Below are 72,089 nucleotides of genomic sequence, written 5' to 3'. Positions count from 1 at the left end.
TGTATGAACGCAGGTTTGAGCATAAGAGTCTCAACTTCACCATTGCTGCACTGGTAGGATTTGGCTGAATAGAAGATGCAAATTATGCTATTCATAGTTTCTATTATTCCTGTTAACTGTAGCATAACCCTTCCTCTCTCAACTTACCAGCTGGCTTAGTCGCTACTGGTGTACCATATCCTAAAACAAAGGAAGTAAGAAGGGTGCGCTGCCACTTGGCTGGCAAAAAGATTTATATCCCAATGTACGTGCTACAATTGTTTAGAGAGTGTTAGCAAATGAGGCAAGGGAACGCAGAGAAGTATGAGAGGTTATAAACACAAATTGAGATTTGATGTTTTAATTAAGCTGTTGATTTTCACAATAAAACAGACTCCATAGTATTGATCTGGTTACCCTTTATAAAAATCTAAACTTTTTGTATTGCTTATACTAAATGTACTAACAGTGGACTTTTCCATCTGCAGATTATACTGAATGACCAGCAGTGGCAGTGTTTCACAGCAGAGTTTCTCTGAATTGCCGAGACTGAAGCAAAAAAAAAAAAAAAGAAGTCTTCTGGCATACTGCATCATTTTACCAATTTATGTGGTAAGTAAAACTCCCAGTCATTCTTTTAGGCATTAAAAAGATGTAAATAGCATCGGAATGTCCTCACTAATTTATAGTGGGAGCCTGTGCCTGAATATCATTTCTGTCAAGATGGAAGTAATATGGATCACATTATGTTGGTCATGATAGTTAATAAAAGACTGACTGACTCAAACTCTACTAAAACCTGCTTTAGATCCTGGTGCTAGCAACGTTCTATTCGAGGAAATAGCTGCCTTTGAGACTGAAATGCACCATCAAACTGATGAAAAATAGTGTTACATACTCAAGGAAGGAAGCTCATCTAACCTCTTCTCCTGCACTCTCTATGTTGGACTCTGATACTCAAGATGGAGTGTTGTTAAGGTTAATCTGTCTTTGTACCTCAATCCCACTTTCGAAAAGGACACAGTGCTTCGACTGGTTCCCATTCCTTTACCATTCCCCCTCCTACGTGGCTGGCAGTCATGAATACAGATAGTAACCTACTGCATACCTTCTGATATTTCATCCTCCTGTGTGGTTAGCTTCCACAAGGACAATTGGTCCAGGGGTGTCTGACATCATAAAGCTAAAGCAAGAAGTTGTCTGACATGAGGTGCCATTCTGTTGCCTAGCAGTCTGACATCATAAAGCTAAAGCAAGATGTTTTCTGACTAGAAGGCCACTCTGTTGCAAAGCAGCTGGCATCATGAAGGTAAAGGAAGATGTTGTCTGACATGAGAGCCACTCTGTTGCCTAACAAGGAGTAGGATACATTTATCTTGGTAATGAGATGAGTTGCAGGGTAGACAGGATGCCCAACGAAAAGATGAGATGGTACGAAGAAAGAAATTAAAACTTTATTTAGACTTACACATTTGTATGAACGCAGGTTTGAGCATAAGAGTCTCAACTTCACCATTGCTGCACTGGTAGAATTTGGCTAAAGAGAAGATGCAAATTATGCTATTCATAGTTTCTATTATTCCTGTTAACTGTAGCATAACCCTTCCTCTCTCAACTTACCAGCTGGCTAAATCGCTACTGGTGTACCATATCCTAAAACAAAGGAAGTAAGAAGGGTGCGCTGCCACTTGGCTGGCAAAAAGATTTATATCCCAATGTACGTGCTACAATTGTTTAGAGAGTGTTAGCAAATGAGGCAAGGGAATGCACAGAAGTATGAGAGGTTATAAACACAAATTGAGATTAAATTTTTTAATTGAGCTGTTGATTTTCACAATAAAACAGACTCCATAGTATTGATCTGGTTACCCTTTATAAAAATCTAAACTTTTTGTATTGCTTATACTAAATGTACTAACAGTGGACTTTTCCATCTGCAGATTATACTAAATGACCAGCAGTGGCAGTGTTTCACAGCAGAGTTTCTCTGAATTGCCGAGACTGAAGCAAAAAAAAAAAAAAGGAAGTCTACTGGCGTACTGCATCATTTTACCAATTTATGTGGTAAGTAAAACTCCCAGTCATTCTTTTAGGCATTAAAAAGATGTAAATAGCATCGGAATGTCCTCACTAATTTATAGTGGGAGCCTGTGCCTGAATATAATTTCTGTCAAGATGGAAGTAATATGTATCACATTATGTTGGTCATGATAGTTAATAAAAGACTGACTGACTCAAACTCTACTAAAACCTGCTTTAGATCCTGGTGCTAGCAACGTTCTATTCGAGGAAATAGCTGCCTTTGAGACTGAAATGCACCATCTCACTTATGAAAAATAGTGTTACATACTCAAGGAAGGAAGCTCATCTAACCTCTTCTCCTGCACTCTCTATGTTGGACTCTGATACTCAAGATGGAGTGTTGTTAAGGTTAATCTGTCTTTGTACCTCAATCCCACTTTCGAAAAGGACACAGTGCTTCGACTGGTTCCCATTCCTTTACCATTCCCCCTCTTACGTGGCTGGCAGTCATGAATACAGATAGTAACCTACTGCATAACTTCTGATATCTCATCCTCGTGTGTGGTTAGCTTCCACAAGGACAATTGGTCCAGGGGTGTCTGACATCATAAAGCTAAAGCAAGAAGTTGTCTGACATGAGGTGCCATTCTGTTGCCTAGCAGTCTGACATCATAAAGCTAAAGCAAGATGTTTTCTGACTAGAAGGCCACTCTGTTGCAAAGCAGCTGGCATCATGAAGGTAAAGGAAGATGTTGTCTGACATGAGAGCCACTCTGTTGCCTAACAAGGAGTAGGATACATTTATCTTGGTAATGAGATGAGTTGCAGGGTAGACAGGATGCCCAACGAAAAGATGAGATGGTACGAAGAAAGAAATTAGAACTTTATTTAGACTTACTCATTTGTATGAACGCAGGTTTGAGCATAAGAGTCTCAACTTCACCATTGCTGCACTGGTAGGATTTGGCTGAATAGAAGATGCAAATTATGCTATTCATAGTTTCTATTATTCCTGTTAACTGTAGCATAACCCTTCCTCTCTCAACTTACCAGCTGGCTTAGTCGCTACTGGTGTACCATATCCTAAAACAAAGGAAGTAAGAAGGGTGCACTGCCACTTGGCTGGCAAAAAGATTTATATCCCAATGTACGTGCTACAATTGTTTAGAGAGTGTTAGCAAATGAGGCAAGGGAATGCACAGAAGTATGAGAGGTTATAAACACAAATTGAGATTAAATTTTTTAATTGAGCTGTTGATTTTCACAATAAAACAGACTCCATAGTATTGATCTGGTTACCCTTTATAAAAATCTAAACTTTTTGTATTGCTTATACTAAATGTACTAACAGTGGACTTTTCCATCTGCAGATTATACTAAATGACCAGCAGTGGCAGTGTTTCACAGCAGAGTTTCTCTGAATTGCCGAGACTGAAGCAAAAAAAAAAAAAAAGGAAGTCTTCTGGCATACTGCATCATTTTACCAATTTATGTGGTAAGTAAAACTCCCAGTCATTCTTTTAGGCATTAAAAAGATGTAAATAGCATCGGAATGTCCTCACTAATTTATAGTGGGAACCTGTGCCTGAATATCATTTCTGTCAAGATGGAAGTAATATGGATCACATTATGTTGGTCATGATAGTTAATAAAAGACTGACTGACTCAAACTCTACTAAAACCTGCTTTAGATCCTGGTGCTAGCAACGTTCTATTCGAGGAAATAGCTGCCTTTGAGACTGAAATGCACCATCTCACTTATGAAAAATAGTGTTACATACTCAAGGAAGGAAGCTCATCTAACCTCTTCTCCTGCACTCTCTATGTTGGACTCTGATACTCAAGATGGAGTGTTGTTAAGGTTAATCTGTCTTTGTACCTCAATCCCACTTTCGAAAAGGACACAGTGCTTCGACTGGTTCCCATTCCTTTACCATTCCCCCTCTTACGTGGCTGGCAGTCATGAATACAGATAGTAACCTACTGCATAACTTCTGATATCTCATCCTCGTGTGTGGTTAGCTTCCACAAGGACAATTGGTCCAGGGGTGTCTGACATCATAAAGCTAAAGCAAGAAGTTGTCTGACATGAGGTGCCATTCTGTTGCCTAGCAGTCTGACATCATAAAGCTAAAGCAAGATGTTTTCTGACTAGAAGGCCACTCTGTTGCAAAGCAGCTGGCATCATGAAGGTAAAGGAAGATGTTGTCTGACATGAGAGCCACTCTGTTGCCTAACAAGGAGTAGGATACATTTATCTTGGTAATGAGATGAGTTGCAGGGTAGACAGGATGCCCAACGAAAAGATGAGATGGTACGAAGAAAGAAATTAGAACTTTATTTAGACTTACTCATTTGTATGAACGCAGGTTTGAGCATAAGAGTCTCAACTTCACCATTGCTGCACTGGTAGGATTTGGCTGAATAGAAGATGCAAATTATGCTATTCATAGTTTCTATTATTCCTGTTAACTGTAGCATAACCCTTCCTCTCTCAACTTACCAGCTGGCTTAGTCGCTACTGGTGTACCATATCCTAAAACAAAGGAAGTAAGAAGGGTGCGCTGCCACTTGGCTGGCAAAAAGATTTATATCCCAATGTACGTGCTACAATTGTTTAGAGAGTGTTAGCAAATGAGGCAAGGGAATGCACAGAAGTATGAGAGGTTATAAACACAAATTGAGATTAAATTTTTTAATTGAGCTGTTGATTTTCACAATAAAACAGACTCCATAGTATTGATCTGGTTACCCTTTATAAAAATCTAAACTTTTTGTATTGCTTATACTAAATGTACTAACAGTGGACTTTTCCATCTGCAGATTATACTGAATGACCAGCAGTGGCAGTGTTTCACAGCAGAGTTTCTCTGAATTGCCGAGACTGAAGCAAAAAAAAAAAAAAAGAAGTCTTCTGGCATACTGCATCATTTTACCAATTTATGTGGTAAGTAAAACTCCCAGTCATTCTTTTAGGCATTAAAAAGATGTAAATAGCATCGGAATGTCCTCACTAATTTATAGTGGGAGCCTGTGCCTGAATATCATTTCTGTCAAGATGGAAGTAATATGGATCACATTATGTTGGTCATGATAGTTAATAAAAGACTGACTGACTCAAACTCTACTAAAACCTGCTTTAGATCCTGGTGCTAGCAACGTTCTATTCGAGGAAATAGCTGCCTTTGAGACTGAAATGCACCATCAAACTGATGAAAAATAGTGTTACATACTCAAGGAAGGAAGCTCATCTAACCTCTTCTCCTGCACTCTCTATGTTGGACTCTGATACTCAAGATGGAGTGTTGTTAAGGTTAATCTGTCTTTGTACCTCAATCCCACTTTCGAAAAGGACACAGTGCTTCGACTGGTTCCCATTCCTTTACCATTCCCCCTCCTACGTGGCTGGCAGTCATGAATACAGATAGTAACCTACTGCATACCTTCTGATATTTCATCCTCCTGTGTGGTTAGCTTCCACAAGGACAATTGGTCCAGGGGTGTCTGACATCATAAAGCTAAAGCAAGAAGTTGTCTGACATGAGGTGCCATTCTGTTGCCTAGCAGTCTGACATCATAAAGCTAAAGCAAGATGTTTTCTGACTAGAAGGCCACTCTGTTGCAAAGCAGCTGGCATCATGAAGGTAAAGGAAGATGTTGTCTGACATGAGAGCCACTCTGTTGCCTAACAAGGAGTAGGATACATTTATCTTGGTAATGAGATGAGTTGCAGGGTAGACAGGATGCCCAACGAAAAGATGAGATGGTACGAAGAAAGAAATTAAAACTTTATTTAGACTTACACATTTGTATGAACGCAGGTTTGAGCATAAGAGTCTCAACTTCACCATTGCTGCACTGGTAGGATTTGGCTAAAGAGAAGATGCAAATTATGCTATTCATAGTTTCTATTATTCCTGTTAACTGTAGCATAACCCTTCCTCTCTCAACTTACCAGCTGGCTAAATCGCTACTGGTGTACCATATCCTAAAACAAAGGAAGTAAGAAGGGTGCGCTGCCACTTGGCTGGCAAAAAGATTTATATCCCAATGTACGTGCTACAATTGTTTAGAGAGTGTTAGCAAATGAGGCAAGGGAATGCACAGAAGTATGAGAGGTTATAAACACAAATTGAGATTAAATTTTTTAATTGAGCTGTTGATTTTCACAATAAAACAGACTCCATAGTATTGATCTGGTTACCCTTTATAAAAATCTAAACTTTTTGTATTGCTTATACTAAATGTACTAACAGTGGACTTTTCCATCTGCAGATTATACTAAATGACCAGCAGTGGCAGTGTTTCACAGCAGAGTTTCTCTGAATTGCCGAGACTGAAGCAAAAAAAAAAAAAAAGGAAGTCTTCTGGCATACTGCATCATTTTACCAATTTATGTGGTAAGTAAAACTCCCAGTCATTCTTTTAGGCATTAAAAAGATGTAAATAGCATCGGAATGTCCTCACTAATTTATAGTGGGAGCCTGTGCCTGAATATAATTTCTGTCAAGATGGAAGTAATATGTATCACATTATGTTGGTCATGATAGTTAATAAAAGACTGACTGACTCAAACTCTACTAAAACCTGCTTTAGATCCTGGTGCTAGCAACGTTCTATTCGAGGAAATAGCTGCCTTTGAGACTGAAATGCACCATCTCACTTATGAAAAATAGTGTTACATACTCAAGGAAGGAAGCTCATCTAACCTCTTCTCCTGCACTCTCTATGTTGGACTCTGATACTCAAGATGGAGTGTTGTTAAGGTTAATCTGTCTTTGTACCTCAATCCCACTTTCGAAAAGGACACAGTGCTTCGACTGGTTCCCATTCCTTTACCATTCCCCCTCTTACGTGGCTGGCAGTCATGAATACAGATAGTAACCTACTGCATAACTTCTGATATCTCATCCTCGTGTGTGGTTAGCTTCCACAAGGACAATTGGTCCAGGGGTGTCTGACATCATAAAGCTAAAGCAAGAAGTTGTCTGACATGAGGTGCCATTCTGTTGCCTAGCAGTCTGACATCATAAAGCTAAAGCAAGATGTTTTCTGACTAGAAGGCCACTCTGTTGCAAAGCAGCTGGCATCATGAAGGTAAAGGAAGATGTTGTCTGACATGAGAGCCACTCTGTTGCCTAACAAGGAGTAGGATACATTTATCTTGGTAATGAGATGAGTTGCAGGGTAGACAGGATGCCCAACGAAAAGATGAGATGGTACGAAGAAAGAAATTAGAACTTTATTTAGACTTACTCATTTGTATGAACGCAGGTTTGAGCATAAGAGTCTCAACTTCACCATTGCTGCACTGGTAGGATTTGGCTGAATAGAAGATGCAAATTATGCTATTCATAGTTTCTATTATTCCTGTTAACTGTAGCATAACCCTTCCTCTCTCAACTTACCAGCTGGCTTAGTCGCTACTGGTGTACCATATCCTAAAACAAAGGAAGTAAGAAGGGTGCGCTGCCACTTGGCTGGCAAAAAGATTTATATCCCAATGTACGTGCTACAATTGTTTAGAGAGTGTTAGCAAATGAGGCAAGGGAATGCACAGAAGTATGAGAGGTTATAAACACAAATTGAGATTAAATTTTTTAATTGAGCTGTTGATTTTCACAATAAAACAGACTCCATAGTATTGATCTGGTTACCCTTTATAAAAATCTAAACTTTTTGTATTGCTTATACTAAATGTACTAACAGTGGACTTTTCCATCTGCAGATTATACTGAATGACCAGCAGTGGCAGTGTTTCACAGCAGAGTTTCTCTGAATTGCCGAGACTGAAGCAAAAAAAAAAAAGGAAGTCTTCTGGCATACTGCATCATTTTACCAATTTATGTGGTAAGTAAAACTCCCAGTCATTCTTTTAGGCATTAAAAAGATGTAATTAGCATCGGAATGTCCTCACTAATTTATAGTGGGAGCCTGTGCCTGAATATCATTTCTGTCAAGATGGAAGTAATATGGATCACATTATGTTGGTCATGATAGTTAATAAAAGACTGACTGACTCAAACTCTACTAAAACCTGCTTTAGATCCTGGTGCTAGCAACGTTCTATTCGAGGAAATAGCTGCCTTTGAGACTGAAATGCACCATCTCACTGATGAAAAATAGTGTTACATACTCAAGGAAGGAAGCTCATCTAACCTCTTCTCCTGCACTCTCTATGTTGGACTCTGATACTCAAGATGGAGTGTTGTTAAGGTTAATCTGTCTTTGTACCTCAATCCCACTTTCGAAAAGGACACAGTGCTTCGACTGGTTCCCATTCCTTTACCATTCCCCCTCCTACGTGGCTGGCAGTCATGAATACAGATAGTAACCTACTGCATACCTTCTGATATTTCATCCTCCTGTGTGGTTAGCTTCCACAAGGACAATTGGTCCAGGGGTGTCTGACATCATAAAGCTAAAGCAAGAAGTTGTCTGACATGAGGTGCCATTCTGTTGCCTAGCAGTCTGACATCATAAAGCTAAAGCAAGATGTTTTCTGACTAGAAGGCCACTCTGTTGCAAAGCAGCTGGCATCATGAAGGTAAAGGAAGATGTTGTCTGACATGAGAGCCACTCTGTTGCCTAACAAGGAGTAGGATACATTTATCTTGGTAATGAGATGAGTTGCAGGGTAGACAGGATGCCCAACGAAAAGATGAGATGGTACGAAGAAAGAAATTAAAACTTTATTTAGACTTACACATTTGTATGAACGCAGGTTTGAGCATAAGAGTCTCAACTTCACCATTGCTGCACTGGTAGGATTTGGCTAAAGAGAAGATGCAAATTATGCTATTCATAGTTTCTATTATTCCTGTTAACTGTAGCATAACCCTTCCTCTCTCAACTTACCAGCTGGCTAAATCGCTACTGGTGTACCATATCCTAAAACAAAGGAAGTAAGAAGGGTGCGCTGCCACTTGGCTGGCAAAAAGATTTATATCCCAATGTACGTGCTACAATTGTTTAGAGAGTGTTAGCAAATGAGGCAAGGGAATGCACAGAAGTATGAGAGGTTATAAACACAAATTGAGATTAAATTTTTTAATTGAGCTGTTGATTTTCACAATAAAACAGACTCCATAGTATTGATCTGGTTACCCTTTATAAAAATCTAAACTTTTTGTATTGCTTATACTAAATGTACTAACAGTGGACTTTTCCATCTGCAGATTATACTAAATGACCAGCAGTGGCAGTGTTTCACAGCAGAGTTTCTCTGAATTGCCGAGACTGAAGCAAAAAAAAAAAAAGGAAGTCTTCTGGCATACTGCATCATTTTACCAATTTATTTGGTAAGTAAAACTCCCAGTCATTCTTTTAGGCATTAAAAAGATGTAAATAGCATCGGAATGTCCTCACTAATTTATAGTGGGAGCCTGTGCCTGAATATAATTTCTGTCAAGATGGAAGTAATATGTATCACATTATGTTGGTCATGATAGTTAATAAAAGACTGACTGACTCAAACTCTACTAAAACCTGCTTTAGATCCTGGTGCTAGCAACGTTCTATTCGAGGAAATAGCTGCCTTTGAGACTGAAATGCACCATCTCACTTATGAAAAATAGTGTTACATACTCAAGGAAGGAAGCTCATCTAACCTCTTCTCCTGCACTCTCTATGTTGGACTCTGATACTCAAGATGGAGTGTTGTTAAGGTTAATCTGTCTTTGTACCTCAATCCCACTTTCGAAAAGGACACAGTGCTTCGACTGGTTCCCATTCCTTTACCATTCCCCCTCTTACGTGGCTGGCAGTCATGAATACAGATAGTAACCTACTGCATAACTTCTGATATCTCATCCTCGTGTGTGGTTAGCTTCCACAAGGACAATTGGTCCAGGGGTGTCTGACATCATAAAGCTAAAGCAAGAAGTTGTCTGACATGAGGTGCCATTCTGTTGCCTAGCAGTCTGACATCATAAAGCTAAAGCAAGATGTTTTCTGACTAGAAGGCCACTCTGTTGCAAAGCAGCTGGCATCATGAAGGTAAAGGAAGATGTTGTCTGACATGAGAGCCACTCTGTTGCCTAACAAGGAGTAGGATACATTTATCTTGGTAATGAGATGAGTTGCAGGGTAGACAGGATGCCCAACGAAAAGATGAGATGGTACGAAGAAAGAAATTAGAACTTTATTTAGACTTACTCATTTGTATGAACGCAGGTTTGAGCATAAGAGTCTCAACTTCACCATTGCTGCACTGGTAGGATTTGGCTGAATAGAAGATGCAAATTATGCTATTCATAGTTTCTATTATTCCTGTTAACTGTAGCATAACCCTTCCTCTCTCAACTTACCAGCTGGCTTAGTCGCTACTGGTGTACCATATCCTAAAACAAAGGAAGTAAGAAGGGTGCGCTGCCACTTGGCTGGCAAAAAGATTTATATCCCAATGTACGTGCTACAATTGTTTAGAGAGTGTTAGCAAATGAGGCAAGGGAACGCAGAGAAGTATGAGAGGTTATAAACACAAATTGAGATTTGATGTTTTAATTAAGCTGTTGATTTTCACAATAAAACAGACTCCATAGTATTGATCTGGTTACCCTTTATAAAAATCTAAACTTTTTGTATTGCTTATACTAAATGTACTAACAGTGGACTTTTCCATCTGCAGATTATACTGAATGACCAGCAGTGGCAGTGTTTCACAGCAGAGTTTCTCTGAATTGCCGAGACTGAAGCAAAAAAAAAAAAAAGGAAGTCTTCTGGCATACTGCATCATTTTACCAATTTATGTGGTAAGTAAAACTCCCAGTCATTCTTTTAGGCATTAAAAAGATGTAAATAGCATCGGAATGTCCTCACTAATTTATAGTGGGAGCCTGTGCCTGAATATCATTTCTGTCAAGATGGAAGTAATATGGATCACATTATGTTGGTCATGATAGTTAATAAAAGACTGACTGACTCAAACTCTACTAAAACCTGCTTTAGATCCTGGTGCTAGCAACGTTCTATTCGAGGAAATAGCTGCCTTTGAGACTGAAATGCACCATCTCACTGATGAAAAATAGTGTTACATACTCAAGGAAGGAAGCTCATCTAACCTCTTCTCCTGCACTCTCTATGTTGGACTCTGATACTCAAGATGGAGTGTTGTTAAGGTTAATCTGTCTTTGTACCTCAATCCCACTTTCGAAAAGGACACAGTGCTTCGACTGGTTCCCATTCCTTTACCATTCCCCCTTTTACGTGGCTGGCAGTCATGAATACAGATAGTAACCTACTGCATAACTTCTGATATCTCATCCTCCTGTGTGGTTAGCTTCCACAAGGACAATTGGTCCAGGGGTGTCTGACATCATAAAGCTAAAGCAAGAAGTTGTCTGACATGAGGTGCCATTCTGTTGCCTAGCAGTCTGACATCATAAAGCTAAAGCAAGATGTTTTCTGACTAGAAGGCCACTCTGTTGCAAAGCAGCTGGCATCATGAAGGTAAAGGAAGATGTTGTCTGACATGAGAGCCACTCTGTTGCCTAACAAGGAGTAGGATACATTTATCTTGGTAATGAGATGAGTTGCAGGGTAGACAGGATGCCCAACGAAAAGATGAGATGGTACGAAGAAAGAAATTAGAACTTTATTTAGACTTACTCATTTGTATGAACGCAGGTTTGAGCATAAGAGTCTCAACTTCACCATTGCTGCACTGGTAGGATTTGGCTGAATAGAAGATGCAAATTATGCTATTCATAGTTTCTATTATTCCTGTTAACTGTAGCATAACCCTTCCTCTCTCAACTTACCAGCTGGCTTAATCGCTACTGGTGTACCATATCCTAAAACAGAGGAAGTAAGAAGGGTGCGCTGCCACTTGGCTGGCAAAAAGATTTATATCCCAATGTACGTGCTACAATTGTTTAGAGAGTGTTAGCAAATGAGGCAAGGGAATGCAGAGAAGTATGAGAGGTTATAAACACAAATTGAAATTTGATTTTTTAATTGAGCTGTTGATTTTCACAATAAAACAGACTCCATAGTATTGATCTGGTTACCCTTTAAAAAAATCTAAACTTTTTGTATTGCTTATACTAAATGTACTAACAGTGGACTTTTCCATCTGCAGATTATACTGAATGACCAGCAGTGGCAGTGTTTCACAGCAGAGTTTCTCTGAATTGCCGAGAATGAAGCAAAAAAAAAAAAGGAAGTCTTCTGGCATACTGCATCATTTTACCAATTTATGTGGTAAGTAAAACTCCCAGTCATTCTTTTAGGCATTAAAAAGATGTAAATAGCATCGGAATGTCCTCACTAATTTATAGTGGGAGCCTGTGCCTGAATATCATTTCTGTCAAGATGGAAGTAATATGGATCACATTATGTTGGTCATGATAGTTAATAAAAGACTGACTGACTCAAACTCTACTAAAACCTGCTTTAGATCCTGGTGCTAGCAACGTTCTATTCGAGGAAATAGCTGCCTTTGAGACTGAAATGCACCATCTCACTGATGAAAAATAGTGTTACATACTCAAGGAAGGAAGCTCATCTAACCTCTTCTCCTGCACTCTCTATGTTGGACTCTGATACTCAAGATGGAGTGTTGTTAAGGTTAATCTGTCTTTGTACCTCAATCCCACTTTCGAAAAGGACACAGTGCTTCGACTGGTTCCCATTCCTTTACCATTCCCCCTCCTACGTGGCTGGCAGTCATGAATACAGATAGTAACCTACTGCAAACCTTCTGATATCTCATCCTCCTGTGTGGTTAGCTTCCACAAGGACAATTGGTCCAGGGGTGTCTGACATCATAAAGCTAAAGCAAGAAGTTGTCTGACATGAGGTGCCATTCTGTTGCCTAGCAGTCTATCATAAAGCTAAAGCAAGATGTTTTCTGACTAGAAGGCCACTCTGTTGCAAAGCAGCTGGCATCATGAAGGTAAAGGAAGATGTTGTCTGACATGAGAGCCACTCTGTTGCCTAACAAGGAGTAGGATACATTTATCTTGGTAATGAGATGAGTTGCAGGGTAGACAGGATGCCCAACGAAAAGATGAGATGGTACGAAGAAAGAAATTAGAACTTTATATAGACTTACTCATTTGTATGAACGCAGGTTTGAGCATAAGAGTCTCAACTTCACCATTGCTGCACTGGTAGGATTTGGCTGAATAGAAGATGCAAATTATGCTATTCATAGTTTCTATTATTCCTGTTAACTGTAGCATAACCCTTCCTCTCTCAACTTACCAGCTGGCTTAATCGCTACTGGTGTACCATATCCTAAAACAAAGGAAGTAAGAAGGGTGCGCTGCCACTTGGCTGGCAAAAAGATTTATATCCCAATGTACGTGCTACAATTGTTTAGAGAGTGTTAGCAAATGAGGCAAGGGAAGGCAGAGAAGTATGAGAGGTTATAAACACAAATTGAGATTTGATTTTTTAATTGAGCTGTTGATTTTCACAATAAAACAGACTCCATAGTATTGATCTGGTTACCCTTTATAAAAATCTAAACTTTTTGTATTGCTTATACTAAATGTACTAACAGTGGACTTTTCCATCTGCAGATTATACTGAATGACCAGCAGTGGCAGTGTTTCACAGCAGAGTTTCTCTGAATTGCCGAGACTGAAGCAAAAAAAAAAAAGGAAGTCTTCTGGCATACTGCATCATTTTACCAATTTATGTGGTAAGTAAAACTCCCAGTCATTCTTTTAGGCATTAAAAAGATGTAAATAGCATCGGAATGTCCTCACTAATTTATAGTGGGAGCCTGTGCCTGAATATCATTTCTGTCAAGATGGAAGTAATATGGATCACATTATGTTGGTCATGATAGTTAATAAAAGACTGACTGACTCAAACTCTACTAAAACCTGCTTTAGATCCTGGTGCTAGCAACGTTCTATTCGAGGAAATAGCTGCCTTTGAGACTGAAATGCACCATCTCACTTATGAAAAATAGTGTTACATACTCAAGGAAGGAAGCTCATCTAACCTCTTCTCCTGCACTCTCTATGTTGGACTCTGATACTCAAGATGGAGTGTTCTTAAGGTTAATCTGTCTTTGTACCTCAATCCCACTTTCGAAAAGGACACAGTGCTTCGACTGGTTCCCATTCCTTTACCATTCCCCCTCCTACGTGGCTGGCAGTCATGAATACAGATAGTAACCTACTGCATAACTTCTGATATCTCATCCTCCTGTGTGGTTAGCTTCCACAAGGACAATTGGTCCAGGGGTGTCTGACATCATAAAGCTAAAGCAAGAAGTTGTCTGACATGAGGTGCCATTCTGTTGCCTAGCAGTCTGACATCATAAAGCTAAAGCAAGATGTTTTCTGACTAGAAGGCCACTCTGTTGCAAAGCAGCTGGCATCATGAAGGTAAAGGAAGATGTTGTCTGACATGAGAGCCACTCTGTTGCCTAACAAGGAGTAGGATACATTTATCTTGGTAATGAGATGAGTTGCAGGGTAGACAGGATGCCCAACGAAAAGATGAGATGGTACGAAGAAAGAAATTAGAACTTTATTTAGACTTACTCATTTGTATGAACGCAGGTTTGAGCATAAGAGTCTCAACTTCACCATTGCTGCACTGGTAGGATTTGGCTGAATAGAAGATGCAAATTATGCTATTCATAGTTTCTATTATTCCTGTTAACTGTAGCATAACCCTTCCTCAACTTACCAGCTGGCTTAATCGCTACTGGTGTACCATATCCTAAAACAAAGGAAGTAAGAAGGGTGCGCTGCCACTTGGCTGGCAAAAAGATTTATATCCCAATGTACGTGCTACAATTGTTTAGAGAGTGTTAGCAAATGAGGCAAGGGAATGCAGAGAAGTATGAGAGGTTATAAACACAAATTGAGATTTGATTTTTTAATTGAGCTGTTGATTTTCACAATAAAACAGACTCCATAGTATTGATCTGGTTACCCTTTATAAAAATCTAAACTTTTTGTATTGCTTATAATAAATGTACTAACAGTGGACTTTTCCATCTGCAGATTATACTGAATGACCAGCAGTGGCAGTGTTTCACAGCAGAGTTTCTCTGAATTGCTGAGACTGAAGCAAAAAAAAATAAGGAAGTCTTCTGGCATACTGCATCATTTTACCAATTTATGTGGTAAGTAAAACTCCCAATCATTCTTTTAGTCATTAAAAAGATGTAAATAGCATCGGAATGTCCCCACTAATTTATAGTGGGAGCCTGTGCCTGAATATAATTTCTGTCAAGATGGAAGTAATATGAATCACATTATGTTGGTCATGATAGTTAATAAAAGACTGACTGACTCAAACTCTACTAAAACCTGCTTTAGATCCTGGTGCTAGCAATGTTCTATTCGAGGAAATTGCTGCCTTTGAGACTGAAATGCACCATCTCACTTATGAAAAATAGTGTTACATACTCTAGGAAGGAAGCTCATCTAACCTCTTCTCCTGCACTCTGTATGTTGGACTCTGATACTCAAGATGGATTGTTGTTAAGGTTAATCTGTCTTTGTACCTCAATCCCACTTTCGAAAAGGACACAGTGCTTCGACTGGTTCCCATTCCTTTACCATTCCCCCTCCTACGTGGCTGGCAGTCATGAATACAGATAGTAACCTACTGCATAACTTCTGATATCTCATCCTCCTGTGTGGTTAGCTTCCACAAGGACAATTGGTCCAGGGGTGTCTGACATCATAAAGCTAAAGCAAGAAGTTGTCTGACATGAGGTGCCATTCTGTTGCCTAGCAGTCTGACATCATAAAGCTAAAGCAAGATGTTTTCTGACTAGAAGGCCACTCTGTTGCAAAGCAGCTGGCATCATGAAGGTAAAGGAAGATGTTGTCTGACATGAGAGCCACTCTGTTGCCTAACAAGGAGTAGGATACATTTATCTTGGTAATGAGATGAGTTGCAGGGTAGACAGGATGCCCAACGAAAAGATGAGATGGTACGAAGAAAGAAATTAGAACTTTATTTAGACTTACTCATTTGTATGAACGCAGGTTTGAGCATAAGAGTCTCAACTTCACCATTGCTGCACTGGTAGGATTTGGCTGAATAGAAGATGCAAATTATGCTATTCATAGTTTCTATTATTCCTGTTAACTGTAGCATAACCCTTCCTCTCTCAACTTACCAGCTGGCTTAATCGCTACTGGTGTACCATATCCTAAAACAAAGGAAGTAAGAAGGGTGCGCTGCCACTTGGCTGGCAAAAAGATTTATATCCCAATGTACGTGCTACAATTGTTTAGAGAGTGTTAGCAAATGAGGCAAGGGAATGCACAGAAGTATGAGAGGTTATAAACACAAATTGAGATTAAATTTTTTAATTGAGCTGTTGATTTTCACAATAAAACAGACTCCATAGTATTGATCTGGTTACCCTTTATAAAAATCTAAACTTTTTGTATTGCTTATACTAAATGTACTAACAGTGGACTTTTCCATCTGCAGATTATACTAAATGACCAGCAGTGGCAGTGTTTCACAGCAGAGTTTCTCTGAATTGCCGAGACTGAAGCAAAAAAAAAAAAAGGAAGTCTTCTGGCATACTGCATCATTTTACCAATTTATGTGGTAAGTAAAACTCCCAGTCATTCTTTTAGGCATTAAAAAGATGTAAATAACATCGGAATGTCCTCACTAATTTATAGTGGGAGCCTGTGCCTGAATATAATTTCTGTCAAGATGGAAGTAATATGTATCACATTATGTTGGTCATGATAGTTAATAAAAGACTGACTGACTCAAACTCTACTAAAACCTGCTTTAGATCCTGGTGCTAGCAACGTTCTATTCGAGGAAATAGCTGCCTTTGAGACTGAAATGCACCATCTCACTTATGAAAAATAGTGTTACATACTCAAGGAAGGAAGCTCATCTAACCTCTTCTCCTGCACTCTGTATGTTGGACTCTGACACTCAAGATGGATTGTTGTTAAGGTTAATCTGTCTTTGTACCTCAATCCCACTTTCGAAAAGGACACAGTGCTTCGACTGGTTCCCATTCCTTTACCATTCCCCCTCCTACGTGGCTGGCAGTCATGAATACAGATAGTAACCTACTGCGTAACTTCTGATATCTCATCCTCCTGTGGGGTTAGCTTCCACAAGGACAATTGGTCCAGGGGTGTCTGACATCATAAAGCTAAAGCAAGAAGTTGTCTGACATGAGGTGCCATTCTGTTGCCTAGCAGTCTGACATCATAAAGCTAAAGCAAGATGTTTTCTGACTAGAAGGCCACTCTGTTGCAAAGCAGCTGGCATCATGAAGGTAAAGGAAGATGTTGTCTGACATGAGAGCCACTCTGTTGCCTAACAAGGAGTAGGATACATTTATCTTGGTAATGAGATGAGTTGCAGGGTAGACAGGATGCCCAACGAAAAGATGAGATGGTACGAAGAAAGAAATTAGAACTTTATTTAGACTTACTCATTTGTATGAACGCAGGTTTGAGCATAAGAGTCTCAACTTCACCATTGCTGCACTGGTAGGATTTGGCTGAATAGAAGATGCAAATTATGCTATTCATAGTTTCTATTATTCCTGTTAACTGTAGCATAACCCTTCCTCTCTCAACTTACCAGCTGGCTTAATCGCTACTGGTGTACCATATCCTAAAACAAAGGAAGTAAGAAGGGTGCGCTGCCACTTGGCTGGCAAAAAGATTTATATCCCAATGTACGTGCTACAATTGTTTAGAGAGTGTTAGCAAATGAGGCAAGGGAACGCAGAGAAGTATGAGAGGTTATAAACACAAATTGAGATTTGATGTTTTAATTAAGCTGTTGATTTTCACAATAAAACAGACTCCATAGTATTGATCTGGTTACCCTTTATAAAAATCTAAACTTTTTGTATTGCTTATACTAAATGTACTAACAGTGGACTTTTCCATCTGCAGATTATACTGAATGACCAGCAGTGGCAGTGTTTCACAGCAGAGTTTCTCTGAATTGCCGAGACTGAAGCAAAAAAAAAAAAAAAGGAAGTCTTCTGGCATACTGCATCATTTTACCAATTTATGTGGTAAGTAAAACTCCCAGTCATTCTTTTAGGCATTAAAAAGATGTAAATAGCATCGGAATGTCCTCACTAATTTATAGTGGGAGCCTGTGCCTGAATATCATTTCTGTCAAGATGGAAGTAATATGGATCACATTATGTTGGTCATGATAGTTAATAAAAGACTGACTGACTCAAACTCTACTAAAACCTGCTTTAGATCCTGGTGCTAGCAACGTTCTATTCGAGGAAATAGCTGCCTTTGAGACTGAAATGCACCATCTCACTGATGAAAAATAGTGTTACATACTCAAGGAAGGAAGCTCATCTAACCTCTTCTCCTGCACTCTCTATGTTGGACTCTGATACTTAAGATGGAGTGTTGTTAAGGTTAATCTGTCTTTGTACCTCAATCCCACTTTCGAAAAGGACACAGTGCTTCGACTGGTTCCCATTCCTTTACCATTCCCCCTCCTACGTGGCTGGCAGTCATGAATACAGATAGTAACCTACTGCAAACCTTCTGATATCTCATCCTCCTGTGTGGTTAGCTTCCACAAGGACAATTGGTCCAGGGGTGTCTGACATCATAAAGCTAAAGCAAGAAGTTGTCTGACATGAGGTGCCATTCTGTTGCCTAGCAGTCTATCATAAAGCTAAAGCAAGATGTTTTCTGACTAGAAGGCCACTCTGTTGCAAAGCAGCTGGCATCATGAAGGTAAAGGAAGATGTTGTCTGACATGAGAGCCACTCTGTTGCCTAACAAGGAGTAGGATACATTTATCTTGGTAATGAGATGAGTTGCAGGGTAGACAGGATGCCCAACGAAAAGATGAGATGGTACGAAGAAAGAAATTAAAACTTTATTTAGACTTACACATTTGTATGAACGCAGGTTTGAGCATAAGAGTCTCAACTTCACCATTGCTGCACTGGTAGGATTTGGCTAAAGAGAAGATGCAAATTATGCTATTCATAGTTTCTATTATTCCTGTTAACTGTAGCATAACCCTTCCTCTCTCAACTTACCAGCTGGCTAAATCGCTACTGGTGTACCATATCCTAAAACAAAGGAAGTAAGAAGGGTGCGCTGCCACTTGGCTGGCAAAAAGATTTATATCCCAATGTACGTGCTACAATTGTTTAGAGAGTGTTAGCAAATGAGGCAAGGGAATGCAGAGAAGTATGAGAGGTTATAAACACAAATTGAGATTTGATTTTTTAATTGAGCTGTTGATTTTCACAATAAAACAGACTCCATAGTATTGATCTGGTTACCCTTTATAAAAATCTAAACTTTTTGTATTGCTTATACTAAATGTACTAACAGTGGACTTTTCCATCTGCAGATTATACTGAATGACCAGCAGTGGCAGTGTTTCACAGCAGAGTTTCTCTGAATTGCCGAGACTGAAGCAAAAAAAAAAAAAGGAAGTCTTCTGGCATACTGCATCATTTTACCAATTTATGTGGTAAGTAAAACTCCCAGTCATTCTTTTAGGCATTAAAAAGATGTAAATAGCATCGGAATGTCCTCACTAATTTATAGTGGGAGCCTGTGCCTGAATATAATTTCTGTCAAGATGGAAGCAATATGGATCACATTATGTTGGTCATGATAGTTAATAAAAGACTGACTGACTCAAACTCTACTAAAACCTGCTTTAGATCCTGGTGCTAGCAACGTTCTATTCGAGGAAATAGCTGCCTTTGAGACTGAAATGCACCATCTCACTTATGAAAAATAGTGTTACATACTCAAGGAAGGAAGCTCATCTAACCTCTTCTCCTGCACTCTCTATGTTGGACTCTGATACTCAAGATGGAGTGTTCTTAAGGTTAATCTGTCTTTGTACCTCAATCCCACTTTCGAAAAGGACACAGTGCTTCGACTGGTTCCCATTCCTTTACCATTCCCCCTCCTACGTGGCTGGCAGTCATGAATACAGATAGTAACCTACTGCATAACTTCTGATATCTCATCCTCCTGTGTGGTTAGCTTCCACAAGGACAATTGGTCCAGGGGTGTCTGACATCATAAAGCTAAAGCAAGAAGTTGTCTGACATGAGGTGCCATTCTGTTGCCTAGCAGTCTGACATCATAAAGCTAAAGCAAGATGTTTTCTGACTAGAAGGCCACTCTGTTGCAAAGCAGCTGGCATCATGAAGGTAAAGGAAGATGTTGTCTGACATGAGAGCCACTCTGTTGCCTAACAAGGAGTAGGATACATTTATCTTGGTAATGAGATGAGTTGCAGGGTAGACAGGATGCCCAACGAAAAGATGAGATGGTACGAAGAAAGAAATTAGAACTTTATTTAGACTTACTCATTTGTATGAACGCAGGTTTGAGCATAAGAGTCTCAACTTCACCATTGCTGCACTGGTAGGATTTGGCTGAATAGAAGATGCAAATTATGCTATTCATAGTTTCTATTATTCCTGTTAACTGTAGCATAACCCTTCCTCTCTCAACTTACCAGCTGGCTTAATCGCTACTGGTGTACCATATCCTAAAACAAAGGAAGTAAGAAGGGTGCACTGCCACTTGGCTGGCAAAAAGATTTATATCCCAATGTACGTGCTACAATTGTTTAGAGAGTGTTAGCAAATGAGGCAAGGGAACGCAGAGAAGTATGAGAGGTTATAAACACAAATTGAGATTTGATGTTTTAATTAAGCTGTTGATTTTCACAATAAAACAGACTCCATAGTATTGATCTGGTTACCCTTTATAAAAATCTAAACTTTTTGTATTGCTTATACTAAATGTACTAACAGTGGACTTTTCCATCTGCAGATTATACTGAATGACCAGCAGTGGCAGTGGTTCACAGCAGAGTTTCTCTGAATTGCCGAGACTGAAGCAAAAAAAAATAAGGAAGTCTTCTGGCATACTGCATCATTTTACCAATTTATGTGGTAAGTAAAACTCCCAATCATTCTTTTAGTCATTAAAAAGATGTAAATAGCATCGGAATGTCCTCACTAATTTATAGTGGGAGCCTGTGCCTGAATATAATTTCTGTCAAGATGGAAGTAATATGAATCACATTATGTTGGTCATGATAGTTAATAAAAGACTGACTGACTCAAACTCTACTAAAACCTGCTTTAGATCCTGGTGCTAGCAATGTTCTATTCGAGGAAATTGCTGCCTTTGAGACTGAAATGCACCATCTCACTAATAAAAAATAGTGTTACATACTCAAGGAAGGAAGCTCATCTAACCTCTTCTCCTGCACTCTGTATGTTGGACTCTGATACTCAAGATGGATTGTTGTTAAGGTTAATCTGTCTTTGTACCTCAATCCCACTTTCGAAAAGGACACAGTGCTTCGACTGGTTCCCATTCCTTTACCATTCCCCCTCCTACGTGGCTGGCAGTCATGAATACAGATAGCAACCTACTGCGTAACTTCTGATATCTCATCCTCCTGTGTGGTTAGCTTCCACAAGGACAATTGGTCCAGGGGTGTCTGACATCATAAAGCTAAAGCAAGAAGTTGTCTGACATGAGGTGCCATTCTGTTGCCTAGCAGTCTGACATCATAAAGCTAAAGCAAGATGTTTTCTGACTAGAAGGCCACTCTGTTGCAAAGCAGCTGGCATCATGAAGGTAAAGGAAGATGTTGTCTGACATGAGAGCCACTCTGTTGCCTAACAAGGAGTAGGATACATTTATCTTGGTAATGAGATGAGTTGCAGGGTAGACAGGATGCCCAACGAAAAGATGAGATGGTACGAAGAAAGAAATTAGAACTTTATTTAGACTTACTCATTTGTATGAACGCAGGTTTGAGCATAAGAGTCTCAACTTCACCATTGCTGCACTGGTAGGATTTGGCTGAATAGAAGATGCAAATTATGCTATTCATAGTTTCTATTATTCCTGTTAACTGTAGCATAACCCTTCCTCTCTCAACTTACCAGCTGGCTTAATCGCTACTGGTGTACCATATCCTAAAACAAAGGAAGTAAGAAGGGTGCGCTGCCACTTGGCTGGCAAAAAGATTTATATCCCAATGTACGTGCTACAATTGTTTAGAGAGTGTTAGCAAATGAGGCAAGGGAATGCACAGAAGTATGAGAGGTTATAAACACAAATTGAGATTAAATTTTTTAATTGAGCTGTTGATTTTCACAATAAAACAGACTCCATAGTATTGATCTGGTTACCCTTTATAAAAATCTAAACTTTTTGTATTGCTTATACTAAATGTACTAACAGTGGACTTTTCCATCTGCAGATTATACTAAATGACCAGCAGTGGCAGTGTTTCACAGCAGAGTTTCTCTGAATTGCCGAGACTGAAGCAAAAAAAAAAAAAGGAAGTCTTCTGGCATACTGCATCATTTTACCAATTTATGTGGTAAGTAAAACTCCCAGTCATTCTTTTAGGCATTAAAAAGATGTAAATAGCATCGGAATGTCCTCACTAATTTATAGTGGGAGCCTGTGCCTGAATATAATTTCTGTCAAGATGGAAGTAATATGTATCACATTATGTTGGTCATGATAGTTAATAAAAGACTGACTGACTCAAACTCTACTAAAACCTGCTTTAGATCCTGGTGCTAGCAACGTTCTATTCGAGGAAATAGCTGCCTTTGAGACTGAAATGCACCATCTCACTTATGAAAAATAGTGTTACATACTCAAGGAAGGAAGCTCATCTAACCTCTTCTCCTGCACTCTGTATGTTGGACTCTGACACTCAAGATGGATTGTTGTTAAGGTTAATCTGTCTTTGTACCTCAATCCCACTTTCGAAAAGGACACAGTGCTTCGACTGGTTCCCATTCCTTTACCATTCCCCCTCCTACGTGGCTGGCAGTCATGAATACAGATAGTAACCTACTGCGTAACTTCTGATATCTCATCCTCCTGTGGGGTTAGCTTCCACAAGGACAATTGGTCCAGGGGTGTCTGACATCATAAAGCTAAAGCAAGAAGTTGTCTGACATGAGGTGCCATTCTGTTGCCTAGCAGTCTGACATCATAAAGCTAAAGCAAGATGTTTTCTGACTAGAAGGCCACTCTGTTGCAAAGCAGCTGGCATCATGAAGGTAAAGGAAGATGTTGTCTGACATGAGAGCCACTCTGTTGCCTAACAAGGAGTAGGATACATTTATCTTGGTAATGAGATGAGTTGCAGGGTAGACAGGATGCCCAACGAAAAGATGAGATGGTACGAAGAAAGAAATTAGAACTTTATTTAGACTTACTCATTTGTATGAACGCAGGTTTGAGCATAAGAGTCTCAACTTCACCATTGCTGCACTGGTAGGATTTGGCTGAATAGAAGATGCAAATTATGCTATTCATAGTTTCTATTATTCCTGTTAACTGTAGCATAACCCTTCCTCTCTCAACTTACCAGCTGGCTTAATCGCTACTGGTGTACCATATCCTAAAACAAAGGAAGTAAGAAGGGTGCGCTGCCACTTGGCTGGCAAAAAGATTTATATCCCAATGTACGTGCTACAATTGTTTAGAGAGTGTTAGCAAATGAGGCAAGGGAACGCAGAGAAGTATGAGAGGTTATAAACACAAATTGAGATTTGATGTTTTAATTAAGCTGTTGATTTTCACAATAAAACAGACTCCATAGTATTGATCTGGTTACCCTTTATAAAAATCTAAACTTTTTGTATTGCTTATACTAAATGTACTAACAGTGGACTTTTCCATCTGCAGATTATACTGAATGACCAGCAGTGGCAGTGTTTCACAGCAGAGTTTCTCTGAATTGCCGAGACTGAAGCAAAAAAAAAAAAAAAGGAAGTCTTCTGGCATACTGCATCATTTTACCAATTTATGTGGTAAGTAAAACTCCCAGTCATTCTTTTAGGCATTAAAAAGATGTAAATAGCATCGGAATGTCCTCACTAATTTATAGTGGGAGCCTGTGCCTGAATATCATTTCTGTCAAGATGGAAGTAATATGGATCACATTATGTTGGTCATGATAGTTAATAAAAGACTGACTGACTCAAACTCTACTAAAACCTGCTTTAGATCCTGGTGCTAGCAACGTTCTATTCGAGGAAATAGCTGCCTTTGAGACTGAAATGCACCATCTCACTGATGAAAAATAGTGTTACATACTCAAGGAAGGAAGCTCATCTAACCTCTTCTCCTGCACTCTCTATGTTGGACTCTGATACTCAAGATGGAGTGTTGTTAAGGTTAATCTGTCTTTGTACCTCAATCCCACTTTCGAAAAGGACACAGTGCTTCGACTGGTTCCCATTCCTTTACCATTCCCCCTCTTACGTGGCTGGCAGTCATGAATACAGATAGTAACCTACTGCATAACTTCTGATATCTCATCCTCCTGTGTGGTTAGCTTCCACAAGGACAATTGGTCCAGGGGTGTCTGACATCATAAAGCTAAAGCAAGAAGTTGTCTGACATGAGGTGCCATTCTGTTGCCTAGCAGTCTGACATCATAAAGCTAAAGCAAGATGTTTTCTGACTAGAAGGCCACTCTGTTGCAAAGCAGCTGGCATCATGAAGGTAAAGGAAGATGTTGTCTGACATGAGAGCCACTCTGTTGCCTAACAAGGAGTAGGATACATTTATCTTGGTAATGAGATGAGTTGCAGGGTAGACAGGATGCCCAACGAAAAGATGAGATGGTACGAAGAAAGAAATTAGAACTTTATATAGACTTACTCATTTGTATGAACGCAGGTTTGAGCATAAGAGTCTCAACTTCACCATTGCTGCACTGGTAGGATTTGGCTGAATAGAAGATGCAAATTATGCTATTCATAGTTTCTATTATTCCTGTTAACTGTAGCATAACCCTTCCTCTCTCAACTTACCAGCTGGCTTAATCGCTACTGGTGTACCATATCCTAAAACAAAGGAAGTAAGAAGGGTGCGCTGCCACTTGGCTGGCAAAAAGATTTATATCCCAATGTACGTGCTACAATTGTTTAGAGAGTGTTAGCAAATGAGGCAAGGGAAGGCAGAGAAGTATGAGAGGTTATAAACACAAATTGAGATTTGATTTTTTAATTGAGCTGTTGATTTTCACAATAAAACAGACTCCATAGTATTGATCTGGTTACCCTTTATAAAAATCTAAACTTTTTGTATTGCTTATACTAAATGTACTAACAGTGGACTTTTCCATCTGCAGATTATACTGAATGACCAGCAGTGGCAGTGTTTCACAGCAGAGTTTCTCTGAATTGCCGAGACTGAAGCAAAAAAAAAAAAGGAAGTCTTCTGGCATACTGCATCATTTTACCAATTTATGTGGTAAGTAAAACTCCCAGTCATTCTTTTAGGCATTAAAAAGATGTAAATAGCATCGGAATGTCCTCACTAATTTATAGTGGGAGCCTGTGCCTGAATATCATTTCTGTCAAGATGGAAGTAATATGGATCACATTATGTTGGTCATGATAGTTAATAAAAGACTGACTGACTCAAACTCTACTAAAACCTGCTTTAGATCCTGGTGCTAGCAACGTTCTATTCGAGGAAATAGCTGCCTTTGAGACTGAAATGCACCATCTCACTGATGAAAAATAGTGTTACATACTCAAGGAAGGAAGCTCATCTAACCTCTTCTCCTGCACTCTCTATGTTGGACTCTGATACTTAAGATGGAGTGTTGTTAAGGTTAATCTGTCTTTGTACCTCAATCCCACTTTCGAAAAGGACACAGTGCTTCGACTGGTTCCCATTCCTTTACCATTCCCCCTCCTACGTGGCTGGCAGTCATGAATACAGATAGTAACCTACTGCAAACCTTCTGATATCTCATCCTCCTGTGTGGTTAGCTTCCACAAGGACAATTGGTCCAGGGGTGTCTGACATCATAAAGCTAAAGCAAGAAGTTGTCTGACATGAGGTGCCATTCTGTTGCCTAGCAGTCTATCATAAAGCTAAAGCAAGATGTTTTCTGACTAGAAGGCCACTCTGTTGCAAAGCAGCTGGCATCATGAAGGTAAAGGAAGATGTTGTCTGACATGAGAGCCACTCTGTTGCCTAACAAGGAGTAGGATACATTTATCTTGGTAATGAGATGAGTTGCAGGGTAGACAGGATGCCCAACGAAAAGATGAGATGGTACGAAGAAAGAAATTAAAACTTTATTTAGACTTACTCATTTGTATGAACGCAGGTTTGAGCATAAGAGTCTCAACTTCACCATTGCTGCACTGGTAGGATTTGGCTAAAGAGAAGATGCAAATTATGCTATTCATAGTTTCTATTATTCCTGTTAACTGTAGCATAACCCTTCCTCTCTCAACTTACCAGCTGGCTAAATCGCTACTGGTGTACCATATCCTAAAACAAAGGAAGTAAGAAGGGTGCGCTGCCACTTGGCTGGCAAAAAGATTTATATCCCAATGTACGTGCTACAATTGTTTAGAGAGTGTTAGCAAATGAGGCAAGGGAATGCAGAGAAGTATGAGAGGTTATAAACACAAATTGAGATTTGATTTTTTAATTGAGCTGTTGATTTTCACAATAAAACAGACTCCATAGTATTGATCTGGTTACCCTTTATAAAAATCTAAACTTTTTGTATTGCTTATACTAAATGTACTAACAGTGGACTTTTCCATCTGCAGATTATACTGAATGACCAGCAGTGGCAGTGTTTCACAGCAGAGTTTCTCTGAATTGCCGAGACTGAAGCAAAAAAAAAAAAAGGAAGACTTCTGGCATACTGCATCATTTTACCAATTTATGTGGTAAGTAAAACTCCCAGTCATTCTTTTAGGCATTAAAAAGATGTAAATAGCATCGAATGTCCTCACTAATTTATAGTGGGAGCCTGTGCCTGAATATAATTTCTGTCAAGATGGAAGTAATATGGATCACATTATGTTGGTCATGATAGTTAATAAAAGACTGACTGACTCAAACTCTACTAAAACCTGCTTTAGATCCTGGTGCTAGCAACGTTCTATTCGAGGAAATAGCTGCCTTTGAGACTGAAATGCACCATCTCACTTATGAAAAATAGTGTTACATACTCAAGGAAGGAAGCTCATCTAACCTCTTCTCCTGCACTCTCTATGTTGGACTCTGATACTCAAGATGGAGTGTTCTTAAGGTTAATCTGTCTTTGTACCTCAATCCCACTTTCGAAAAGGACACAGTGCTTCGACTGGTTCCCATTCCTTTACCATTCCCCCTCCTACGTGGCTGGCAGTCATGAATACAGATAGTAACCTACTGCATAACTTCTGATATCTCATCCTCCTGTGTGGTTAGCTTCCACAAGGACAATTGGTCCAGGGGTGTCTGACATCATAAAGCTAAAGCAAGAAGTTGTCTGACATGAGGTGCCATTCTGTTGCCTAGCAGTCTGACATCATAAAGCTAAAGCAAGATGTTTTCTGACTAGAAGGCCACTCTGTTGCAAAGCAGCTGGCATCATGAAGGTAAAGGAAGATGTTGTCTGACATGAGAGCCACTCTGTTGCCTAACAAGGAGTAGGATACATTTATCTTGGTAATGAGATGAGTTGCAGGGTAGACAGGATGCCCAACGAAAAGATGAGATGGTACGAAGAAAGAAATTAGAACTTTATTTAGACTTACTCATTTGTATGAACGCAGGTTTGAGCATAAGAGTCTCAACTTCACCATTGCTGCACTGGTAGGATTTGGCTGAATAGAAGATGCAAATTATGCTATTCATAGTTTCTATTATTCCTGTTAACTGTAGCATAACCCTTCCTCTCTCAACTTACCAGCTGGCTTAATCGCTACTGGTGTACCATATCCTAAAACAAAGGAAGTTAGAAGGGTGCGCTGCCACTTGGCTGGCAAAAAGATTTATATCCCAATGTACGTGCTACAATTGTTTAGAGAGTGTTAGCAAATGAGGCAAGGGAATGCACAGAAGTATGAGAGGTTATAAACACAAATTGAGATTAAATTTTTTAATTGAGCTGTTGATTTTCACAATAAAACAGACTCCATAGTATTGATCTGGTTACCCTTTATAAAAATCTAAACTTTTTGTATTGCTTATACTAAATGTACTAACAGTGGACTTTTCCATCTTCAGATTATACTGAATGACCAGCAGTGGCAGTGTTTCACAGCAGAGTTTCTCTGAATTGCCGAGACTGAAGCAAAAAAAAAAAAGGAAGTCTTCTGGCATACTGCATCATTTTACCAATTTATGTGGTAAGTAAAACTCCCAGTCATTCTTTTAGGCATTAAAAAGATGTAAATAGCATCGGAATGTCCTCACTAATTTATAGTGGGAGCCTGTGCCTGAATATAATTTCTGTCAAGATGGAAGTAATATGGATCACATTATGTTGGTCATGATAGTTAATAAAAGACTGACTGACTCAAACTCTACTAAAACCTGCTTTAGATCCTGGTGCTAGCAACGTTCTATTCGAGGAAATAGCTGCCTTTGAGACTGAAATGCACCATCTCACTGATGAAAAATAGTGTTACATACTCAAGGAAGGAAGCTCATCTAACCTCTTCTCCTGCACTCTCTATGTTGGACTCTGATACTCAAGATGGAGTGTTGTTAAGGTTAATCTGTCTTTGTACCTCAATCCCACTTTCGAAAAGGACACAGTGCTTCGACTGGTTCCCATTCCTTTACCATTCCCCCTCCTACGTGGCTGGCAGTCATGAATACAGATAGTAACCTACTGCATACCTTCTGATATTTCATCCTCCTGTGTGGTTAGCTTCCACAAGGACAATTGGTCCAGGGGTGTCTGACATCATAAAGCTAAAGCAAGAAGTTGTCTGACATGAGGTGCCATTCTGTTGCCTAGCAGTCTGACATCATAAAGCTAAAGCAAGATGTTTTCTGACTAGAAGGCCACTCTGTTGCAAAGCAGCTGGCATCATGAAGGTAAAGGAAGATGTTGTCTGACATGAGAGCCACTCTGTTGCCTAACAAGGAGTAGGATACATTTATCTTGGTAATGAGATGAGTTGCAGGGTAGACAGGATGCCCAACGAAAAGATGAGATGGTACGAAGAAAGAAATTAAAACTTTATTTAGACTTACACATTTGTATGAACGCAGGTTTGAGCATAAGAGTCTCAACTTCACCATTGCTGCACTGGTAGGATTTGGCTAAAGAGAAGATGCAAATTATGCTATTCATAGTTTCTATTATTCCTGTTAACTGTAGCATAACCCTTCCTCTCTCAACTTACCAGCTGGCTAAATCGCTACTGGTGTACCATATCCTAAAACAAAGGAAGTAAGAAGGGTGCGCTGCCACTTGGCTGGCAAAAAGATTTATATCCCAATGTACGTGCTACAATTGTTTAGAGAGTGTTAGCAAATGAGGCAAGGGAATGCACAGAAGTATGAGAGGTTATAAACACAAATTGAGATTACATTTTTTAATTGAGCTGTTGATTTTCACAATAAAACAGACTCCATAGTATTGATCTGGTTACCCTTTATAAAAATCTAAACTTTTTGTATTGCTTATACTAAATGTACTAACAGTGGACTTTTCCATCTGCAGATTATACTAAATGACCAGCAGTGGCAGTGTTTCACAGCAGAGTTTCTCTGAATTGCCGAGACTGAAGCAAAAAAAAAAAAGGAAGTCTTCTGGCATACTGCATCATTTTACCAATTTATGTGGTAAGTAAAACTCCCAGTCATTCTTTTAGGCATTAAAAAGATGTAAATAGCATCGGAATGTCCTCACTAATTTATAGTGGGAGCCTGTGCCTGAATATAATTTCTGTCAAGATGGAAGTAATATGTATCACATTATGTTGGTCATGATAGTTAATAAAAGACTGACTGACTCAAACTCTACTAAAACCTGCTTTAGATCCTGGTGCTAGCAACGTTCTATTCGAGGAAATAGCTGCCTTTGAGACTGAAATGCACCATCTCACTTATGAAAAATAGTGTTACATACTCAAGGAAGGAAGCTCATCTAACCTCTTCTCCTGCACTCTCTATGTTGGACTCTGATACTCAAGATGGAGTGTTCTTAAGGTTAATCTGTCTTTGTACCTCAATCCCACTTTCGAAAAGGACACAGTGCTTCGACTGGTTCCCATTCCTTTACCATTCCCCCTCCTACGTGGCTGGCAGTCATGAATACAGATAGTAACCTACTGCATAACTTCTGATATCTCATCCTCCTGTGTGGTTAGCTTCCACAAGGACAATTGGTCCAGGGGTGTCTGACATCATAAAGCTAAAGCAAGAAGTTGTCTGACATGAGGTGCCATTCTGTTGCCTAGCAGTCTGACATCATAAAGCTAAAGCAAGATGTTTTCTGACTAGAAGGCCACTCTGTTGCAAAGCAGCTGGCATCATGAAGGTAAAGGAAGATGTTGTCTGACATGAGAGCCACTCTGTTGCCTAACAAGGAGTAGGATACATTTATCTTGGTAATGAGATGAGTTGCAGGGTAGACAGGATGCCCAACGAAAAGATGAGATGGTACGAAGAAAGAAATTAGAACTTTATATAGACTTACTCATTTGTATGAACGCAGGTTTGAGCATAAGAGTCTCAACTTCACCATTGCTGCACTGGTAGGATTTGGCTGAATAGAAGATGCAAATTATGCTATTCATAGTTTCTATTATTCCTGTTAACTGTAGCATAACCCTTCCTCTCTCAACTTACCAGCTGGCTTAATCGCTACTGGTGTACCATATCCTAAAACAAAGGAAGTAAGAAGGGTGCGCTGCCACTTGGCTGGCAAAAAGATTTATATCCCAATGTACGTGCTACAATTGTTTAGAGAGTGTTAGCAAATGAGGCAAGGGAATGCAGAGAAGTATGAGAGGTTATAAACACAAATTGAGATTTGATTTTTTAATTGAGCTGTTGATTTTCACAATAAAACAGACTCCATAGTATTGATCTGGTTACCCTTTATAAAAATCTAAACTTTTTGTATTGCTTATACTAAATGTACTAACAGTGGACTTTTCCATCTGCAGATTATACTGAATGACCAGCAGTGGCAGTGTTTCACAGCAGAGTTTCTCTGAATTGCCGAGACTGAAGCAAAAAAAAAAAGGAAGTCTTCTGGCATACTGCATCATTTTACCAATTTATGTGGTAAGTAAAACTCCCAGTCATTCTTTTAGGCATTAAAAAGATGTAAATAGCATCGGAATGTCCTCACTAATTTATAGTGGGAGCCTGTGCCTGAATATAATTTCTGTCAAGATGGAAGTAATATGGATCACATTATGTTGGTCATGATAGTTAATAAAAGACTGACTGACTCAAACTCTACTAAAACCTGCTTTAGATCCTGGTGCTAGCAACGTTCTATTCGAGGAAATAGCTGCCTTTGAGACTGAAATGCACCATCTCACTGATGAAAAATAGTGTTACATACTCAAGGAAGGAAGCTCATCTAACCTCTTCTCCTGCACTCTCTATGTTGGACTCTGATACTCAAGATGGAGTGTTGTTAAGGTTAATCTGTCTTTGTACCTCAATCCCACTTTCGAAAAGGACACAGTGCTTCGACTGGTTCCCATTCCTTTACCATTCCCCCTCCTACGTGGCTGGCAGTCATGAATACAGATAGTAACCTACTGCATACCTTCTGATATTTCATCCTCCTGTGTGGTTAGCTTCCACAAGGACAATTGGTCCAGGGGTGTCTGACATCATAAAGCTAAAGCAAGAAGTTGTCTGACATGAGGTGCCATTCTGTTGCCTAGCAGTCTGACATCATAAAGCTAAAGCAAGATGTTTTCTGACTAGAAGGCCACTCTGTTGCAAAGCAGCTGGCATCATGAAGGTAAAGGAAGATGTTGTCTGACATGAGAGCCACTCTGTTGCCTAACAAGGAGTAGGATACATTTATCTTGGTAATGAGATGAGTTGCAGGGTAGACAGGATGCCCAACGAAAAGATGAGATGGTACGAAGAAAGAAATTAAAACTTTATTTAGACTTACACATTTGTATGAACGCAGGTTTGAGCATAAGAGTCTCAACTTCACCATTGCTGCACTGGTAGGATTTGGCTAAAGAGAAGATGCAAATTATGCTATTCATAGTTTCTATTATTCCTGTTAACTGTAGCATAACCCTTCCTCTCTCAACTTACCAGCTGGCTAAATCGCTACTGGTGTACCATATCCTAAAACAAAGGAAGTAAGAAGGGTGCGCTGCCACTTGGCTGGCAAAAAGATTTATATCCCAATGTACGTGCTACAATTGTTTAGAGAGTGTTAGCAAATGAGGCAAGGGAATGCACAGAAGTATGAGAGGTTATAAACACAAATTGAGATTACATTTTTTAATTGAGCTGTTGATTTTCACAATAAAACAGACTCCATAGTATTGATCTGGTTACCCTTTATAAAAATCTAAACTTTTTGTATTGCTTATACTAAATGTACTAACAGTGGACTTTTCCATCTGCAGATTATACTAAATGACCAGCAGTGGCAGTGTTTCACAGCAGAGTTTCTCTGAATTGCCGAGACTGATGCAAAAAAAAAAAAAAGGAAGTCTTCTGGCATACTGCATCATTTTACCAATTTATGTGGTAAGTAAAACTCCCAGTCATTCTTTTAGGCATTAAAAAGATGTAAATAGCATCGGAATGTCCTCACTAATTTATAGTGGGAGCCTGTGCCTGAATATAATTTCTGTCAAGATGGAAGTAATATGTATCACATTATGTTGGTCATGATAGTTAATAAAAGACTGACTGACTCAAACTCTACTAAAACCTGCTTTAGATCCTGGTGCTAGCAACGTTCTATTCGAGGAAATAGCTGCCTTTGAGACTGAAATGCACCATCTCACTTATGAAAAATAGTGTTACATACTCAAGGAAGGAATCTCATCTAACCTCTTCTCCTGCACTCTCTATGTTGGACTCTGATACTCAAGATGGAGTGTTCTTAAGGTTAATCTGTCTTTGTACCTCAATCCCACTTTCGAAAAGGACACAGTGCTTCGACTGGTTCCCATTCCTTTACCATTCCCCCTCCTACGTGGCTGGCAGTCATGAATACAGATAGTAACCTACTGCATAACTTCTGATATCTCATCCTCCTGTGTGGTTAGCTTCCACAAGGACAATTGGTCCAGGGGTGTCTGACATCATAAAGCTAAAGCAAGAAGTTGTCTGACATGAGGTGCCATTCTGTTGCCTAGCAGTCTGACATCATAAAGCTAAAGCAAGATGTTTTCTGACTAGAAGGCCACTCTGTTGCAAAGCAGCTGGCATCATGAAGGTAAAGGAAGATGTTGTCTGACATGAGAGCCACTCTGTTGCCTAACAAGGAGTAGGATACATTTATCTTGGTAATGAGATGAGTTGCAGGGTAGACAGGATGCCCAACGAAAAGATGAGATGGTACGAAGAAAGAAATTAAAACTTTATTTAGACTTACACATTTGTATGAACGCAGGTTTGAGCATAAGAGTCTCAACTTCACCATTGCTGCACTGGTAGGATTTGGCTAAAGAGAAGATGCAAATTATGCTATTCATAGTTTCTATTATTCCTGTTAACTGTAGCATAACCCTTCCTCTCTCAACTTACCAGCTGGCCTAATCGCTACTGGTGTACCATATCCTAAAACAAAGGAAGTAAGAAGGGTGCGATGCCACTTGGCTGGCAAAAAGATTTATATCCCAATGTACGTGCTACAATTGTTTAGAGAGTGTTAGCAAATGAGGCAAGGGAACGCAGAGAAGTATGAGAGGTTATAAACACAAATTGAGATTTGATGTTTTAATTAAGCTGTTGATTTTCACAATAAAACAGACTCCATAGTATTGATCTGGTTACCCTTTATAAAAATCTAAACTTTTTGTATTGCTTATACTAAATGTACTAACAGTGGACTTTTCCATCTGCAGATTATACTGAATGACCAGCAGTGGCAGTGTTTCACAGCAGAGTTTCTCTGAATTGCCGAGACTGAAGCAAAAAAAAAAAAAAGGAAGTCTTCTGGCATACTGCATCATTTTACCAATTTATGTGGTAAGTAAAACTCCCAGTCATTCTTTTAGGCATTAAAAAGATGTAAATAGCATCGGAATGTCCTCACTAATTTATAGTGGGAGCCTGTGCCTGAATATCATTTCTGTCAAGATGGAAGTAATATGGATCACATTATGTTGGTCATGATAGTTAATAAAAGACTGACTGACTCAAACTCTACTAAAACCTGCTTTAGATCCTGGTGCTAGCAACGTTCTATTCGAGGAAATAGCTGCCTTTGAGACTGAAATGCACCATCTCACTGATGAAAAATAGTGTTACATACTCAAGGAAGGAAGCTCATCTAACCTCTTCTCCTGCACTCTCTATGTTGGACTCTGATACTCAAGATGGAGTGTTGTTAAGGTTAATCTGTCTTTGTACCTCAATCCCACTTTCGAAAAGGACACAGTGCTTCGACTGGTTCCCATTCCTTTACCATTCCCCCTCTTACGTGGCTGGCAGTCATGAATACAGATAGTAACCTACTGCATAACTTCTGATATCTCATCCTCCTGTGTGGTTAGCTTCCACAAGGACAATTGGTCCAGGGGTGTCTGACATCATAAAGCTAAAGCAAGAAGTTGTCTGACATGAGGTGCCATTCTGTTGCCTAGCAGTCTGACATCATAAAGCTAAAGCAAGATGTTTTCTGACTAGAAGGCCACTCTGTTGCAAAGCAGCTGGCATCATGAAGGTAAAGGAAGATGTTGTCTGACATGAGAGCCACTCTGTTGCCTAACAAGGAGTAGGATACATTTATCTTGGTAATGAGATGAGTTGCAGGGTAGACAGGATGCCCAACGAAAAGATGAGATGGTACGAAGAAAGAAATTAGAACTTTATTTAGACTTACTCATTTGTATGAACGCAGGTTTGAGCATAAGAGTCTCAACTTCACCATTGCTGCACTGGTAGGATTTGGCTGAATAGAAGATGCAAATTATGCTATTCATAGTTTCTATTATTCCTGTTAACTGTAGCATAACCCTTCCTCTCTCAACTTACCAGCTGGCTTAATCGCTACTGGTGTACCATATCCTAAAACAGAGGAAGTAAGAAGGGTGCGCTGCCACTTGGCTGGCAAAAAGATTTATATCCCAATGTACGTGCTACAATTGTTTAGAGAGTGTTAGCAAACGAGGCAAGGGAACGCAGAGAAGTATGAGAGGTTATAAACACGAATTGAGATTTGATGTTTTAATTAAGCTGTTGATTTTCACAATAAAACAGACTCCATAGTATTGATCTGGTTACCCTTTATAAAAATCTAAACTTTTTGTATTGCTTATACTAAATGTACTAACAGTGGACTTTTCCATCTGCAGATTATACTGAATGACCAGCAGTGGCAGTGTTTCACAGCAGAGTTTCTCTGAATTGCCGAGAATGAAGCAAAAAAAAAAAAGGAAGTCTTCTGGCATACTGCATCATTTTACCAATTTATGTGGTAAGTAAAACTCCCAGTCATTCTTTTAGGCATTAAAAAGATGTAAATAGCATCGGAATGTCCTCACTAATTTATAGTGGGAGCCTGTGCCTGAATATCATTTCTGTCAAGATGGAAGTAATATGGATCACATTATGTTGGTCATGATAGTTAATAAAAGACTGACTGACTCAAACTCTACTAAAACCTGCTTTAGATCCTGGTGCTAGCAACGTTCTATTCGAGGAAATAGCTGCCTTTGAGACTGAAATGCACCATCTCACTGATGAAAAATAGTGTTACATACTCAAGGAAGGAAGCTCATCTAACCTCTTCTCCTGCACTCTCTATGTTGGACTCTGATACTCAAGATGGAGTGTTGTTAAGGTTAATCTGTCTTTGTACCTCAATCCCACTTTCGAAAAGGACACAGTGCTTCGACTGGTTCCCATTCCTTTACCATTCCCCCTCCTACGTGGCTGGCAGTCATGAATACAGATAGTAACCTACTGCAAACCTTCTGATATCTCATCCTCCTGTGTGGTTAGCTTCCACAAGGACAATTGGTCCAGGGGTGTCTGACATCATAAAGCTAAAGCAAGAAGTTGTCTGACATGAGGTGCCATTCTGTTGCCTAGCAGTCTATCATAAAGCTAAAGCAAGATGTTTTCTGACTAGAAGGCCACTCTGTTGCAAAGCAGCTGGCATCATGAAGGTAAAGGAAGATGTTGTCTGACATGAGAGCCACTCTGTTGCCTAACAAGGAGTAGGATACATTTATCTTGGTAATGAGATGAGTTGCAGGGTAGACAGGATGCCCAACGAAAAGATGAGATGGTACGAAGAAAGAAATTAGAACTTTATATAGACTTACTCATTTGTATGAACGCAGGTTTGAGCATAAGAGTCTCAACTTCACCATTGCTGCACTGGTAGGATTTGGCTGAATAGAAGATGCAAATTATGCTATTCATAGTTTCTATTATTCCTGTTAACTGTAGCATAACCCTTCCTCTCTCAACTTACCAGCTGGCTTAATCGCTACTGGTGTACCATATCCTAAAACAAAGGAAGTAAGAAGGGTGCGCTGCCACTTGGCTGGCAAAAAGATTTATATCCCAATGTACGTGCTACAATTGTTTAGAGAGTGTTAGCAAATGAGGCAAGGGAAGGCAGAGAAGTATGAGAGGTTATAAACACAAATTGAGATTTGATTTTTTAATTGAGCTGTTGATTTTCACAATAAAACAGACTCCATAGTATTGATCTGGTTACCCTTTATAAAAATCTAAACTTTTTGTATTGCTTATACTAAATGTACTAACAGTGGACTTTTCCATCTGCAGATTATACTGAATGACCAGCAGTGGCAGTGTTTCACAGCAGAGTTTCTCTGAATTGCCGAGACTGAAGCAAAAAAAAAAAAAGGAAGTCTTCTGGCATACTGCATCATTTTACCAATTTATGTGGTAAGTAAAACTCCCAGTCATTCTTTTAGGCATTAAAAAGATGTAAATAGCATCGGAATGTCCTCACTAATTTATAGTGGGAGCCTGTGCCTGAATATAATTTCTGTCAAGATGGAAGTAATATGGATCACATTATGTTGGTCATGATAGTTAATAAAAGACTGACTCAAACTCTACTAAAACCTGCTTTAGATCCTGGTGCTAGCAACGTTCTATTCGAGGAAATAGCTGCCTTTGAGACTGAAATGCACCATCTCACTTATGAAAAATAGTGTTACATACTCAAGGAAGGAAGCTCATCTAACCTCTTCTCCTGCACTCTCTATGTTGGACTCTGATACTCGAGATGGAGTGTTCTTAAGGTTAATCTGTCTTTGTACCTCAATCCCACTTTCGAAAAGGACACAGTGCTTCGACTGGTTCCCATTCCTTTACCATTCCCCCTCCTACGTGGCTGGCAGTCATGAATACAGATAGTAACCTACTGCATAACTTCTGATATCTCATCCTCCTGTGTGGTTAGCTTCCACAAGGACAATTGGTCCAGGGGTGTCTGACATCATAAAGCTAAAGCAAGAAGTTGTCTGACATGAGGTGCCATTCTGTTGCCTAGCAGTCTGACATCATAAAGCTAAAGCAAGATGTTTTCTGACTAGAAGGCCACTCTGTTGCAAAGCAGCTGGCATCATGAAGGTAAAGGAAGATGTTGTCTGACATGAGAGCCACTCTGTTGCCTAACAAGGAGTAGGATACATTTATCTTGGTAATGAGATGAGTTGCAGGGTAGACAGGATGCCCAACGAAAAGATGAGATGGTACGAAGAAAGAAATTAGAACTTTATTTAGACTTACTCATTTGTATGAACGCAGGTTTGAGCATAAGAGTCTCAACTTCACCATTGCTGCACTGGTAGGATTTGGCTGAATAGAAGATGCAAATTATGCTATTCATAGTTTCTATTATTCCTGTTAACTGTAGCATAACCCTTCCTCTCTCAACTTACCAGCTGGCTTAATCGCTACTGGTGTACCATATCCTAAAACAAAGGAAGTAAGAAGGGTGCGCTGCCACTTGGCTGGCAAAAAGATTTATATCCCAATGTACGTGCTACAATTGTTTAGAGAGTGTTAGCAAATGAGGCAAGGGAATGCACAGAAGTATGAGAGGTTATAAACACAAATTGAGATTAAATTTTTTAATTGAGCTGTTGATTTTCACAATAAAACAGACTCCATAGTATTGATCTGGTTACCCTTTATAAAAATCTAAACTTTTTGTATTGCTTATACTAAATGTACTAACAGTGGACTTTTCCATCTGCAGATTATACTAAATGACCAGCAGTGGCAGTGTTTCACAGCAGAGTTTCTCTGAATTGCCGAGACTGAAGCAAAAAAAAAAAAAGGAAGTCTTCTGGCATACTGCATCATTTTACCAATTTATGTGGTAAGTAAAACTCCCAGTCATTCTTTTAGGCATTAAAAAGATGTAAATAGCATCGGAATGTCCTCACTAATTTATAGTGGGAGCCTGTGCCTGAATATAATTTCTGTCAAGATGGAAGTAATATGTATCACATTATGTTGGTCATGATAGTTAATAAAAGACTGACTGACTCAAACTCTACTAAAACCTGCTTTAGATCCTGGTGCTAGCAACGTTCTATTCGAGGAAATAGCTGCCTTTGAGACTGAAATGCACCATCTCACTTATGAAAAATAGTGTTACATACTCAAGGAAGGAAGCTCATCTAACCTCTTCTCCTGCACTCTGTATGTTGGACTCTGACACTCAAGATGGATTGTTGTTAAGGTTAATCTGTCTTTGTACCTCAATCCCACTTTCGAAAAGGACACAGTGCTTCGACTGGTTCCCATTCCTTTACCATTCCCCCTCCTACGTGGCTGGCAGTCATGAATACAGATAGTAACCTACTGCGTAACTTCTGATATCTCATCCTCCTGTGGGGTTAGCTTCCACAAGGACAATTGGTCCAGGGGTGTCTGACATCATAAAGCTAAAGCAAGAAGTTGTCTGACATGAGGTGCCATTCTGTTGCCTAGCAGTCTGACATCATAAAGCTAAAGCAAGATGTTTTCTGACTAGAAGGCCACTCTGTTGCAAAGCAGCTGGCATCATGAAGGTAAAGGAAGATGTTGTCTGACATGAGAGCCACTCTGTTGCCTAACAAGGAGTAGGATACATTTATCTTGGTAATGAGATGAGTTGCAGGGTAGACAGGATGCCCAACGAAAAGATGAGATGGTACGAAGAAAGAAATTAGAACTTTATTTAGACTTACTCATTTGTATGAACGCAGGTTTGAGCATAAGAGTCTCAACTTCACCATTGCTGCACTGGTAGGATTTGGCTGAATAGAAGATGCAAATTATGCTATTCATAGTTTCTATTATTCCTGTTAACTGTAGCATAACCCTTCCTCTCTCAACTTACCAGCTGGCTTAATCGCTACTGGTGTACCATATCCTAAAACAAAGGAAGTAAGAAGGGTGCGCTGCCACTTGGCTGGCAAAAAGATTTATATCCCAATGTACGTGCTACAATTGTTTAGAGAGTGTTAGCAAATGAGGCAAGGGAACGCAGAGAAGTATGAGAGGTTATAAACACAAATTGAGATTTGATGTTTTAATTAAGCTGTTGATTTTCACAATAAAACAGACTCCATAGTATTGATCTGGTTACCCTTTATAAAAATCTAAACTTTTTGTATTGCTTATACTAAATGTACTAACAGTGGACTTTTCCATCTGCAGATTATACTGAATGACCAGCAGTGGCAGTGTTTCACAGCAGAGTTTCTCTGAATTGCCGAGACTGAAGCAAAAAAAAAAAAAAGGAAGTCTTCTGGCATACTGCATCATTTTACCAATTTATGTGGTAAGTAAAACTCCCAGTCATTCTTTTAGGCATTAAAAAGATGTAAATAGCATCGGAATGTCCTCACTAATTTATAGTGGGAGCCTGTGCCTGAATATAATTTCTGTCAAGATGGAAGTAATATGGATCACATTATGTTGGTCATGATAGTTAATAAAAGACTGACTGACTCAAACTCTACTAAAACCTGCTTTAGATCCTGGTGCTAGCAACGTTCTATTCGAGGAAATAGCTGCCTTTGAGACTGAAATGCACCATCTCACTGATGAAAAATAGTGTTACATACTCAAGGAAGGAAGCTCATCTAACCTCTTCTCCTGCACTCTCTATGTTGGACTCTGATACTCAAGATGGAGTGTTGTTAAGGTTAATCTGTCTTTGTACCTCAATCCCACTTTCGAAAAGGACACAGTGCTTCGACTGGTTCCCATTCCTTTACCATTCCCCCTCCTACGTGGCTGGCAGTCATGAATACAGATAGTAACCTACTGCAAACCTTCTGATATCTCATCCTCCTGTGTGGTTAGCTTCCACAAGGACAATTGGTCCAGGGGTGTCTGACATCATAAAGCTAAAGCAAGAAGTTGTCTGACATGAGGTGCCATTCTGTTGCCTAGCAGTCTATCATAAAGCTAAAGCAAGATGTTTTCTGACTAGAAGGCCACTCTGTTGCAAAGCAGCTGGCATCATGAAGGTAAAGGAAGATGTTGTCTGACATGAGAGCCACTCTGTTGCCTAACAAGGAGTAGGATACATTTATCTTGGTAATGAGATGAGTTGCAGGGTAGACAGGATGCCCAACGAAAAGATGAGATGGTACGAAGAAAGAAATTAGAACTTTATATAGACTTACTCATTTGTATGAACGCAGGTTTGAGCATAAGAGTCTCAACTTCACCATTGCTGCACTGGTAGGATTTGGCTGAATAGAAGATGCAAATTATGCTATTCATAGTTTCTATTATTCCTGTTAACTGTAGCATAACCCTTCCTCTCTCAACTTACCAGCTGGCTTAATCGCTACTGGTGTACCATATCCTAAAACAAAGGAAGTAAGAAGGGTGCGCTGCCACTTGGCTGGCAAAAAGATTTATATCCCAATGTACGTGCTACAATTGTTTAGAGAGTGTTAGCAAATGAGGCAAGGGAATGCAGAGAAGTATGAGAGGTTATAAACACAAATTGAGATTTGATTTTTTAATTGAGCTGTTGATTTTCACAATAAAACAGACTCCATAGTATTGATCTGGTTACCCTTTATAAAAATCTAAACTTTTTGTATTGCTTATACTAAATGTACTAACAGTGGACTTTTCCATCTGCAGATTATACTGAATGACCAGCAGTGGCAGTGTTTCACAGCAGAGTTTCTCTGAATTGCCGAGACTGAAGCAAAAAAAAAAAAAGGAAGTCTTCTGGCATACTGCATCATTTTACCAATTTATGTGGTAAGTAAAACTCCCAGTCATTCTTTTAGGCATTAAAAAGATGTAAATAGCATCGGAATGTCCTCACTAATTTATAGTGGGAGCCTGTGCCTGAATATAATTTCTGTCAAGATGGAAGTAATATGGATCACATTATGTTGGTCATGATAGTTAATAAAAGACTGACTGACTCAAACTCTACTAAAACCTGCTTTAGATCCTGGTGCTAGCAACGTTCTATTCGAGGAAATAGCTGCCTTTGAGACTGAAATGCACCATCTCACTGATGAAAAATAGTGTTACATACTCAAGGAAGGAAGCTCATCTAACCTCTTCTCCTGCACTCTCTATGTTGGACTCTGATACTCAAGATGGAGTGTTGTTAAGGTTAATCTGTCTTTGTACCTCAATCCCACTTTCGAAAAGGACACAGTGCTTCGACTGGTTCCCATTCCTTTACCATTCCCCCTCCTACGTGGCTGGCAGTCATGAATACAGATAGTAACCTACTGCATACCTTCTGATATTTCATCCTCCTGTGTGGTTAGCTTCCACAAGGACAATTGGTCCAGGGGTGTCTGACATCATAAAGCTAAAGCAAGAAGTTGTCTGACATGAGGTGCCATTCTGTTGCCTAGCAGTCTGACATCATAAAGCTAAAGCAAGATGTTTTCTGACTAGAAGGCCACTCTGTTGCAAAGCAGCTGGCATCATGAAGGTAAAGGAAGATGTTGTCTGACATGAGAGCCACTCTGTTGCCTAACAAGGAGTAGGATACATTTATCTTGGTAATGAGATGAGTTGCAGGGTAGACAGGATGCCCAACGAAAAGATGAGATGGTACGAAGAAAGAAATTAAAACTTTATTTAGACTTACACATTTGTATGAACGCAGGTTTGAGCATAAGAGTCTCAACTTCACCATTGCTGCACTGGTAGGATTTGGCTAAAGAGAAGATGCAAATTATGCTATTCATAGTTTCTATTATTCCTGTTAACTGTAGCATAACCCTTCCTCTCTCAACTTACCAGCTGGCTAAATCGCTACTGGTGTACCATATCCTAAAACAAAGGAAGTAAGAAGGGTGCGCTGCCACTTGGCTGGCAAAAAGATTTATATCCCAATGTACGTGCTACAATTGTTTAGAGAGTGTTAGCAAATGAGGCAAGGGAATGCACAGAAGTATGAGCGGTTATAAACACAAATTGAGATTACATTTTTTAATTGAGCTGTTGATTTTCACAATAAAACAGACTCCATAGTATTGATCTGGTTACCCTTTATAAAAATCTAAACTTTTTGTATTGCTTATACTAAATGTACTAACAGTGGACTTTTCCATCTGCAGATTATACTAAATGACCAGCAGTGGCAGTGTTTCACAGCAGAGTTTCTCTGAATTGCCGAGACTGAAGCAAAAAAAAAAAAAGGAAGTCTTCTGGCATACTGCATCATTTTACCAATTTATGTGGTAAGTAAAACTCCCAGTCATTCTTTTAGGCATTAAAAAGATGTAAATAGCATCGGAATGTCCTCACTAATTTATAGTGGGAGCCTGTGCCTGAATATAATTTCTGTCAAGATGGAAGTAATATGTATCACATTATGTTGGTCATGATAGTTAATAAAAGACTGACTGACTCAAACTCTACTAAAACCTGCTTTAGATCCTGGTGCTAGCAACGTTCTATTCGAGGAAATAGCTGCCTTTGAGACTGAAATGCACCATCTCACTTATGAAAAATAGTGTTACATACTCAAGGAAGGAAGCTCATCTAACCTCTTCTCCTGCACTCTCTATGTTGGACTCTGATACTCAAGATGGAGTGTTCTTAAGGTTAATCTGTCTTTGTACCTCAATCCCACTTTCGAAAAGGACACAGTGCTTCGACTGGTTCCCATTCCTTTACCATTCCCCCTCCTACGTGGCTGGCAGTCATGAATACAGATAGTAACCTACTGCATAACTTCTGATATCTCATCCTCCTGTGTGGTTAGCTTCCACAAGGACAATTGGTCCAGGGGTGTCTGACATCATAAAGCTAAAGCAAGAAGTTGTCTGACATGAGGTGCCATTCTGTTGCCTAGCAGTCTGACATCATAAAGCTAAAGCAAGATGTTTTCTGACTAGAAGGCCACTCTGTTGCAAAGCAGCTGGCATCATGAAGGTAAAGGAAGATGTTGTCTGACATGAGAGCCACTCTGTTGCCTAACAAGGAGTAGGATACATTTATCTTGGTAATGAGATGAGTTGCAGGGTAGACAGGATGCCCAACGAAAAGATGAGATGGTACGAAGAAAGAAATTAAAACTTTATTTAGACTTACACATTTGTATGAACGCAGGTTTGAGCATAAGAGTCTCAACTTCACCATTGCTGCACTGGTAGGATTTGGCTAAAGAGAAGATGCAAATTATGCTATTCATAGTTTCTATTATTCCTGTTAACTGTAGCATAACCCTTCCTCTCTCAACTTACCAGCTGGCTTAATCGCTACTGGTGTACCATATCCTAAAACAAAGGAAGTAAGAAGGGTGCGCTGCCACTTGGCTGGCAAAAAGATTTATATCCCAATGTACGTGCTACAATTGTTTAGAGAGTGTTAGCAAATGAGGCAAGGGAACGCAGAGAAGTATGAGAGGTTATAAACACAAATTGAGATTTGATGTTTTAATTAAGCTGTTGATTTTCACAATAAAACAGACTCCATAGTATTGATCTGGTTACCCTTTATAAAAATCTAAACTTTTTGTATTGCTTATACTAAATGTACTAACAGTGGACTTTTCCATCTGCAGATTATACTGAATGACCAGCAGTGGCAGTGTTTCACAGCAGAGTTTCTCTGAATTGCCGAGACTGAAGCAAAAAAAAAAAAAAAGGAAGTCTTCTGGCATACTGCATCATTTTACCAATTTATGTGGTAAGTAAAACTCCCAGTCATTCTTTTAGGCATTAAAAAGATGTAAATAGCATCGGAATGTCCTCACTAATTTATAGTGGGAGCCTGTGCCTGAATATCATTTCTGTCAAGATGGAAGTAATATGGATCACATTATGTTGGTCATGATAGTTAATAAAAGACTGACTGACTCAAACTCTACTAAAACCTGCTTTAGATCCTGGTGCTAGCAACGTTCTATTCGAGGAAATAGCTGCCTTTGAGACTGAAATGCACCATCTCACTGATGAAAAATAGTGTTACATACTCAAGGAAGGAAGCTCATCTAACCTCTTCTCCTGCACTCTCTATGTTGGACTCTGATACTCAAGATGGAGTGTTGTTAAGGTTAATCTGTCTTTGTACCTCAATCCCACTTTCGAAAAGGACACAGTGCTTCGACTGGTTCCCATTCCTTTACCATTCCCCCTCCTACGTGGCTGGCAGTCATGAATACAGATAGTAACCTACTGCAAACCTTCTGATATCTCATCCTCCTGTGTGGTTAGCTTCCACAAGGACAATTGGTCCAGGGGTGTCTGACATCATAAAGCTAAAGCAAGAAGTTGTCTGACATGAGGTGCCATTCTGTTGCCTAGCAGTCTGACATCATAAAGCTAAAGCAAGATGTTTTCTGACTAGAAGGCCACTCTGTTGCAAAGCAGCTGGCATCATGAAGGTAAAGGAAGATGTTGTCTGACATGAGAGCCACTCTGTTGCCTAACAAGGAGTAGGATACATTTATCTTGGTAATGAGATGAGTTGCAGGGTAGACAGGATGCCCAACGAAAAGATGAGATGGTACGAAGAAAGAAATTAAAACTTTATTTAGACTTACACATTTGTATGAACGCAGGTTTGAGCATAAGAGTCTCAACTTCACCATTGCTGCACTGGTAATATTTGGCTAAAGAGAAGATGCAAATTATGCTATTCATAGTTTCTATTATTCCTGTTAACTGTAGCATAACCCTTCCTCTCTCAACTTACCAGCTGGCTAAATCGCTACTGGTGTACCATATCCTAAAACAAAGGAAGTAAGAAGGGTGCGCTGCCACTTGGCTGGCAAAAAGATTTATATCCCAATGTACGTGCTACAATTGTTTAGAGAGTGTTAGCAAATGAGGCAAGGGAATGCACAGAAGTATGAGAGGTTATAAACACAAATTGAGATTAAATTTTTTAATTGAGCTGTTGATTTTCACAATAAAACAGACTCCATAGTATTGATCTGGTTACCCTTTATAAAAATCTAAACTTTTTGTATTGCTTATACTAAATGTACTAACAGTGGACTTTTCCATCTGCAGATTATACTAAATGACCAGCAGTGGCAGTGTTTCACAGCAGAGTTTCTCTGAATTGCCGAGACTGAAGCAAAAAAAAAAAAGGAAGTCTTCTGGCATACTGCATCATTTTACCAATTTATGTGGTAAGTAAAACTCCCAGTCATTCTTTTAGGCATTAAAAAGATGTAAATAGCATCGGAATGTCCTCACTAATTTATAGTGGGAGCCTGTGCCTGAATATAATTTCTGTCAAGATGGAAGTAATATGTATCACATTATGTTGGTCATGATAGTTAATAAAAGACTGACTGACTCAAACTCTACTAAAACCTGCTTTAGATCCTGGTGCTAGCAACGTTCTATTCGAGGAAATAGCTGCCTTTGAGACTGAAATGCACCATCTCACTTATGAAAAATAGTGTTACATACTCAAGGAAGGAAGCTCATCTAACCTCTTCTCCTGCACTCTCTATGTTGGACTCTGATACTCAAGATGGAGTGTTCTTAAGGTTAATCTGTCTTTGTACCTCAATCCCACTTTCGAAAAGGATACAGTGCTTCGACTGGTTCCCATTCCTTTACCATTCCCCCTCCTACGTGGCTGGCAGTCATGAATACAGATAGTAACCTACTGCATAACTTCTGATATCTCATCCTCCTGTGTGGTTAGCTTCCACAAGGACAATTGGTCCAGGGGTGTCTGACATCATAAAGCTAAAGCAAGAAGTTGTCTGACATGAGGTGCCATTCTGTTGCCTAGCAGTCTGACATCATAAAGCTAAAGCAAGATGTTTTCTGACTAGAAGGCCACTCTGTTGCAAAGCAGCTGGCATCATGATGGTAAAGGAAGATGTTGTCTGACATGAGAGCCACTCTGTTGCCTAACAAGGAGTAGGATACATTTATCTTGGTAATGAGATGAGTTGCAGGGTAGACAGGATGCCCAACGAAAAGATGAGATGGTACGAAGAAAGAAATTAGAACTTTATTTAGACTTACTCATTTGTATGAACGCAGGTTTGAGCATAAGAGTCTCAACTTCACCATTGCTGCACTGGTAGGATTTGGCTGAATAGAAGATGCAAATTATGCTATTCATAGTTTCTATTATTCCTGTTAACTGTAGCATAACCCTTCCTCTCTCAACTTACCAGCTGGCTTAATCGCTACTGGTGTACCATATCCTAAAACAAAGGAAGTAAGAAGGGTGCGCTGCCACTTGGCTGGCAAAAAGATTTATATCCCAATGTACGTGCTACAATTGTTTAGAGAGTGTTAGCAAATGAGGCAAGGGAACGCAGAGAAGTATGAGAGGTTATAAACACAAATTGAGATTTGATGTTTTAATTAAGCTGTTGATTTTCACAATAAAACAGACTCCATAGTATTGATCTGGTTACCCTTTATAAAAATCTAAACTTTTTGTATTGCTTATACTAAATGTACTAACAGTGGACTTTTCCATCTGCAGATTATACTGAATGACCAGCAGTGGCAGTGTTTCACAGCAGAGTTTCTCTGAATTGCCGAGAATGAAGCAAAAAAAAAAAAGGAAGTCTTCTGGCATACTGCATCATTTTACCAATTTATGTGGTAAGTAAAACTCCCAGTCATTCTTTTAGGCATTAAAAAGATGTAAATAGCATCGGAATGTCCTCACTAATTTATAGTGGGAGCCTGTGCCTGAATATCATTTCTGTCAAGATGGAAGTAATATGGATCACATTATGTTGGTCATGATAGTTAATAAAAGACTGACTGACTCAAACTCTACTAAAACCTGCTTTAGATCCTGGTGCTAGCAACGTTCTATTCGAGGAAATAGCTGCCTTTGAGACTGAAATGCACCATCTCACTGATGAAAAATAGTGTTACATACTCAAGGAAGGAAGCTCATCTAACCTCTTCTCCTGCACTCTCTATGTTGGACTCTGATACTCAAGATGGAGTGTTGTTAAGGTTAATCTGTCTTTGTACCTCAATCCCACTTTCGAAAAGGACACAGTGCTTCGACTGGTTCCCATTCCTTTACCATTCCCCCTCCTACGTGGCTGGCAGTCATGAATACAGATAGTAACCTACTGCAAACCTTCTGATATCTCATCCTCCTGTGTGGTTAGCTTCCACAAGGACAATTGGTCCAGGGGTGTCTGACATCATAAAGCTAAAGCAAGAAGTTGTCTGACATGAGGTGCCATTCTGTTGCCTAGCAGTCTATCATAAAGCTAAAGCAAGATGTTTTCTGACTAGAAGGCCACTCTGTTGCAAAGCAGCTGGCATCATGAAGGTAAAGGAAGATGTTGTCTGACATGAGAGCCACTCTGTTGCCTAACAAGGAGTAGGATACATTTATCTTGGTAATGAGATGAGTTGCAGGGTAGACAGGATGCCCAACGAAAAGATGAGATGGTACGAAGAAAGAAATTAGAACTTTATATAGACTTACTCATTTGTATGAACGCAGGTTTGAGCATAAGAGTCTCAACTTCACCATTGCTGCACTGGTAGGATTTGGCTGAATAGAAGATGCAAATTATGCTATTCATAGTTTCTATTATTCCTGTTAACTGTAGCATAACCCTTCCTCTCTCAACTTACCAGCTGGCTTAATCGCTACTGGTGTACCATATCCTAAAACAAAGGAAGTAAGAAGGGTGCGCTGCCACTTGGCTGGCAAAAAGATTTATATCCCAATGTACGTGCTACAATTGTTTAGAGAGTGTTAGCAAATGAGGCAAGGGAAGGCAGAGAAGTATGAGAGGTTATAAACACAAATTGAGATTTGATTTTTTAATTGAGCTGTTGATTTTCACAATAAAACAGACTCCATAGTATTGATCTGGTTACCCTTTATAAAAATCTAAACTTTTTGTATTGCTTATACTAAATGTACTAACAGTGGACTTTTCCATCTGCAGATTATACTGAATGACCAGCAGTGGCAGTGTTTCACAGCAGAGTTTCTCTGAATTGCCGAGACACAAGCAAAAAAAAAAAAAGGAAGTCTTCTGGCATACTGCATCATTTTACCAATTTATGTGGTAAGTAAAACTCCCAGTCATTCTTTTAGGCATTAAAAAGATGTAAATAGCATCGGAATGTCCTCACTAATTTATAGTGGGAGCCTGTGCCTGAATATAATTTCTGTCAAGATGGAAGTAATATGGATCACATTATGTTGGTCATGATAGTTAATAAAAGACTGACTGACTCAAACTCTACTAAAACCTGCTTTAGATCCTGGTGCTAGCAACGTTCTATTCGAGGAAATAGCTGCCTTTGAGACTGAAATGCACCATCTCACTTATGAAAAATAGTGTTACATACTCAAGGAAGGAAGCTCATCTAACCTCTTCTCCTGCACTCTGTATGTTGGACTCTGACACTCAAGATGGATTGTTGTTAAGGTTAATCTGTCTTTGTACCTCAATCCCACTTTCGAAAAGGACACAGTGCTTCGACTGGTTCCCATTCCTTTACCATTCCCCCTCCTACGTGGCTGGCAGTCATGAATACAGATAGTAACCTACTGCGTAACTTCTGATATCTCATCCTCCTGTGGGGTTAGCTTCCACAAGGACAATTGGTCCAGGGGTGTCTGACATCATAAAGCTAAAGCAAGAAGTTGTCTGACATGAGGTGCCATTCTGTTGCCTAGCAGTCTGACATCATAAAGCTAAAGCAAGATGTTTTCTGACTAGAAGGCCACTCTGTTGCAAAGCAGCTGGCATCATGAAGGTAAAGGAAGATGTTGTCTGACATGAGAGCCACTCTGTTGCCTAACAAGGAGTAGGATACATTTATCTTGGTAATGAGATGAGTTGCAGGGTAGACAGGATGCCCAACGAAAAGATGAGATGGTACGAAGAAAGAAATTAGAACTTTATTTAGACTTACTCATTTGTATGAACGCAGGTTTGAGCATAAGAGTCTCAACTTCACCATTGCTGCACTGGTAGGATTTGGCTGAATAGAAGATGCAAATTATGCTATTCATAGTTTCTATTATTCCTGTTAACTGTAGCATAACCCTTCCTCTCTCAACTTACCAGCTGGCTTAATCGCTACTGGTGTACCATATCCTAAAACAAAGGAAGTAAGAAGGGTGCGCTGCCACTTGGCTGGCAAAAAGATTTATATCCCAATGTACGTGCTACAATTGTTTAGAGAGTGTTAGCAAATGAGGCAAGGGAACGCAGAGAAGTATGAGAGGTTATAAACACAAATTGAGATTTGATGTTTTAATTAAGCTGTTGATTTTCACAATAAAACAGACTCCATAGTATTGATCTGGTTACCCTTTATAAAAATCTAAACTTTTTGTATTGCTTATACTAAATGTACTAACAGTGGACTTTTCCATCTGCAGATTATACTGAATGACCAGCAGTGGCAGTGTTTCACAGCAGAGTTTCTCTGAATTGCCGAGACTGAAGCAAAAAAAAAAAAAGGAAGTCTTCTGGCATACTGCATCATTTTACCAATTTATGTGGTAAGTAAAACTCCCAGTCATTCTTTTAGGCATTAAAAAGATGTAAATAGCATCGGAATGTCCTCACTAATTTATAGTGGGAGCCTGTGCCTGAATATAATTTCTGTCAAGATGGAAGTAATATGGATCACATTATGTTGGTCATGATAGTTAATAAAAGACTGACTGACTCAAACTCTACTAAAACCTGCTTTAGATCCTGGTGCTAGCAACGTTCTATTCGAGGAAATAGCTGCCTTTGAGACTGAAATGCACCATCTCACTGATGAAAAATAGTGTTACATACTCAAGGAAGGAAGCTCATCTAACCTCTTCTCCTGCACTCTCTATGTTGGACTCTGATACTCAAGATGGAGTGTTGTTAAGGTTAATCTGTCTTTGTACCTCAATCCCACTTTCGAAAAGGACACAGTGCTTCGACTGGTTCCCATTCCTTTACCATTCCCCCTCCTACGTGGCTGGCAGTCATGAATACAGATAGTAACCTACTGCAAACCTTCTGATATCTCATCCTCCTGTGTGGTTAGCTTCCACAAGGACAATTGGTCCAGGGGTGTCTGACATCATAAAGCTAAAGCAAGAAGTTGTCTGACATGAGGTGCCATTCTGTTGCCTAGCAGTCTATCATAAAGCTAAAGCAAGATGTTTTCTGACTAGAAGGCCACTCTGTTGCAAAGCAGCTGGCATCATGAAGGTAAAGGAAGATGTTGTCTGACATGAGAGCCACTCTGTTGCCTAACAAGGAGTAGGATACATTTATCTTGGTAATGAGATGAGTTGCAGGGTAGACAGGATGCCCAACGAAAAGATGAGATGGTACGAAGAAAGAAATTAGAACTTTATATAGACTTACTCATTTGTATGAACGCAGGTTTGAGCATAAGAGTCTCAACTTCACCATTGCTGCACTGGTAGGATTTGGCTGAATAGAAGATGCAAATTATGCTATTCATAGTTTCTATTATTCCTGTTAACTGTAGCATAACCCTTCCTCTCTCAACTTACCAGCTGGCTTAATCGCTACTGGTGTACCATATCCTAAAACAAAGGAAGTAAGAAGGGTGCGCTGCCACTTGGCTGGCAAAAAGATTTATATCCCAATGTACGTGCTACAATTGTTTAGAGAGTGTTAGCAAATGAGGCAAGGGAATGCAGAGAAGTATGAGAGGTTATAAACACAAATTGAGATTTGATTTTTTAATTGAGCTGTTGATTTTCACAATAAAACAGACTCCATAGTATTGATCTGGTTACCCTTTATAAAAATCTAAACTTTTTGTATTGCTTATACTAAATGTACTAACAGTGGACTTTTCCATCTGCAGATTATACTGAATGACCAGCAGTGGCAGTGTTTCACAGCAGAGTTTCTCTGAATTGCCGAGACTGAAGCAAAAAAAAAAAAAGGAAGTCTTCTGGCATACTGCATCATTTTACCAATTTATGTGGTAAGTAAAACTCCCAGTCATTCTTTTAGGCATTAAAAAGATGTAAATAGCATCGGAATGTCCTCACTAATTTATAGTGGGAGCCTGTGCCTGAATATAATTTCTGTCAAGATGGAAGTAATATGGATCACATTATGTTGGTCATGATAGTTAATAAAAGACTGACTGACTCAAACTCTACTAAAACCTGCTTTAGATCCTGGTGCTAGCAACGTTCTATTCGAGGAAATAGCTGCCTTTGAGACTGAAATGCACCATCTCACTGATGAAAAATAGTGTTACATACTCAAGGAAGGAAGCTCATCTAACCTCTTCTCCTGCACTCTCTATGTTGGACTCTGATACTCAAGATGGAGTGTTGTTAAGGTTAATCTGTCTTTGTACCTCAATCCCACTTTCGAAAAGGACACAGTGCTTCGACTGGTTCCCATTCCTTTACCATTCCCCCTCCTACGTGGCTGGCAGTCATGAATACAGATAGTAACCTACTGCATACCTTCTGATATTTCATCCTCCTGTGTGGTTAGCTTCCACAAGGACAATTGGTCCAGGGGTGTCTGACATCATAAAGCTAAAGCAAGAAGTTGTCTGACATGAGGTGCCATTCTGTTGCCTAGCAGTCTGACATCATAAAGCTAAAGCAAGATGTTTTCTGACTAGAAGGCCACTCTGTTGCAAAGCAGCTGGCATCATGAAGGTAAAGGAAGATGTTGTCTGACATGAGAGCCACTCTGTTGCCTAACAAGGAGTAGGATACATTTATCTTGGTAATGAGATGAGTTGCAGGGTAGACAGGATGCCCAACGAAAAGATGAGATGGTACGAAGAAAGAAATTAAAACTTTATTTAGACTTACACATTTGTATGAACGCAGGTTTGAGCATAAGAGTCTCAACTTCACCATTGCTGCACTGGTAGGATTTGGCTAAAGAGAAGATGCAAATTATGCTATTCATAGTTTCTATTATTCCTGTTAACTGTAGCATAACCCTTCCTCTCTCAACTTACCAGCTGGCTAAATCGCTACTGGTGTACCATATCCTAAAACAAAGGAAGTAAGAAGGGTGCGCTGCCACTTGGCTGGCAAAAAGATTTATATCCCAATGTACGTGCTACAATTGTTTAGAGAGTGTTAGCAAATGAGGCAAGGGAATGCACAGAAGTATGAGCGGTTATAAACACAAATTGAGATTACATTTTTTAATTGAGCTGTTGATTTTCACAATAAAACAGACTCCATAGTATTGATCTGGTTACCCTTTATAAAAATCTAAACTTTTTGTATTGCTTATACTAAATGTACTAACAGTGGACTTTTCCATCTGCAGATTATACTAAATGACCAGCAGTGGCAGTGTTTCACAGCAGAGTTTCTCTGAATTGCCGAGACTGAAGCAAAAAAAAAAAAAGGAAGTCTTCTGGCATACTGCATCATTTTACCAATTTATGTGGTAAGTAAAACTCCCAGTCATTCTTTTAGGCATTAAAAAGATGTAAATAGCATCGGAATGTCCTCACTAATTTATAGTGGGAGCCTGTGCCTGAATATAATTTCTGTCAAGATGGAAGTAATATGTATCACATTATGTTGGTCATGATAGTTAATAAAAGACTGACTGACTCAAACTCTACTAAAACCTGCTTTAGATCCTGGTGCTAGCAACGTTCTATTCGAGGAAATAGCTGCCTTTGAGACTGAAATGCACCATCTCACTTATGAAAAATAGTGTTACATACTCAAGGAAGGAAGCTCATCTAACCTCTTCTCCTGCACTCTCTATGTTGGACTCTGATACTCAAGATGGAGTGTTGTTAAGGTTAATCTGTCTTTGTACCTCAATCCCACTTTCGAAAAGGACACAGTGCTTCGACTGGTTCCCATTCCTTTACCATTCCCCCTCCTACGTGGCTGGCAGTCATGAATACAGATAGTAACCTACTGCAAACCTTCTGATATCTCATCCTCCTGTGTGGTTAGCTTCCACAAGGACAATTGGTCCAGGGGTGTCTGACATCATAAAGCTAAAGCAAGAAGTTGTCTGACATGAGGTGCCATTCTGTTGCCTAGCAGTCTGACATCATAAAGCTAAAGCAAGATGTTTTCTGACTAGAAGGCCACTCTGTTGCAAAGCAGCTGGCATCATGAAGGTAAAGGAAGATGTTGTCTGACATGAGAGCCACTCTGTTGCCTAACAAGGAGTAGGATACATTTATCTTGGTAATGAGATGAGTTGCAGGGTAGACAGGATGCCCAACGAAAAGATGAGATGGTACGAAGAAAGAAATTAAAACTTTATTTAGACTTACACATTTGTATGAACGCAGGTTTGAGCATAAGAGTCTCAACTTCACCATTGCTGCACTGGTAATATTTGGCTAAAGAGAAGATGCAAATTATGCTATTCATAGTTTCTATTATTCCTGTTAACTGTAGCATAACCCTTCCTCTCTCAACTTACCAGCTGGCTAAATCGCTACTGGTGTACCATATCCTAAAACAAAGGAAGTAAGAAGGGTGCGCTGCCACTTGGCTGGCAAAAAGATTTATATCCCAATGTACGTGCTACAATTGTTTAGAGAGTGTTAGCAAATGAGGCAAGGGAATGCACAGAAGTATGAGAGGTTATAAACACAAATTGAGATTAAATTTTTTAATTGAGCTGTTGATTTTCACAATAAAACAGACTCCATAGTATTGATCTGGTTACCCTTTATAAAAATCTAAACTTTTTGTATTGCTTATACTAAATGTACTAACAGTGGACTTTTCCATCTGCAGATTATACTAAATGACCAGCAGTGGCAGTGTTTCACAGCAGAGTTTCTCTGAATTGCCGAGACTGAAGCAAAAAAAAAAAAGGAAGTCTTCTGGCATACTGCATCATTTTACCAATTTATGTGGTAAGTAAAACTCCCAGTCATTCTTTTAGGCATTAAAAAGATGTAAATAGCATCGGAATGTCCTCACTAATTTATAGTGGGAGCCTGTGCCTGAATATAATTTCTGTCAAGATGGAAGTAATATGTATCACATTATGTTGGTCATGATAGTTAATAAAAGACTGACTGACTCAAACTCTACTAAAACCTGCTTTAGATCCTGGTGCTAGCAACGTTCTATTCGAGGAAATAGCTGCCTTTGAGACTGAAATGCACCATCTCACTTATGAAAAATAGTGTTACATACTCAAGGAAGGAAGCTCATCTAACCTCTTCTCCTGCACTCTCTATGTTGGACTCTGATACTCAAGATGGAGTGTTCTTAAGGTTAATCTGTCTTTGTACCTCAATCCCACTTTCGAAAAGGATACAGTGCTTCGACTGGTTCCCATTCCTTTACCATTCCCCCTCCTACGTGGCTGGCAGTCATGAATACAGATAGTAACCTACTGCATAACTTCTGATATCTCATCCTCCTGTGTGGTTAGCTTCCACAAGGACAATTGGTCCAGGGGTGTCTGACATCATAAAGCTAAAGCAAGAAGTTGTCTGACATGAGGTGCCATTCTGTTGCCTAGCAGTCTGACATCATAAAGCTAAAGCAAGATGTTTTCTGACTAGAAGGCCACTCTGTTGCAAAGCAGCTGGCATCATGAAGGTAAAGGAAGATGTTGTCTGACATGAGAGCCACTCTGTTGCCTAACAAGGAGTAGGATACATTTATCTTGGTAATGAGATGAGTTGCAGGGTAGATAGGATGCCCAACGAAAAGATGAGATGGTACGAAGAAAGAAATTAGAACTTTATTTAGACTTACACATTTGTATGAACGCAGGTTTGAGCATAAGAGTCTCAACTTCACCATTGCTGCACTGGTAGGATTTGGCTAAAGAGAAGATGCAAATTATGCTATTCATAGTTTCTATTATTCCTGTTAACTGTAGCATAACCCTTCCTCTCTCAACTTACCAGCTGGCTAAATCGCTACTGGTGTACCATATCCTAAAACAAAGGAAGTAAGAAGGGTGCGCTGCCACTTGGCTGGCAAAAAGATTTATATCCCAATGTACGTGCTACAATTGTTTAGAGAGTGTTAGCAAATGAGGCAAGGGAATGCACAGAAGTATGAGAGGTTATAAACACAAATTGAGATTAAATTTTTTAATTGAGCTGTTGATTTTCACAATAAAACAGACTCCATAGTATTGATCTGGTTACCCTTTATAAAAATCTAAACTTTTTGTATTGCTTATACTAAATGTACTAACAGTGGACTTTTCCATCTGCAGATTATACTAAATGACCAGCAGTGGCAGTGTTTCACAGCAGAGTTTCTCTGAATTGCCGAGACTGAAGCAAAAAAAAAAAAGGAAGTCTTCTGGCATACTGCATCATTTTACCAATTTATGTGGTAAGTAAAACTCCCAGTCATTCTTTTAGGCATTAAAAAGATGTAAATAGCATCGGAATGTCCTCACTAATTTATAGTGGGAGCCTGTGCCTGAATATAATTTCTGTCAAGATGGAAGTAATATGTATCACATTATGTTGGTCATGATAGTTAATAAAAGACTGACTGACTCAAACTCTACTAAAACCTGCTTTAGATCCTGGTGCTAGCAACGTTCTATTCGAGGAAATAGCTGCCTTTGAGACTGAAATGCACCATCTCACTTATGAAAAATAGTGTTACATACTCAAGGAAGGAAGCTCATCTAACCTCTTCTCCTGCACTCTCTATGTTGGACTCTGATACTCAAGATGGAGTGTTCTTAAGGTTAATCTGTCTTTGTACCTCAATCCCACTTTCGAAAAGGATACAGTGCTTCGACTGGTTCCCATTCCTTTACCATTCCCCCTCCTACGTGGCTGGCAGTCATGAATACAGATAGTAACCTACTGCATAACTTCTGATATCTCATCCTCCTGTGTGGTTAGCTTCCACAAGGACAATTGGTCCAGGGGTGTCTGACATCATAAAGCTAAAGCAAGAAGTTGTCTGACATGAGGTGCCATTCTGTTGCCTAGCAGTCTGACATCATAAAGCTAAAGCAAGATGTTTTCTGACTAGAAGGCCACTCTGTTGCAAAGCAGCTGGCATCATGAAGGTAAAGGAAGATGTTGTCTGACATGAGAGCCACTCTGTTGCCTAACAAGGAGTAGGATACATTTATCTTGGTAATGAGATGAGTTGCAGGGTAGACAGGATGCCCAACGAAAAGATGAGATGGTACGAAGAAAGAAATTAGAACTTTATTTAGACTTACTCATTTGTATGAACGCAGGTTTGAGCATAAGAGTCTCAACTTCACCATTGCTGCACTGGTAGGATTTGGCTGAATAGAAGATGCAAATTATGCTATTCATAGTTTCTATTATTCCTGTTAACTGTAGCATAACCCTTCCTCTCTCAACTTACCAGCTGGCTTAATCGCTACTGGTGTACCATATCCTAAAACAAAGGAAGTAAGAAGGGTGCGCTGCCACTTGGCTGGCAAAAAGATTTATATCCCAATGTACGTGCTACAATTGTTTAGAGAGTGTTAGCAAATGAGGCAAGGGAACGCAGAGAAGTATGAGAGGTTATAAACACAAATTGAGATTTGATGTTTTAATTAAGCTGTTGATTTTCACAATAAAACAGACTCCATAGTATTGATCTGGTTACCCTTTATAAAAATCTAAACTTTTTGTATTGCTTATACTAAATGTACTAACAGTGGACTTTTCCATCTGCAGATTATACTGAATGACCAGCAGTGGCAGTGTTTCACAGCAGAGTTTCTCTGAATTGCCGAGACTGAAGCAAAAAAAAAAAAAAGGAAGTCTTCTGGCATACTGCATCATTTTACCAATTTATGTGGTAAGTAAAACTCCCAGTCATTCTTTTAGGCATTAAAAAGATGTAAATAGCATCGGAATGTCCTCACTAATTTATAGTGGGAGCCTGTGCCTGAATATCATTTCTGTCAAGATGGAAGTAATATGGATCACATTATGTTGGTCATGATAGTTAATAAAAGACTGACTGACTCAAACTCTACTAAAACCTGCTTTAGATCCTGGTGCTAGCAACGTTCTATTCGAGGAAATAGCTGCCTTTGAGACTGAAATGCACCATCTCACTGATGAAAAATAGTGTTACATACTCAAGGAAGGAAGCTCATCTAACCTCTTCTCGTGCACTCTCTATGTTGGACTCTGATACTCAAGATGGAGTGTTGTTAAGGTTAATCTGTCTTTGTACCTCAATCCCACTTTCGAAAAGGACACAGTGCTTCGACTGGTTCCCATTCCTTTACCATTCCCCCTCCTACGTGGCTGGCAGTCATGAATACAGATAGTAACCTTCTGATATCTCATCCTCCTGTGTGGTTAGCTTCCACAAGGACAATTGGTCCAGGGGTGTCTGACATCATAAAGCTAAAGCAAGAAGTTGTCTGACATGAGGTGCCATTCTGTTGCCTAGCAGTCTATCATAAAGCTAAAGCAAGATGTTTTCTGACTAGAAGGCCACTCTGTTGCAAAGCAGCTGGCATCATGAAGGTAAAGGAAGATGTTGTCTGATATGAGAGCCACTCTGTTGCCTAACAAGGAGTAGGATACATTTATCTTGGTAATGAGATGAGTTGCAGGGTAGACAGGATGCCCAACGAAAAGATGAGATGGTACGAAGAAAGAAATTAGAACTTTATATAGACTTACTCATTTGTATGAACGCAGGTTTGAGCATAAGAGTCTCAACTTCACCATTGCTGCACTGGTAGGATTTGGCTGAATAGAAGATGCAAATTATGCTATTCATAGTTTCTATTATTCCTGTTAACTGTAGCATAACCCTTCCTCTCTCAACTTACCAGCTGGCTTAATCGCTACTGGTGTACCATATCCTAAAACAAAGGAAGTAAGAAGGGTGCGCTGCCACTTGGCTGGCAAAAAGATTTATATCCCAATGTACGTGCTACAATTGTTTAGAGAGTGTTAGCAAATGAGGCAAGGGAATGCAGAGAAGTATGAGAGGTTATAAACACAAATTGAGATTTGATTTTTTAATTGAGCTGTTGATTTTCACAATAAAACAGACTCCATAGTATTGATCTGGTTACCCTTTATAAAAATCTAAACTTTTTGTATTGCTTATACTAAATGTACTAACAGTGGACTTTTCCATCTGCAGATTATACTGAATGACCAGCAGTGGCAGTGTTTCACAGCAGAGTTTCTCTGAATTGCCGAGACTGAAGCAAAAAAAAAAAAGGAAGTCTTCTGGCATACTGCATCATTTTACCAATTTATGTGGTAAGTAAAACTCCCAGTCATTCTTTTAGGCATTAAAAAGATGTAAATAGCATCGGAATGTCCTCCCTAATTTATAGTGGGAGCCTGTGCCTGAATATAATTTCTGTCAAGATGGAAGTAATATGGATCACATTATGTTGGTCATGATAGTTAATAAAAGACTGACTGACTCAAACTCTACTAAAACCTGCTTTAGATCCTGGTGCTAGCAACGTTCTATTCGAGGAAATAGCTGCCTTTGAGACTGAAATGCACCATCTCACTGATGAAAAATAGTGTTACATACTCAAGGAAGGAAGCTCATCTAACCTCTTCTCCTGCACTCTCTATGTTGGACTCTGATACTCAAGATGGAGTGTTGTTAAGGTTAATCTGTCTTTGTACCTCAATCCCACTTTCGAAAAGGACACAGTGCTTCGACTGGTTCCCATTCTTTTACCATTCCCCCTCTTACGCGGCTGGCAGTCATGAATACAGATAGTAACCTACTGCATAACTTCTGATATCTCATCCTCCTGTGTGGTTAGCTTCCACAAGGACAATTGGTCCAGGGGTGTCTGACATCATAAAGCTAAAGCAAGAAGTTGTCTGACATGAGGTGCCATTCTGTTGCCTAGCAGTCTGACATCATAAAGCTAAAGCAAGATGTTTTCTGACTAGAAGGCCACTCTGTTGCAAAGCAGCTGGCATCATGAAGGTAAAGGAAGATGTTGTCTGACATGAGAGCCACTCTGTTGCCTAACAAGGAGTAGGATACATTTATCTTGGTAATGAGATGAGTTGCAGGGTAGACAGGATGCCCAACGAAAAGATGAGATGGTACGAAGAAAGAAATTAGAACTTTATTTAGACTTACTCATTTGTATGAACGCAGGTTTGAGCATAAGAGTCTCAACTTCACCATTGCTGCACTGGTAGGATTTGGCTGAATAGAAGATGCAAATTATGCTATTCATAGTTTCTATTATTCCTGTTAACTGTAGCATAACCCTTCCTCTCTCAACTTACCAGCTGGCTTAATCGCTACTGGTGTACCATATCCTAAAACAAAGGAAGTAAGAAGGGTGCGCTGCCACTTGGCTGGCAAAAAGATTTATATCCCAATGTACGTGCTACAATTGTTTAGAGAGTGTTAGCAAATGAGGCAAGGGAACGCAGAGAAGTATGAGAGGTTATAAACACAAATTGAGATTTGATGTTTTAATTAAGCTGTTGATTTTCACAATAAAACAGACTCCATAGTATTGATCTGGTTACCCTTTATAAAAATCTAAACTTTTTGTATTGCTTATACTAAATGTACTAACAGTGGACTTTTCCATCTGCAGATTATACTGAATGACCAGCAGTGGCAGTGTTTCACAGCAGAGTTTCTCTGAATTGCCGAGACTGAAGCAAAAAAAAAAAAGGAAGTCTTCTGGCATACTGCATCATTTTACCAATTTATGTGGTAAGTAAAACTCCCAGTCATTCTTTTAGGCATTAAAAAGATGTAAATAGCATCGGAATGTCCTCACTAATTTATAGTGGGAGCCTGTGCCTGAATATCATTTCTGTCAAGATGGAAGTAATATGGATCACATTATGTTGGTCATGATAGTTAATAAAAGACTGACTGACTCAAACTCTACTAAAACCTGCTTTAGATCCTGGTGCTAGCAACGTTCTATTCGAGGAAATAGCTGCCTTTGAGACTGAAATGCACCATCTCACTGATGAAAAATAGTGTTACATACTCAAGGAAGGAAGCTCATCTAACCTCTTCTCCTGCACTCTCTATGTTGGACTCTGATACTCAAGATGGAGTGTTGTTAAGGTTAATCTGTCTTTGTACCTCAATCCCACTTTCGAAAAGGACACAGTGCTTCGACTGGTTCCCATTCCTTTACCATTCCCCCTCCTACGTGGCTGGCAGTCATGAATACAGATAGTAACCTACTGCAAACCTTCTGATATCTCATCCTCCTGTGTGGTTAGCTTCCACAAGGACAATTGGTCCAGGGGTGTCTGACATCATAAAGCTAAAGCAAGAAGTTGTCTGACATGAGGTGCCATTCTGTTGCCTAGCAGTCTGACATCATAAAGCTAAAGCAAGATGTTTTCTGACTAGAAGGCCACTCTGTTGCAAAGCAGCTGGCATCATGAAGGTAAAGGAAGATGTTGTCTGACATGAGAGCCACTCTGTTGCCTAACAAGGAGTAGGATACATTTATCTTGGTAATGAGATGAGTTGCAGGGTAGACAGGATGCCCAACGAAAAGATGAGATGGTACGAAGAAAGAAATTAGAACTTTATATAGACTTACTCATTTGTATGAACGCAGGTTTGAGCATAAGAGTCTCAACTTCACCATTGCTGCACTGGTAGGATTTGGCTGAATAGAAGATGCAAATTATGCTATTCATAGTTTCTATTATTCCTGTTAACTGTAGCATAACCCTTCCTCTCTCAACTTACCAGCTGGCTTAATCGCTACTGGTGTACCATATCCTAAAACAAAGGAAGTAAGAAGGGTGCGCTGCCACTTGGCTGGCAAAAAGATTTATATCCCAATGTACGTGCTACAATTGTTTAGAGAGTGTTAGCAAATGAGGCAAGGGAATGCAGAGAAGTATGAGAGGTTATAAACACAAATTGAGATTTGATTTTTTAATTGAGCTGTTGATTTTCACAATAAAACAGACTCCATAGTATTGATCTGGTTACCCTTTATAAAAATCTAAACTTTTTGTATTGCTTATACTAAATGTACTAACAGTGGACTTTTCCATCTGCAGATTATACTGAATGACCAGCAGTGGCAGTGTTTCACAGCAGAGTTTCTCTGAATTGCCGAGACTGAAGCAAAAAAAAAAAAAGGAAGTCTTCTGGCATACTGCATCATTTTACCAATTTATGTGGTAAGTAAAACTCCCAGTCATTCTTTTAGGCATTAAAAAGATGTAAATAGCATCGGAATGTCCTCCCTAATTTATAGTGGGAGCCTGTGCCTGAATATAATTTCTGTCAAGATGGAAGTAATATGGATCACATTATGTTGGTCATGATAGTTAATAAAAGACTGACTGACTCAAACTCTACTAAAACCTGCTTTAGATCCTGGTGCTAGCAACGTTCTATTCGAGGAAATAGCTGCCTTTGAGACTGAAATGCACCATCTCACTGATGAAAAATAGTGTTACATACTCAAGGAAGGAAGCTCATCTAACCTCTTCTCCTGCACTCTCTATGTTGGACTCTGATACTCAAGATGGAGTGTTGTTAAGGTTAATCTGTCTTTGTACCTCAATCCCACTTTCGAAAAGGACACAGTGCTTCGACTGGTTCCCATTCTTTTACCATTCCCCCTCTTACGTGGCTGGCAGTCATGAATACAGATAGTAACCTACTGCATAACTTCTGATATCTCATCCTCCTGTGTGGTTAGCTTCCACAAGGACAATTGGTCCAGGGGTGTCTGACATCATAAAGCTAAAGCAAGAAGTTGTCTGACATGAGGTGCCATTCTGTTGCCTAGCAGTCTGACATCATAAAGCTAAAGCAAGATGTTTTCTGACTAGAAGGCCACTCTGTTGCAAAGCAGCTGGCATCATGAAGGTAAAGGAAGATGTTGTCTGACATGAGAGCCACTCTGTTGCCTAACAAGGAGTAGGATACATTTATCTTGGTAATGAGATGAGTTGCAGGGTAGACAGGATGCCCAACGAAAAGATGAGATGGTACGAAGAAAGAAATTAGAACTTTATTTAGACTTACTCATTTGTATGAACGCAGGTTTGAGCATAAGAGTCTCAACTTCACCATTGCTGCACTGGTAGGATTTGGCTGAATAGAAGATGCAAATTATGCTATTCATAGTTTCTATTATTCCTGTTAACTGTAGCATAACCCTTCCTCTCTCAACTTACCAGCTGGCTTAATCGCTACTGGTGTACCATATCCTAAAACAAAGGAAGTAAGAAGGGTGCGCTGCCACTTGGCTGGCAAAAAGATTTATATCCCAATGTACGTGCTACAATTGTTTAGAGAGTGTTAGCAAATGAGGCAAGGGAATGCACAGAAGTATGAGAGGTTATAAACACAAATTGAGATTAAATTTTTTAATTGAGCTGTTGATTTTCACAATAAAACAGACTCCATAGTATTGATCTGGTTACCCTTTATAAAAATCTAAACTTTTTGTATTGCTTATACTAAATGTACTAACAGTGGACTTTTCCATCTGCAGATTATACTAAATGACCAGCACTGGCAGTGTTTCACAGCAGAGTTTCTCTGAATTGCCGAGACTGAAGCAAAAAAAAAAAACAGGAAGTCTTCTGGCATACTGCATCATTTTACCAATTTATGTGGTAAGTAAAACTCCCAGTCATTCTTTTAGGCATTAAAAAGATGTAAATAGCATCGGAATGTCCTCACTAATTTATAGTGGGAGCCTGTGCCTGAATATAATTTCTGTCAAGATGGAAGTAATATGGATCACATTATGTTGGTCATGATAGTTAATAAAAGACTGACTGACTCAAACTCTACTAAAACCTGCTTTAGATCCTGGTGCTAGCAACGTTCTATTCGAGGAAATAGCTGCCTTTGAGACTGAAATGCACCATCTCACTTATGAAAAATAGTGTTACATACTCAAGGAAGGAAGCTCATCTAACCTCTTCTCCTGCACTCTCTATGTTGGACTCTGATACTCAAGATGGAGTGTTGTTAAGGTTAATCTGTCTTTGTACCTCAATCCCACTTTCGAAAAGGACACAGTGCTTCGACTGGTTCCCATTCCTTTACCATTCCCCCTCTTACGTGGCTGGCAGTCATGAATACAGATAGTAACCTACTGCATACCTTCTGATATTTCATCCTCCTGTGTGGTTAGCTTCCACAAGGACAATTGGTCCAGGGGTGTCTGACATCATAAAGCTAAAGCAAGAAGTTGTCTGACATGAGGTGCCATTCTGTTGCCTAGCAGTCTGACATCATAAAGCTAAAGCAAGATGTTTTCTGACTAGAAGGCCACTCTGTTGCAAAGCAGCTGGCATCATGAAGGTAAAGGAAGATGTTGTCTGACATGAGAGCCACTCTGTTGCCTAACAAGGAGTAGGATACATTTATCTTGGTAATGAGATGAGTTGCAGGGTAGACAGGATGCCCAACGAAAAGATGAGATGGTACGAAGAAAGAAATTAGAACTTTATTTAGACTTACTCATTTGTATGAACGCAGGTTTGAGCATAAGAGTCTCAACTTCACCATTGCTGCACTGGTAGGATTTGGCTGAATAGAAGATGCAAATTATGCTATTCATAGTTTCTATTATTCCTGTTAACTGTAGCATAACCCTTCCTCTCTCAACTTACCAGCTGGCTTAATCGCTACTGGTGTACCATATCCTAAAACAAAGGAAGTAAGAAGGGTGCGCTGCCACTTGGCTGGCAAAAAGATTTATATCCCAATGTACGTGCTACAATTGTTTAGAGAGTGTTAGCAAATGAGGCAAGGGAACGCAGAGAAGTATGAGAGGTTATAAACACAAATTGAGATTTGATGTTTTAATTAAGCTGTTGATTTTCACAATAAAACAGACTCCATAGTATTGATCTGGTTACCCTTTATAAAAATCTAAACTTTTTGTATTGCTTATACTAAATGTACTAACAGTGGACTTTTCCATCTGCAGATTATACTGAATGACCAGCAGTGGCAGTGTTTCACAGCAGAGTTTCTCTGAATTGCAGAGAATGAAGCAAAATAAAAAAAGGAAGTCTTCTGGCATACTGCATCATTTTACCAATTTATGTGGTAAGTAAAACTCCCAGTCATTCTTTTAGGCATTAAAAAGATGTAAATAGCATCGGAATGTCCTCACTAATTTATAGTGGGAGCCTGTGCCTCAATATAATTTCTGTCAAGATGGAAGTAATATGTATCACATTATGTTGGTCATGATAGTTAATAAAAGACTGACTGACTCAAACTCTACTAAAACCTGCTTTAGATCCTGGTGCTAGCAACGTTCTATTCGAGGAAATAGCTGCCTTTGAGACTGAAATGCACCATCTCACTTATGAAAAATAGTGTTACATACTCAAGGAAGGAAGCTCATCTAACCTCTTCTCCTGCACTCTCTATGTTGGACTCTGATACTCAAGATGGAGTGTTATTAAGGTTAATCTGTCTTTGTACCTCAATCCCACTTTCGAAAAGGACACAGTGCTTCGACTGGTTCCCATTCCTTTACCATTCCCCCTCCTACGTGGCTGGCAGTCATGAATACAGATAGTAACCTACTGCATAACTTCTGATATCTCATCCTCCTGTGTGGTTAGCTTCCACAAGGACAATTGGTCCAGGGGTGTCTGACATCATAAAGCTAAAGCAAGAAGTTGTCTGACATGAGGTGCCATTCTGTTGCCTAGCAGTCTGACATCATAAAGCTAAAGCAAGATGTTTTCTGACTAGAAGGCCACTCTGTTGCAAAGCAGCTGGCATCATGAAGGTAAAGGAAGATGTTGTCTGACATGAGAGCCACTCTGTTGCCTAACAAGGAGTAGGATACATTTATCTTGGTAATGAGATGAGTTGCAGGGTAGACAGGATGCCCAACGAAAAGATGAGATGGTACGAAGAAAGAAATTAGAACTTTATTTAGACTTACTCATTTGTATGAACGCAGGTTTGAGCATAAGAGTCTCAACTTCACCATTGCTGCACTGGTAGGATTTGGCTGAATAGAAGATGCAAATTATGCTATTCATAGTTTCTATTATTCCTGTTAACTGTAGCATAACCCTTCCTCTCTCAACTTACCAGCTGGCTTAATCGCTACTGGTGTACCATATCCTAAAACAAAGGAAGTAAGAAGGGTGCGCTGCCACTTGGCTGGCAAAAAGATTTATATCCCAATGTACGTGCTACAATTGTTTAGAGAGTGTTAGCAAATGAGGCAAGGGAATGCAGAGAAGTATGAGAGGTTATAAACACAAATTGAGATTTGATTTTTTAATTGAGCTGTTGATTTTCACAATAAAACAGACTCCATAGTATTGATCTGGTTACCCTTTATAAAAATCTAAACTTTTTGTATTGCTTATACTAAATGTACTAACAGTGGACTTTTCCATCTGCAGATTATACTGAATGACCAGCAGTGGCAGTGTTTCACAGCAGAGTTTCTCTGAATTGCCGAGACTGAAGCAAAAAAAAAAAAAGGAAGTCTTCTGGCATACTGCATCATTTTACCAATTTATGTGGTAAGTAAAACTCCCAGTCATTCTTTTAGGCATTAAAAAGATGTAAATAGCATCGGAATGTCCTCACTAATTTATAGTGGGAGCCTGTGCCTGAATATAATTTCTGTCAAGATGGAAGTAATATGGATCAGATTATGTTGGTCATGATAGTTAATAAAAGACTGACTGACTCAAACTCTACTAAAACCTGCTTTAGATCCTGGTGCTAGCAACGTTCTATTCGAGGAAATAGCTGCCTTTGAGACTGAAATGCACCATCTCACTTATGAAAAATAGTGTTACATACTCAAGGAAGGAAGCTCATCTAACCTCTTCTCCTGCACTCTCTATGTTGGACTCTGATACTCAAGATGGATTGTTGTTAAGGTTAATCTGTCTTTGTACCTCAATCCCACTTTTGAAAAGGACACAGTGCTTCGACTGGTTCCCATTCCTTTACCATTCCCCCTCCTACGTGGCTGGCAGTCATGAATACAGATAGTAACCTACTGCATAACTTCTGATATCTCATCCTCCTGTGTGGTTAGCTTCCACAAGGACAATTGGTCCAGGGGTGTCTGACATCATAAAGCTAAAGCAAGAAGTTGTCTGACATGAGGTGCCATTCTGTTGCCTAGCAGTCTGACATCATAAAGCTAAAGCAAGATGTTTTCTGACTAGAAGGCCACTCTGTTGCAAAGCAGCTGGCATCATGAAGGTAAAGGAAGATGTTGTCTGACATGAGAGCCACTCTGTTGCCTAACAAGGAGTAGGATACATTTATCTTGGTAATGAGATGAGTTGCAGGGTAGACAGGATGCCCAACGAAAAGATGAGATGGTACGAAGAAAGAAATTAGAACTTTATTTAGACTTACACATTTGTATGAACGCAGGTTTGAGCATAAGAGTCTCAACTTCACCATTGCTGCACTGGTAGGATTTGGCTAAAGAGAAGATGCAAATTATGCTATTCATAGTTTCTATTATTCCTGTTAACTGTAGCATAACCCTTCCTCTCTCAACTTACCAGCTGGCTTAATCGCTACTGGTGTACCATATCCTAAAACAAAGGAAGTAAGAAGGGTGCGCTGCCACTTGGCTGGCAAAAAGATTTATATCCCAATGTACGTGCTACAATTGTTTAGAGAGTGTTAGCAAATGAGGCAAGGGAATGCAGAGAAGTATGAGAGGTTATAAACACAAATTGAGATTTGATTTTTTAATTGAGCTGTTGATTTTCACAATAAAACAGACTCCATAGTATTGATCTGGTTACCCTTTATAAAAATCTAAACTTTTTGTATTGCTTATACTAAATGTACTAACAGTGGACTTTTCCATCTGCAGATTATACTAAATGACCAGCAGTGGCAGTGTTTCACAGCAGAGTTTCTCTGAATTGCCGAGACTGAAGCAAAAAAAAAAAAAAGGAAGTCTTCTGGCATACTGCATCATTTTACCAATTTATGTGGTAAGTAAAACTCCCAGTCATTCTTTTAGGCATTAAAAAGATGTAAATAGCATCGGAATGTCCTCACTAATTTATAGTGGGAGCCTGTGCCTGAATATAATTTCTGTCAAGCTGTAAGTAATATGTATCACATTATGTTGGTCATGATAGTTAATAAAAGACTGACTGACTCAAACTCTAATAAAACATGCTTTAGATCCTGGTGCTAGCAATGTTCTATTCGAGGAAATAGCTGCCTTTGAGACTGAAATGCACCATCTCACTTATGAAAAATAGTGTTACATACTCAAGGAAGGAAGCTCATCTAACCTCTTCTCCTGCACTCTCTATGTTGGACTCTGATACTCAAGATGGATTGTTGTTAAGGTTAATCTGTCTTTGTACCTCAATCCCACTTTTGAAAAGGACACAGTGCTTCGACTGGTTCCCATTCCTTTACCATTCCCCCTCCTACGTGGCTGGCAGTCATGAATACAGATAGTAACCTACTGCATAACTTCTGATATCTCATCCTCCTGTGTGGTTAGCTTCCACAAGGACAATTGGTCCAGGGGTGTCTGACATCATAAAGCTAAAGCAAGAAGTTGTCTGACATGAGGTGCCATTCTGTTGCCTAGCAGTCTGACATCATAAAGCTAAAGCAAGATGTTTTCTGACTAGAAGGCCACTCTGTTGCAAAGCAGCTGGCATCATGAAGGTAAAGGAAGATGTTGTCTGACATGAGAGCCACTCTGTTGCCTAACAAGGAGTAGGATACATTTATCTTGGTAATGAGATGAGTTGCAGGGTAGACAGGATGCCCAACGAAAAGATGAGATGGTACGAAGAAAGAAATTAGAACTTTATTTAGACTTACACATTTGTATGAACGCAGGTTTGAGCATAAGAGTCTCAACTTCACCATTGCTGCACTGGTAGGATTTGGCTAAAGAGAAGATGCAAATTATGCTATTCATAGTTTCTATTATTCCTGTTAACTGTAGCATAACCCTTCCTCTCTCAACTTACCAGCTGGCTTAATCGCTACTGGTGTACCATATCCTAAAACAAAGGAAGTAAGAAGGGTGCGCTGCCACTTGGCTGGCAAAAAGATTTATATCCCAATGTACGTGCTACAATTGTTTAGAGAGTGTTAGCAAATGAGGCAAGGGAATGCAGAGAAGTATGAGAGGTTATAAACACAAATTGAGATTTGATTTTTTAATTGAGCTGTTGATTTTCACAATAAAACAGACTCCATAGTATTGATCTGGTTACCCTTTATAAAAATCTAAACTTTTTGTATTGCTTATACTAAATGTACTAACAGTGGACTTTTCCATCTGCAGATTATACTGAATGACCAGCAGTGGCAGTGTTTCACAGCAGAGTTTCTCTGAATTGCCGAGACTGAAGCAAAAAAAAAAAGGAAGTCTTCTGGCATACTGCATCATTTTACCAATTTATGTGGTAAGTAAAACTCCCAGTCATTCTTTTAGGCATTAAAAAGATGTAAATAGCATCGGAATGTCCTCACTAATTTATAGTGGGAGCCTGTGCCTGAATATAATTTCTGTCAAGATGGAAGTAATATGGATCAGATTATGTTGGTCATGATAGTTAATAAAAGACTGACTGACTCAAACTCTACTAAAACCTGCTTTAGATCCTGGTGCTAGCAACGTTCTATTCGAGGAAATAGCTGCCTTTGAGACTGAAATGCACCATCTCACTTATGAAAAATAGTGTTACATACTCAAGGAAGGAAGCTCATCTAACCTCTTCTCCTGCACTCTCTATGTTGGACTCTGATACTCAAGATGGAGTGTTGTTAAGGTTAATCTGTCTTTGTACCTCAATCCCACTTTCGAAAAGGACACAGTGCTTCGACTGGTTCCCATTCCTTTACCATTCCCCCTCCTACGTGGCTGGCAGTCATGAATACAGATAGTAACCTACTGCATAACTTCTGATATCTCATCCTCCTGTGTGGTTAGCTTCCACAAGGACAATTGGTCCAGGGGTGTCTGACATCATAAAGCTAAAGCAAGATGTTTTCTGACTAGAAGGCCACTCTGTTGCAAAGCAGCTGGCATCATGAAGGTAAAGGAAGATGTTGTCTGACATGAGAGCCACTCTGTTGCCCAACAAGGAGTAGGATACATTTATCTTGGTAATGAGATGAGTTGCAGGGTAGACAGGATGCCCAACGAAAAGATGAGATGGTACGAAGAAAGAAATTAGAACTTTATTTAGACTTACTCATTTGTATGAACGCAGGTTTGAGCATAAGAGTCTCAACTTCACCATTGCTGCACTGGTAGGATTTGGCTGAATAGAAGATGCAAATTATGCTATTCATAGTTTCTATTATTCCTGTTAACTGTAGCATAACCCTTCCTCTCTCAACTTACCAGCTGGCTTAATCGCTACTGGTGTACCATATCCTAAAACAAAGGAAGTAAGAAGGGTGCGCTGCCACTTGGCTGGCAAAAAGATTTATATCCCAATGTACGTGCTACAATTGTTTAGAGAGTGTTAGCAAATGAGGCAAGGGAATGCAGAGAAGTATGAGAGGTTATAAACACAAATTGAGATTTGATTTTTTAATTGAGCTGTTGATTTTCACAATAAAACAGACTCCATAGTATTGATCTGGTTACCCTTTATAAAAATCTAAACTTTTTTTATTGCTTATACTAAATGTACTAACAGTGGACTTTTCCATCTGCAGATTATACTAAATGACCAGCAGTGGCAGTGTTTCACAGCAGAGTTTCTCTGAATTGCCGAGACTGAAGCAAAAAAAAAAAAAGGAAGTCTTCTGGCATACTGCATCATTTTACCAATTTATGTGGTAAGTAAAACTCCCAGTCATTCTTTTAGGCATTAAAAAGATGTAAATAGCATCGGAATGTCCTCACTAATTTATAGTGGGAGCCTGTGCCTGAATATAATTTCTGTCAAGATGGAAGTAATATGTATCACATTATGTTGGTCATGATAGTTAATAAAAGACTGACTGACTCAAACTCTACTAAAACCTGCTTTAGATCCTGGTGCTAGCAACGTTCTATTCAAGGAAATAGCTGCCTTTGAGACTGAAATGCACCATCTCACTTATGAAAAATAGTGTTACATACTCAAGGAAGGAAGCTCATCTAACCTCTTCTCCTGCACTCTCTATGTTGGACTCTGATACTCAAGATGGATTGTTGTTAAGGTTAATCTGTCTTTGTACCTCAATCCCACTTTTGAAAAGGACACAGTGCTTCGACTGGTTCCCATTCCTTTACCATTCCCCCTCCTACGTGGCTGGCAGTCATGAATACAGATAGTAACCTACTGCATAACTTCTGATATCTCATCCTCCTGTGTGGTTAGCTTCCACAAGGACAATTGGTCCAGGGGTGTCTGACATCATAAAGCTAAAGCAAGAAGTTGTCTGACATGAGGTGCCATTCTGTTGCCTAGCAGTCTGACATCATAAAGCTAAAGCAAGATGTTTTCTGACTAGAAGGCCACTCTGTTGCAAAGCAGCTGGCATCATGAAGGTAAAGGAAGATGTTGTCTGACATGAGAGCCACTCTGTTGCCTAACAAGGAGTAGGATACATTTATCTTGGTAATGAGATAAGTTGCAGGGTAGACAGGATGCCCAACGAAAAGATGAGATGGTACGAAGAAAGAAATTAGAACTTTATTTAGACTTACTCATTTGTATGAACGCAGGTTTGAGCATAAGAGTCTCAACTTCACCATTGCTGCACTGGTAGGATTTGGCTGAATAGAAGATGCAAATTATGCTATTCATAGTTTCTATTATTCCTGTTAACTGTAGCATAACCCTTCCTCTCTCAACTTACCAGCTGGCTTAATCGCTACTGGTGTACCATATCCTAAAACAAAGGAAGTAAGAAGGGTGCGCTGCCACTTGGCTGGCAAAAAGATTTATATCCCAATGTACGTGCTACAATTGTTTAGAGAGTGTTAGCAAATGAGGCAAGGGAACGCAGAGAAGTATGAGAGGTTATAAACACAAATTGAGATTTGATGTTTTAATTAAGCTGTTGATTTTCACAATAAAACAGACTCCATAGTATTGATCTGGTTACCCTTTATAAAAATCTAAACTTTTTGTATTGCTTATACTAAATGTACTAACAGTGGACTTTTCCATCTGCAGATTATACTGAATGACCAGCAGTGGCAGTGTTTCACAGCAGAGTTTCTCTGAATTGCCGAGAATGAAGCAAAATAAAAAAAGGAAGTCTTCTGGCATACTGCATCATTTTACCAATTTATGTGGTAAGTAAAACTCCCAGTCATTCTTTTAGGCATTAAAAAGATGTAAATAGCATCGGAATGTCCTCACTAATTTATAGTGGGAGCCTGTGCCTCAATATAATTTCTGTCAAGATGGAAGTAATATGTATCACATTATGTTGGTCATGATAGTTAATAAAAGACTGACTGACTCAAACTCTACTAAAACCTGCTTTAGATCCTGGTGCTAGCAACGTTCTATTCGAGGAAATAGCTGCCTTTGAGACTGAAATGCACCATCTCACTTATGAAAAATAGTGTTACATACTCAAGGAAGGAAGCTCATCTAACCTCTTCTCCTGCACTCTCTATGTTGGACTCTGATACTCAAGATGGAGTGTTATTAAGGTTAATCTGTCTTTGTACCTCAATCCCACTTTCGAAAAGGACACAGTGCTTCGACTGGTTCCCATTCCTTTACCATTCCCCCTCCTACGTGGCTGGCAGTCATGAATACAGATAGTAACCTACTGCATAACTTCTGATATCTC

At 39.4% G+C, this 72,089-nt stretch overlaps 3 long non-coding RNA genes across 3 annotated transcripts; all 3 read left to right on the top strand.

The window, feature by feature from the left end:
- The first annotated feature begins 14,975 nt into the window (after window positions 1-14,975).
- Window positions 14,976-26,701, top strand: LOC147676759 (uncharacterized). The gene is made up of 9 exons (XR_015302435.1): window positions 14,976-15,097; window positions 16,426-16,548; window positions 17,877-18,001; window positions 19,327-19,449; window positions 20,778-20,899; window positions 22,228-22,350; window positions 23,679-23,803; window positions 25,132-25,253; window positions 26,579-26,701. It is a non-coding gene; the product is annotated as an uncharacterized LOC147676759 (long non-coding RNA).
- Window positions 26,702-33,829: 7,128 nt separating this feature from the next.
- Window positions 33,830-47,002, top strand: LOC147676758 (uncharacterized). Its single transcript, XR_015302434.1, has 10 exons — window positions 33,830-33,953; window positions 35,282-35,403; window positions 36,729-36,851; window positions 38,176-38,298; window positions 39,627-39,750; window positions 41,076-41,198; window positions 42,527-42,649; window positions 43,978-44,102; window positions 45,431-45,552; window positions 46,881-47,002. It is a non-coding gene; the product is annotated as an uncharacterized LOC147676758 (long non-coding RNA).
- A 1,389-nt stretch (window positions 47,003-48,391) lies between these two features.
- LOC147676757 (uncharacterized) lies at window positions 48,392-62,941 on the top strand. The gene is made up of 11 exons (XR_015302433.1): window positions 48,392-48,450; window positions 49,779-49,901; window positions 51,227-51,349; window positions 52,678-52,800; window positions 54,129-54,250; window positions 55,579-55,700; window positions 57,029-57,152; window positions 58,467-58,588; window positions 59,917-60,038; window positions 61,367-61,489; window positions 62,818-62,941. It is a non-coding gene; the product is annotated as an uncharacterized LOC147676757 (long non-coding RNA).
- The last annotated feature ends 9,148 nt before the right edge of the window (window positions 62,942-72,089 follow it).

The sequence above is a fragment of the Lissotriton vulgaris genome, chromosome 12 (assembly GCF_964263255.1).
Source record: "Lissotriton vulgaris chromosome 12, aLisVul1.2, whole genome shotgun sequence".
Classification (NCBI taxonomy): domain Eukaryota; kingdom Metazoa; phylum Chordata; class Amphibia; order Caudata; family Salamandridae; genus Lissotriton; species Lissotriton vulgaris.
Note: the sequence above shows the minus strand (reverse complement) of the source record. Positions and strands in the feature narration are given on the sequence as shown.